Below are 72,089 nucleotides of genomic sequence, written 5' to 3' on the forward strand. Positions count from 1 at the left end.
CGTACCTTGGCCGAGTGCAACACAACAATGAAGCGAAATCTTCATGCGTTCTCCAATTCCCTATGTACAGTATTACAATTACTTGTAGATTTACACCAGATACCTTGACAAAACGTGCTGGTTTATTAGTTGCCATTGTGTATTTTTCCTTGGGACCCTTATCCTCGCTTTTGTCGTTTGCTGGAATCATGACTTGATTCCAACAAACGACAGCTTGGAAGTTCCAAATCTTACGCTTGGAGATGTGCTTTCCGCAATAAATGAGCTCACTTCAAAAATGTCCTGCGATGAGGACGGAATTCCTGCTTTCATCGTAGAGGAATGCAGGGATATTTTTGCCCCTGTCTTGCTACATGTTTTCAACATGTCCTTGGAGGCCAATGTATTTCCTCAAGGATGGAAGGGTGCAGTGGTTGTTTCTATACATAAATCTGGTCGCACTTACTGCGTTAATAACTATAGGCCAATTTCTCTTCTTTGCTTTTTTTCTAAGGTATTTGAAAGGGCAATGTATAAGAATATTTATTTTCATTTTAAGTTGTCTCTTTGTCTCAACCAACATGGTTTTTGTCAACGGCGTTCAGTGGAAACAAACCTTGTATCATTTTGGGAACATACTATACCTAAGGTCACGTCCTGTGGGCAAGTTTATGTTATTTATTTCGATTGATTTAAAGCTTCTGATCTCGTAGATAATAAGTTGTTACTCGCCAAGTGTTCAGCGTTGTGCATGACTTGCTCGTTTTGCAGTTGGTTATTTAGTTATCTTGGCGGAAGACCTAGCAGAGTGCTGTATGAATGGTGTTTTTCTGCCTCGTATGTTTTATATACTGGAGTGGATCAAGGGTCAAACCTGGGGCCGTTGTTATTCAATATTTTTGTGCATGACTTCGTAGACATTGTGCAGCATTCAAAGGTGCCGGAGTTTGCAGACGATGTTAAGATTTACCGCGAAATTCATTAAACTACTGACTGTCTAAAGATGCAAGACGATGTTGAGCAGTTCTAAACTGGTGCTTAAAAAATAATTTAGTACTTAACCCGGGTGAGACCAAGGTTGTTTCCTTTGCCCGTAAGACAAGCTGCATTGAGTATCCGTATACCATGTTAGGTTCAGCTATCGCGAGGTCTGATACTATTCGTGGCCTGGGAGTGCCGTTTGATTGCCGCCTTTCGTTTACTGAGCATGTTTCGAAAGTTGTGAATGATTCTTATCAGATGCTAGGCGTTATTTCCCGAATGGTGCAGAATTTTCGTACTTACGCTAGCATGATTCATCTATTTCGCGCCCTTGTTTTGTCTAAACTTCAGTTCTGCTCAGTCATCTGGAACACCATTGGATCTACTCATTGATGTATTTCAGAAAAAGTCCAGCGGTCGTCTCGTGCGTATTGTTTATGATCGATGGATTCGGAGGGGCATTTATTTTGAATATGAATACTTACTTAATGTGCTTGACCTGGTACCCTTGCATAAAAGAAGATTAGCGCGAGACATGAATGTTTTGTATAAGATAGTGAACGCTACAATTGATGCACCTTTGCTTCTAAGTGCGATTTCTTTCAGTGTTCCCCAAAAGTGGACCAGATTTTCACTTCTTTTCTACCCGCAGAAAGTTTGTGTTTAGTCCCCGATGACACGCCTTCAGCTCCACTATAATCGAGATAGGAGGGATTTAGAATTGTTTCCACCCTTTTTAAATTTTAGAAGAGCATTGTTGGCCGCTTGACAAACATCTGTGCTCTGCTGTTCTCCATTGTTCTCCGTAGTGTTATTTATTTCCTTTTACCTTTTTTAAATCACGTCTTGCTTGTTTGTTGGTCTGTATCTGTTCTTTTATTGTTTTAATATGTGCGCACTAATAAGGCCTCGAGCTGTTTGTGGGCACATTAAGCAGAATAAATAAATAAATAAATAAATAAATAAATAAATGACTGTTTTTTGTTGTTTCTGAGTATTTGGCACATTGGTCACACTGCAATTTCTCTAGCAGTGTGTCCGTGATATCTAATTTGTAGCAAGTATCTTTTGTCTTTGTTTTGTTTCTTTTGTGCCTCAACACTGAATAGATGTATGAAGAAAATGTTTGTAGTATTGCGTAAAAGGTAGTTTGAATGGACTACCCGTTCTCGCGCACTTGCACGCATGTGCTTTTGTGAGACGTTTTTTTTTTAACCTTGATGCGGATTTGTGAATAAGCTATTATTATTACCTAAATGTGGCCTGCCGATTCGCATTCGAAGCTGATCGACAGCGTCCGTAACGACAGCGTCCGCGTTGCATCATATAGTGAACCGCTACCCACCCAGGCCTCATCTAATGCTCCCACGGCCTCTGGGCCCCGTCTGCACCCTCCCACAGTCATCGTTTTCGATTTCGCTCTGGTGTACCCGCGTCCAGCCTTGCTCTACACGTATTTTCATGTCATTCGACCCGCAGCAGTTCTCAAAGTTCATGCTTCATCGTGTGTCCCGAACAATACTCCGCCATGTTTTCCGTTTATCTGCGCCGGAACGTCCATCTACAGAGCGTTTGTTTGTTCTTCGGTCCGAATATCACGACTGGACGATATTCCTCACTGTCGGTAATTAATAATGTCTATAGTAAAAAGTATGTATCCCTTCACTAATAATCTGATTGCTCTCCCTCGCCGGCGGATTGAATTTACGTGCCGGAATATAGGTGATCGTGGCGGGTTCCTCGCGCATATGGAGGGGATATGTCTCTTCAATTTCCAGATCTAGTTAAGAAAGGTGGCGCCAATTATGGCCCCGAACGTGTCCTTTCTTTGAGTAGAAAGTATTAATGTGCAATCAAGGTGCTATATCATGTTGAGAACGTAGTTTAGTAACAAAAGCAAATTGGAGACACCTCAGATTAATACACATATCATTCAAATCTTCTAGACAAATCGAGATGCTTGAGACAAACTTAGTTTTTCACCAGATGAACAGAGCGACATTTATTTCCAAAGCCCTGCAATGCATAGGATACACTATTTAATATACACTCGTCTCAATTTCACAAGGAAACGTTAAAGCCTTTCGTGAGAGAAGGAGAATAAATGCTCAATCATTTCCTCCCTAAAGTTAGAGAAAAAAGGAATTGGTGTATAAGTCTCGTGACACATATTTCAGTGCTAAATTTAGCGGGGAAACAATGTTTTTACTGTTAAATTTAGCGGGAAAGCTAAATTACCGTAAAGACCGCCTGACAAAAGACGGGATGTTTTTTTCTCCTGTAAATTTTGCAATACTTTTAAATCGGTTTTAAATCACGGCACATCAATTTTATTGCCATATTTAACGAAAAAACTAAATAAGTGCTCAGGTAACGTGATTCCGACTTTCCTGCTCAATTTAGAGTAGGAACCAATCCTTTAACGTGAGAGGACAGGCAACGTTGATTTCCTTGCTGAACAGCGGTGAAATGATGACACGAATGGACGGACGATCGGCGTGACAAACATTTAGGACTTCAGGGTTACACTAAAATGAACTGCATGCTTTGTGAACTTAGATGCAAGAAGAAATAAGATTTATTATATGATATTTGAGTGTTATAGGGAGCACAGTTCAAGGGTTTTCTTTACTCACATAACATGCTCCTCCACTCGTGCAAATGATGTAGCCAGGAACTTCGCTTTTCATTTGGGCAGAGCATTGCTCCTGATCCATGAGATGTAATTTTCGTTCCATCAGTGTGTTTGCGTATCGAAATACGACCAATTTTGTTTCTTCATATTTATCTGAATTGTGGTACTCTGGGAGTAAAACAAATATTAAATTGAAATATTAATAAAGGCCATACGAATGTTTGTACATTCCAGGGCCTTATTGGTCATGCCAGCATCTGCGAAACATCAATCGCCGTCTGATCAACGTACAAGCTATATGTCACATAACGCATTAGAAACTTTTTTTAATTACCAGTTTAGTACATAAATTACGAAATCATTCAGAGTTGCGGAGTTGTATTTTATAATGATTCGCGTCTGTAGTAAAAATTAAAATTAAGCCATTTACCATATATTCCTCTTCAGCCAGCAGCATAGGATGCGCTGCTTGCAGTTGCAGGGGGATCGACACAGTTTTCCGGAAGGCAGATTGGCTGAATATAGTCAGTATATTTGACTTTCGTTTTTAATTTTACAACAGCAATGTCTTTCTGTGAAGGTAATGTAGACAAAACCATGATGCACAACATTTAATGATGTTAGGACCGTTGATATTTACGTACCATGAAAAGGCCACAGTTGTTTTGAATAGGGGTGCAGATACTGTCAACTTCAGCGCAGATCACCTGGCTTTCAGGATTGTCATTGTATTCTTGATCTTGTGGAGCGTTGCATTGAGAAACATTGGTTTCGAGTGTGGTTCCAAGACGAACTGAAAACTCATGACCGTCTTTATTTCTTTATTATAAAGAAAAAGCAGACAGTTACTGTTACCCAGTTCAGTAAGTTTTATATTCAGAATTAATATACAAAGTTCATTAATACACTTGAGATACAACTTGCGTCCTACCTCTTTGACAGGCACAATATCGTTTATTGGCCCCAAGTTAGAAATTTAAATTGGATTTTAAAGGCTACTTTTATCACCCCGTGTAATCTGAATGCCTTACACACTATAATTGTTTAAACTTTAAAAGAAATTTGATTATCGGGGTTCTTGTCTAATTATGGGCCGCCATCAAATGCGAATTTCACGCTGAAAAAACAGAAACGCGTCCGTTGCTTCGTGCCTCAAACCGCACTGCAAAAGAAGTGGCTGAATAACCCTTCCAACTAACGAAAAACGGACTGGGAATACGCAGACAGCAATTAAGTATTATATAAAAAAAATTAAAATGCATGCATACATTAAATTGGAAAACAAAAATCACTTACAGAAAACAATGTGTTGCCGTTACCACATATTTTTCGCCAATTAAGACCCCACCGCATAGTAAGGTATCGTTTGAATTATAGATTGCGACCATCCAGGGCCAGTGTTCCGGGAGGGCCTCGGTACCATTGATGATTCTTCCAGAAATATGTTTTTCTTTTTGGCGTTTTCCGCACTTATACTGCGTATCCTTTTCGTCTGTGCGTGCTGGACTTGCAGATTCTGCAACCATCCAGTTAGCGAGTGCACATTCAAACACAAAATTTGCGTTGAAAATCGTCATTGCAAAAAGGTGAATGTATGAACGACTTTAACATTCGATTTTGGAATGCACAATTTTGTTTTCTACACATAAGCAACATCGTTGCATAGTGTATCCTACCTGAGATGTAGCTGGGATTGTTTTGGGTTTACGGTCGCAAAGTGTCAGGATAAAGTAGCAGGGAGTCATTTTTTGTAATGGACTCAAACTCATCGCGAAACAAAATCTGCTGTTCTTTGCGGACCGGGAGAATTCTAATCCTACAGTCTAACAAAAAGCTAGTTGTAGCTGTATCTATGACCATTACTGCTTTTCCACTAGGTGTTTCACCTCAAATATTCCATGTTCAGTAAATGCGGTTGCCATACAAGTTAAGCAAATCGGAAAAGTGATCATTAGAGAGTTTTAGTCGATCGTTCTGATGACTCCGACAGCAATGCCCGATACACCGTCGCCGTTTCTCCTCAAGCACCTTATCGTTATCAGGGGTATTGGAGGTATGGGATCCATCATCGAAAGCTCTCTAATATGACTTTATGTGCCTATGCAGTCAATTCTATAGACCTTTCTAGCGACCTTTTCGAATAAAGTGGTTTACACCGCGTGCTTCTGGGTTTGAGAGAGTACGTCTATGTCGGCCGACTGAGCTACGCTGTCGGCCGACATAGCTTCAAAAAGCAGTAGCAGCCTGTGTAAGCGCAATTCCGGACAGGGGTTGAGGCTAAATTTATTCGTTTTATTTATTCTTTTGTGTCTTGTGGGGAATACAATTTCGCCACGCTTTAAAAAAAATCAATGTACAAGTTCTTGAAAAAAGAAAACAAATGAAAGCAATTTTTGGTGGCCCCGTACACGACAGAACAAAATCAAATACAGGCGGAATATTTGTTGCATTTCATGCAGATTTTTAATACGCCCTACACCCAGCCGTGTCAACCTACAAAGATATTAACTGCCGAAAATATTGGTACACTCAAGAGAGCCGAAAGGCATGGGCATTGCTCGGTCACAACATGACATCCAACAAGTCTCATGAAAATACAATATATTGACAGTACCGTACGGTGCTGCGTAATCCGAAAAAAAAAAAAGATTTATTCAAGAAATATCTCAGATAACACAGCATATCCAATATAGAGTGCCGACGAACAGTCCCTTCACGACATTAGGGCAGAATCCGGTTTATTTTAGGGAATGTTATGAAAAGTGCGTTTTTGTACGACATTAAAAAAATGAATCGGGTCTATTTTTTCCGTCATTTACCCTGGGCCCAACAGCTATTTTTCCCGAATAAAGGGATCATAGGTGGGAAGACTTTTCAACGATTATCTCTACTGAATCAATCATTGAAGAACATCGAATGACCCGCGTCGCGAACTGTTTGATGCTCGCTTTCTTCGTCGGCATGCTGCGAAGGCCCAGCCGTCGACGAGACCTGTTATTCGCTGGTTCTCACAGAGGAAGGTAATACAAAAAGGGTAAGCATCATGAACAGACAAATAAATAAAAACTTTCAAGAACGTCCGGCAAACTCCCAAAGAACAATGCAGGTGGGGAGTCGCGCTGACCGGGTTTCGACGGCTTAGCAGGTTCTCAAAATTTTCTGGCTGACAGGGGTCGTCCGGGTCGCGAAATGGGGCGGCCGCAAAGCTCTTTGGAAGTGCGTGGTTCCGCGAGCTACTTGAGCGCCGATCGAAGCCGCACACGGGAACTCTTCACTTCTAAAACGCCACGAAAATGATGGACTATACTCGGGGACGTCTCTCTGTGGCAATGAGAGAAAGCTATCAAGGGGGTGGGGGCAGAACTGACGTCTGTCTAACCGGGCCAAGTAGGACCAGATTTGCATGGTTTTGGCTTCAGTTTAGGTTTGGCGTGACTGACACTGAAGTGACTTCAAGACCTGAACATGAATAAGCGAAACAACCAACAATCTTTTGTATTAAAGAAATGTCCATTACTAGTTATCATGTGTACCAAGAATATCAAGCCTACATTTTTACTCATACACTAATAGTCTGCTCTTTCGTGAAAAACACTATTCCAGGCTAAACGTAAAAATTATGACTTTTTACAGAAAGAATAAACAGAAAGGACGGACAAGGACGGACATCATGAACAGACAAATAAATAAAGAAAGAATAAACAGAAAGGACGGACAAGGACGGACATCTTTCGTCCTTGTCCGTCCTTGTCCGTCCTTTCTGTTTATTCTTTCTGTAAAAAGTCATCAAAACCAACGCGCTCACGTTTAACTGTAAAAATTATGTTTTTAAATTGGTATACAAAATGCCGGTGCTCTTCAGTGAAGATATGTGCTGATGAGGCTTATTTTAAAACACAGGGATATCTACAGCGCGTTCAATGTCCTACCAAAAATATAAATATATGTTTACTTCAAGTCTAAGTAATTCTAGAGGGTGGCCGAAGACAACTAGATACCCCTAGGCACGTCAATTTGTGTCGGAGCCTCTGAGGGGAATTGTTTTATTGGTAAAAAGACAGGGAAGTTCATGATCCTTTTTAATCACTGACTGTCCTTTTCGAAATGCAGTTGTCTTGCAAGATGTTTCTCACATTCGCTTATAAACTTATATTGCTTTATTTTTATAGGAGCATTTCTCGACATATATTGTTGTAGAGATCAATATAACTCAGCTAAGTTGCAAGACAACTTTTTGAAGGGGACAATGAGCAGAAACAAAAATATATATTTGATCAAGCTTTAATTGCGACTTAATTTTTGAACAAGTTAAAGTCAATAGACGCTCCGCGACAAGCAACGAAGGCACCAACGTGAGAAATACTAAGCTTAGTTGTAACTTAGTGGCTGCACATTAGACTATGTTATCAAGGAATAAAAGACATATGCGCGATCCCTACGCACATGCTGAGAGAGACTATAGCGCAAAGGTAATGCTAGAGTCAGAAATACATGTCTTGTCGCCAATGGTTTCTGCTTGAATGGTAAACATATATCACATCGTTAATTAATGGCGATTTGCTCACTTACCGTATAGCAAGGCCATGGTATATACGAAGACGAGAAAGAGTGAATTCATTGCTCTCAATATCGGCAAGGACCTCCTAGGTTGTTTTTTGATTCCAAACTGGGAAAAACACAAGTGCTGCGTGTCCGTGTTAAATGCGCTTGTATGCGACTTAAATGCCCTTATGCTGATGCAAGAACTTCCGCCTTCATCCTCAAATACAAAGCGCTTTTGTGATGTCATTTGAACTATGAAGTTGTTTCGATGCAGCGAAAATACGGTTTCAGATTCCGATGTTACCACCCACTTCTAAACAATTGAAAGTCACCTTTGAATATGTATTGTGCTATTTTGATGCCCACACCAAACGTTTCGGCATTGAGATGTCAGAGGGGTTTAGAAATTGCTTTGAACGCAAAGTTGACGGATCCCCACGACTTCTTTGGTATAACGGTTTAATTCAGGGGTTTTCAAAACACGGTCCGCTGACCACATCTGGCTGGCGGAGGCATTCTCACCTGCGAAACGGCTGGCCGCGGTCCTTTCAGAAACACCGGGACAGCGGCCCGTTTCCAGCAGACCCGGGGTGACTGGCGCAAAAATAAGAGCATGCAAAGTAATGGCGTCGCGACGCTTACCAAACACTTTGAATCCGTGTCGATTCCCACTGAAAGTTGAGACAAATAATTATTGCACGTTGTCACCACCGGCATCACACTTCTTAGTTCACTCTTTCATATCTGCGGAAATGCGTTAAAAGGGAAAATATGGTAAGGGTGCAGGTGGTGCAGGTGCACGGTTGAGTACAAACAAAAAAAACGGAGACGAGAGAGAAAATAGACAGGACGACGTCTCAGATTTTTTGTCTCTTCTACGTTTCGATGTGGCTTCTCTACCCCAGTCCCAGGTTGATTCAGCAAGGTGTTAAAAGTATTGTGCTTTCTCATACGGATCGCGCTTAACTCTCTGTGTGACATGTATTCCGTATTACCAATATTAGTCCTATCATCCTCATTATTTTTTTGCTTTGTGCGAATAGGTCCGAGTTCATATTCGTCATGATTTACGCGTGGTGAATTTTTCAGGCTAAGAATTATTGTATAATGTCATAACTCCCAATTGAAAAATATTTTTACTGGAATTTCATTTTCAGTAAAAAATTATTTTACTAAATTATGGGGCTCTCTTCCCTTCCAGTAAAGCCATAATTTACCAGAAATCACTTACCGTTTTTTTTTCGTACGTCAATGGAAGGCAGACAGGAAGAAGCCTGTGAATTGTGGGTGGTGTATGTTTAACAGATGCTGGACAATTCGTTAACAAAATAAAACGCGGCTAATTCATATAGGCCTGAAAGATCCAGGCCTTTATTTCACAGGGTCAATACCAGTGAAACAATTTGCACAGCTGCAGACAAAAGCCATCAGACCAAATAGAAGCAACTGAGTTCTTTGCCGAAAAAATATCTCTCAAAGTACTCACAATGTCGCTGCGTAAATACCTAGATGTACGATAATTCGACAAATAAAACCGAGCAGGTGCACCAGAAGGACACACACACACTGTCAGTAGCACGCTTAGCGAAAACCACGAACGCACGGAATGAACATCCACCGCTGTTGAGAAAACAGGGGCACAGTCTCCGGCGTCTTTTTCGCTCACTGGGCGCTCTCCCCGAAACAAATTCCTGGCTACGCCACAGCTGGAAACCCTGCGATGATGGTTATGGTCCAACGATGTCCTGATCCGCATAGCCCAAGCGAGTGTCAGGTTGATGAAGAATGCAGCGAGATGTGATCGTGTTTTGATGAACTTTCATTTTTTTTTTTTTTACACTGAGGACACGATTATGACCGAGGCCTCACACCAGCGTTGGTGCCCTGCCACACAGAGCATAATGTGACTAAACGTTGGGTAGCGCATGTACAAGCATGTGGCACAGTATGCAGTGCGTAAAACATAGTGTGTGGGATCTCCGTAGACATGTATTGTCGCTGTGTGCCCGTAGAAACGTCGCTAACGAGCATTCTGTTTCTGTAAGGAACGTTGACGTCTTAAAGGGTGAGGGATATTTTAGATATGCACAGTTCGCCTGTTTGGCTCGAGCGAGAACTGCAAAATCTACTACTTGTCGAGTTGAAGAGATCTCGTTTATGTGCATTCCAGCTAACGCATGGGCGACGGGGTTGTCTTTGCCCGATACGAATTTTAAGTTTGTTGTAACTCCGGGCACGATGGAAATATGACGTAACTCTCATGAGGTATGGTTGAAGTTGTTAGATTGAAACGCGTAACTCAAAAACTTTTAATTTGAACAAATACAAAATTGTCTACCTGCCCGAAAATGGCGGAAGTGTTCTATAGTAAGAAACAGTCCAAGTAGCTCTCTACCGAATGTACTGTATCTTGTTTCTGCTGGCGAAAATAGTTTTCAGAAGAATGACACCGGACGCCCTTGGTCGTCTTCGAACTCCAGTAGAACTTCACCTGCTGCGGTCTCGGATGCGTCAGCCATGATAAATGTCAGAGCGAGTGAACAGCATTGCTGTCGAGAGTGCCTTTTTGATGGCCGAAAATTCTGCAATGGCTGGTTCTCTCCAAGTTAGTTTGTTCTTGCGCTTGAATCTTGCGAGAGGTTCTCGAGAGTGTACATAAAAATGTACGGGCTCGAGAAGCTGGCGTGTCCAAATCACGTCCGGGCACGGTCGAGCAAATACACTTAAGCGATGACTCTCGCCGCTTTTCCCGCGAAGAGGGAGTGACCCGATTATGTATGGTGCTAGCCTCGAACAAGGAGTAGTTAATTCCGCGCCGCCGCTGAGGGCGCTGGGGTGTGAGCATCGTGGGTAAGAAGTCCCTGCTTGGGGGCCATGGTGTCGGTGGCGTAGAGTGCTCGCCTTTTTCATTGTGTGGTGGTGGTGTGCTGCCAGTGGCTGGCATTGCGTTCTGCTTTGGTGCTGATTCGATCACAGGTGCCGCCATCGCGCACGAAGGTGAGCCTTAACCTGAAGAGGAAGAAGGAAGAGAAAACAGATTTACGGACTCTGACGACTTGGTGGCGGCGTGGCGGCGGTGCACTACAACAAGAAGTGGTAAGCGAGGGACTGGGGGCGGGACCATTGTTGGAAGCAACAACGGGAGCGGTCGGTTTGGGTGGGATTCGATACTTGGGCGCCAGTTATCCCCTTGCGATTGAAGCGCTCTGGGCGCCGAACATAATGTGGTCGCCGCGTCGGGAGAGAGTTATCACCTAAATGTATCTTACACCGTGCGTCCGGGTCACCATTTTTTGGTTGCTTAAAAGGGTAAGGAGTCGTAAGAACTCAGTATACGATATATTTGAGTAGTTCTGAAAAACCACTGCTAAACATCCCCGACATATTTTGAAAAGCTACCACACCAAACTTGTCAATGAACAAGCCTTGTAGCCTTTCAAAATAAATCGGGTATTTCTAGAAGTGGCTCTTTAGAATTCCTCAGTTTCTTATCTTTAGAAACTTTTATTAACTACGATGGCAAGCATTACTTGCAAAAACAGGGCATATGTATCGGGTAGTGCATCGCGCCAGTCCTCAGCGATATATATTCGAACACCTTGATAGCACACTTTGCAGCCGGTTTCAAGGGTCCAAAGTAAAGGAAGTTTTAGATGCGTAGATGATTTCGTAGTTTTTACTGCTCCCGATACCAACGCTTTTTAAGCAGAGACTGCGAAAACCAGGACCACTTTTAAGTAATGCCTCTCCACGCTCGACGCCACGCATGAGATGCCCGTAGAAAACACAATGCGTTTTCTTTACTTCAGGTTTTTTATTTCTCGACGATCACATCCGCGTGCGCATAAGCCGCTGCTTCCTCTTCATTCAGCCAACTCCAAGTTGATCAAAATAAGTATTGTTAGCCTCTGTCTTAACAAAGCATTCAAACATTCCACTGAGCATAAAACCTCTGCTGGTCTTGAGCAGCACTCAATGCGTTTCGCCACAGCTGGGTACTCCAAGCACATCCTTGTTCCGGTTGCTGCAGGCCTTCCAGGAAATCACTGTCTCAAAGAAAAACAGTGGAAGCCATCTGGCGATAGAGAATGAAAAAGTTGTTGTTATATCGTATATTCACCACGTGTCGAACAATTTGAAGAAAACGGCTTTACGGTCAAGTGTAAAGGTAGTGTTTTCGGTGCCCAGTGCGCTCATGAAATTGTGGAAACTAACAATGCTTGACGTGCCTGCCAAACAAGGATGCGAAAAGCAGCACTGAACAAAATTTGTCGAATTCCCCACATTTCATGGTATATCGAAATTTGCTGTCTTGTGGGGTGCAGTACGTCGGGCAGACGGGGCGATGCCTAAATGATGGGCTTGGCAAGCACTGTAACAATGAGCGAAAACACAACGGTAGGTTTGTTGACATGCATTGCAGGACGTGCAGTTATGCTCCACTATTTGGTAGATGCGTTATAATTAAAAAAAGGCGAGGCTACGATAACACGTGAAATTGTAGAAGCTGAACGCAATAATTACTTAGGCGACACGTGTATCGCTAAGCCTTCGACAGCTCTATCTGAAAAGGAACTTGCTTACCTGGGAGCAAGATAATGCTGTGCCCTGAACATGCTCTGTGATGGTTGTTTGTGTTGTTTTGTGATAAAGTTTTACTACAAATACCGGAACGCGTTTCAATAAAAAGTCAGTTGGAAGTTGTTTGAGGGAGTCTCCGGAGTGCTGCACACTCCGTGGACTCCCTCAGAGAGAGCCACTGAACTCGCGAAGCCATTCAGTCGTCTGTTACCAAGGCAAAATCTTATGTGAAATTTTATTGCCAGATTTTGTCATCGCTTTATGACACAGAGACGATAAAAAAGTCTTAGTGATCAGATGTTGACGAGATCAATGCTTACAAAAAAAAAATGTCTACTTTTCTGTGGGAAAATTTCTAACCTCACGTCAAGCCCCTCTGTGTCTGTTCGTAACAACGGTCCAAGCAACGCTTTGTTTGGAGCTGAGCGCCATGTTGTGACGTCATCACTTATGGGGTCCATTAGGCCGATTCAGACAGAATTAGATTTCCTGTATTGGCTTCCTACGAGAGCCAGAGTTGCGCCTCTGCCTTCCACGTGTCACCACGCCGCTATTTGCCGAGATCCGATCACGTGAGTAGCCGGGTCAAATGCCGTGCAGGAAAGTAGACGTTGCACACGCCTCGGCGTATCTTCCCCTGCTTTTGAGCGTGCGCGCGCCTCGAACGCACTGCGCCTCTAGTCGCCGAATTCAGTCACGTGATTAGCAGCATCAACAGGCCGTGCAGGAAACACGGCGCTACGGGAATGAACGCGAAACTCTGACTCCAGTAGGGGCCTATAGACCTTTTCGTTTTAATAATCGCCACACAGGTGGATAGAGGGCGCTGACGCACTCGGCGCCATTAGGTTGCTTCAATTTGGTTGGTTTCGGTTTCAACATGAAGACTGCTATGTTGCTGTTTTACGTTGCTTTTGCTCAATTTTGTGCGACGATATTTTGCTTGTTGTACACAACCAATGAAACAGTGGTGTTGAGCCACTTTGAAGATTACGAGGTGTAACCCGAAATTGCGGGCTTTTTCACCAGCTCCTTTAATGCATCTGATTATGATTAGTCGCGAAAAGCCTGAATAATGCACAGGGCAGATTGCCATCGTCTACGGCCGTACCCGAAGACACCAGTCTCCAGAAAAACAAACTAATGAAGAGACTAACACGTGAATGTAAAGAAGCCTATTGAAAGCTTGATTAGAAGTCTACTGAATCGGCTAGAGCAGATGAGCTCGCGAGTTAACTACTCACTGCTTGGTTTTCGTGGGCACCCAAACTTTAGTGAACTTCGCAGACTAAAAACGCATCGTGTAAGGATGCAGATAAGTGATATAAACCAGTAGTATCGTATCGGCCTCTTTTTTTAAAATTCAGTACTCGAGCATGTTTTGACAGGCCGAGTAGGAAATTTCTTAAATTATCAACCCTGCTAAAGTACTCATAAGAAGCATTTAGCGATATTGGCCCTAAGAAATAAATTATTTTGATATGAACGTTTGCTTACTCAGGATATAAGTTAAGTGACATGCCGGTCAAATTAAACCTGGCATTTGTATTACGTAAAATTGGACAAATGAAATTGAAAGGCGCAGGAGGAAAAATACCTGAGAACGTTTGACTGAATTCTAGCGCTAGACACTATTTCACTGACCTGTGACAAACAATATTTCGTTGTTGAAAGAAATTCGCCTCGTAAATTTCGGCGTCGCCACCCACCAAAAGTAAACCCTATTCGCCATCGACAATCCTGGTCTCAAGTGGTTTTCATGCAAACAGCTTTTTTTTTTCTCGTTTTTTTTTTCTTTTTTTTTTTCGGCGAATGTAGCACGGGTCGGCCGTACCACACTGCAGGTTTTTTTAGCTAGATATCAAGTTAGGAAACGCACCGCAGTGTCCCTTCACTGTGTCAACCAATGACAGCCAAGTCGGGAATCGACTATTTAACATCCTTATTAAAAATTTAAAAAAAACTAACTTTAGCTATTATGTTTTTTCTTATCAGTGGGATTAAGGAGACTAAAAACGGCGCGAAAGATTACATGTCAAAATACGTATTCTACCGACGATGTGCCTTAATATTAAAAGAATGCCGCACCAAAAAATTTTACCATTTTTTCTAGGACACAAAAAGCGGACGCAGGGCATGTGGGCAACTTTGAGCTTCTAAAAGAATAGGTAAAAAAAAAAAACAGTGCAAAATTAATTAAATATTCGTATTTCCAAAATATCGAGTTGTTTAAACATATTTTGAGCAGCCTGCCAGTTACTCTCGTTTTAAGCAAATTTCGGTGTTGAACTGTATTTCAGCGAAATACGGCACTTCCGCTCTTGTTGTGACATTATACTAACTCTCGTAGTTAATAACCGACGAGGTCATTGTTAATTGTCTCGAGATTTCGGAAGGCTCGGAATCGTTGGATATCATCCTCTCTGTGTAGTCGAAAGCAAAGAAAGAGTGACGTGACAAAAATAACAGACGCGCAGAGGCCTTCTCTGCAAACCTCGCGTGAGCTTAGACAGTTTTATGTTTCTAGAAATGAACGTTTTGATATTGGGAGATTATCTAGTACTGTTGGAACCGAGAGCCCAGTTTTATACTACCGCACTTTCCCCCTTTCTTACGGGCGATCAAGCCGCAGTTTGCAAACAAAATAGCCAAAAAAAAAAAAAAAATGAATCTAGGTCTTAGGCGACCTGAAGAAAGTCTTCGAGCTTCTGAAGACTGCCATGCTCTGCGCTTTATAAGTGCTAGTGATAACGTCAGTTCGGTAATGTTCGTATTACAAAAAAAAAAAAAAAAAACTTAAAACATTTTGTTTGTATTTATATTACCGCTTTTTGCTTACGTGAAAAAAGGAAACTATAAAGAATTCAATCATTCTTTTGCCTAAATAACTAATGCGGTTACTTTACAATAACTTTGTAAGATATGTAGATAATCCCTTACTCAATTACTGATAAAAATAATAAATTGAAAGTAATTTCGTTACTTGTAACGGAATACGTACATGTTTACTTACAGGTATAGCAAGCGCAAACGTAGCACACGCAAACACGTCCATGAATGCACGCTACACCAATCACTGGCACCCTCGATTACTCTTCTTACTTTTATAGCCACCTTTCTGAAAGCACGATTTACCTTAATCATTAACTGAGGGAAACGTTTTTTTTTTTTTTTTTTTTTTTACAAACATTCAGATTTATTTTACTAATTTTTGTTTCTCGGCATGGACTGTGAATGGTCCAAGGGTTGAATATATTGATACACATAACATTCCTGCTCTAATTATTTGCGATGGCGGATAAAACTACCCGCTCCTCTGTGCTTTACAGCGCAGAGAAGCATCACGCCATTTTACTGCGGAGCTGAATATAGTTCAACAAAAATAATGTGTTGGGTGTAACATAACGCATAAAAAAGCATATATGAAATTCTCATTTTAGCCCTAGTTCTAAAATGTAACCATAATATTAGCCATGATGACCCAAACGTGTAGCATCTATTTTGTAGCCCGTTCGGGCTTTCTTGGTTTAAGTTCACCGGAGGTCTTCCAGTATTGTGCAGAAAGAACATGGTGTCTTTTTTGTGTGCGTCGGGTACCGTCGGTATTGCGTATCGTCGGTGCCTTCTGTAAGCTAGCCCTTTCTTCACCCCAAAGGATATTCACAATGTCTGGAAACCTAAAGTCCTCACAACAAATTAATAAAGTGATGTACAACGTGTACGCATAAGTCATTCAGAGTGAACCGGTACCCTTCACTATATCCATATACCGGCAACGAGGTCACCGGCGTAGATGAGCAGGAATGGGTATGGAGACCGGGATCCCTGGTATCTGCTGGGCGAGCTTTCGCTGTAAGCGTTCCGAGCTCGGGTGCACCGACACCTCCCTTGCGGGCCTAGAGGTAACTGAACGCGATCCAAATAGAATTCGCGCCGTAGCGTGTGTGTGCTCATATTTTGGTATACCGCTCCCGCGCTATGATTTTTCAGCAACACAAGAGTTTGCCCATTCGTGACCTTAAAGCAGTGGAGCGCTGATGAAATTCATGGCCTTCTTAAATTGTTGTCGCATATCTGTGTTGATCGGAAGAGAAAGAAATTTCGAGGTCATCTTACACGGTGTAAATTACATTGTTTTACTGTCCTAGCAGTTCAGTCAAAGCGTTGACTTTAATTTAAAAAAAAATAAAATGTTGGAAAGATTCGCCAATCTGCTTTCATACCCGGCGATCGCGACTCAGCAACCTCGACCGCATACTCATACGGAATGAGCAACAGTAGCAGATGCGTGTCAGTCACGCCAAAACCCGAATTGAAACCAAAACCAAGAAAGTCTGGACTAGTCGGCGAATCGCACAAACGTCAGTTCTTCCCACGCCCCTTTGATATCGTTCTCGTCATTTCCACAGACAGACGGAGTTTAGCCCATCATATTTGTGACGTTTTAGAAGTGAAGAATTCTCGTGCACGGCTTCGATCGGCGTTCAAGTTGCTCGAGCAACCGCGTGCTTAAAGAAAAACAGCTTTGCGGATGCCCCATTCTGCGACCCGGACGACCCCTATCAGCGAGAAATTTCTGTCATCCTTCTAAGCTGTGTAAACCTGGTGAGCGAGACTCCCAACCTGTAATGCGCATTGGAAGTTTGCCGGACGTTTTTGAAAGTTTTCATCTATTTTCCTGCTGAGGATTCTTCCCCGTTTTGTATTAACTTCCGCTGTGAGAACCAGGAAATACCAGGTCTCGTAGCTCGCTCGGATTTGGCGGCAAACCAATGAAGAAAGCGTGCGTCAAGCAGGTTGCTTCGCGGATCCTTTGACGTTCTTGGACAACAATTTCCGTAGAGATAAGTTCTCAAAGTATTCCTGGCTATGTTTCCGGTCTTCTCGAAAAGTAGCTGTTTGGTCCAGCGTGAAGGAAGGAACAAAGATTTCCGTTTTCTATTGCTTATAACCGGAAAAAAAAACATCTCTTTTCGAAACAATCTCTAAAAAAAGCCGGATTCCACCCGATGGTCGTGAATTGAATGCTGTGGACAATGTATATTTTATATTGTCACAAAGGAAGAGGCGATGAAATAAACAAAAAAGTGGAAGCCGTTTACAAATCCCTGTAACGCCGAATTGGAGCGCAGCTCTTGAGGAGGAGGAGTGAAGGGTACTGAGGGGAGGGTAGACCCCTCCCCCTTCTCCTCCTCCTCCCCTCATTCTTTAATATGCTCCGGGGGGGGGGGTGTCACGTGACTTCGGGGAGGGGGTCACGTGACCTCGGGGAGGCGTGACCTGGGGGTGACCTCAAGGCCACGTGACCCCAAAGGTGACCCCCACGTGACCTTGGGGTCACGTGACCTGGAGGGGTCACGTGACCTCGGGGGGTCACGTGACCTCAGAGGGGTCACGTGACCTGGGGGTCACGTGGGGTCACGTGACCTTGAGATGACCTTGGAAGGGGTCACGTGACCTTGGGGGTCACGTGACCTCGGGGGTCACGTGACCTTGGGGAGGCGACCACGTGACCTCGGGGGTCACGTGACCTCAGAGGGGTCACGTGACTTGGGGGTCACGTGACCTTCAAAGGGTCACGTGGGGTCATCTTGGGGTCACGTGACCTTGAGATGACCTTGGAAGGGGTCACGTGACCTCGAGGGGTCACGTGACCTTCAGGGGGTCACGTGGGGTCACGTGACCTTGAGATGACCTTGGGAGGGGTCACGTGACCTTGGGGGTCACGTGACCTTGGGATGACCTTGGTTACGCCGACGGCGACGGCGACGCCGACGGCGACGCCGCTCAAGCCGGGAACGGGCCCCTAAGAGCTGCGCTCTAAAAATATAGTGACGCAATCTACCGCCCGTTAGAGAGGGTACAGCTGGTACAGCCAATATCATCTATCTATGGCAGACTGCGTTGTGGCAGTTGTGGTGGCAGGCTGCCATAAAAATAACCGTGTGTGATATTTCGTGCGTTATTGAAATTGCTCAACGAAGCATTTTGTTGAAACCCGGCGTGAACGGTAGCCTTATATTCGAGGACCTGGCGAAAGCTACACGAAATCACTGCAGCGGGGAAAAGCAGCACAGCTCGCAATGAAAGCGGCTTTGGACATAGTGGGGCGCACACACGCTTTTGCATATTTCCGGCCACTCTTAAGTTTTATGGCAAAAGTGCTCCTTCGGCAAAGGGGCCCCCCGTGAGCAATAGGCCGTGAACAATTCACTTCGTTTAAATGAATTTTGTTTAGAACGTCGCAGGCGAATATATGGTATAACAATATATAAATCACTCACGGGCACATCGCCACACAATTTTGTGGAGAGACCCCGGTGAATATATACACTCGCGAGGATTCCCCGAATGATCGCGAGCACATCCGCGGCGTTTCTTGATACGTATTTCAGCGTTCGGGAGCGTAAGACTTCACCACCAACGAAATCCCACCACCACCTGTCAACAATGTGGAACCGCGGAGGGGCCCATTCCAGGTAAGGCGTCTGCTTTCGATGCTAGCTCCGCTGCTTTCCCACAGTGCTGCGCTTTCGTAAAACTTTCGCCGGGTCCTCAGAGATAAGGCTACCGTTGAAGCTGGGTTTCAATATTCTGCTTCGTCGAACAACTTCAATCAATCACGAAATATCAGCCACGGTATAGTGTACTAGACCCATGGCTATTTGTATGGTACCCTGCCGCGACAACGCTGTCCGCCAAAATACTATAATGTCTAGACAGAATATAACTCTACCAAAAAGATGACCGACCATGGTGGCATTCTCGTCCATAGGTGGAGCTAGTTAAACGCCATCTAGCAAATAGACATAGAGATCAGTGTGTCGCGGCCAACGAGGTAGAGGGGCTTAGAGCGATAAACCGGGGTTCCGGTTTGCACTCGAAAGTGACCCCCATAAGGCGGCTGCCATTGTACGCGAATTTGACTGCTCGTCACTTGACCAAACCAAATACGTGACGTCACAGGAAAGATGGCAGCGCTCATGCAGCGGCTTGCCCCAGCTGGGCCGGAGCTTGTCGGATTCTTTGCTGGTTGTCGTTCGTCTCGGCGAGTTGATTTCAGACGCGGAAGCCGCCATATGAGGCCGGTCGAAAGCGACTTCGGAGTTTTGCGGGGTGTCTGACGTACGTATAACGAGAAAACACGGAGGAACGGTGTGCATTTCGCTTCTGCCCTACGTTGCTCGGACCTCGGATTGATTCGGATACCGCTAGGATAAAATTTAAGGCGACGTTTCTGTGCTCTGGTTGACCATCGGAATCTTCGACGTCTGCGGTGAACCGTGTGCATTATATTTGGACACACAGTTTAGTGACGGAAATTGCGTGAGTCGTGCTTGGCAGTGGGCGATCGTGGTGCCGCTTCGTTCAAATGACCGAAGGCTCACTTTGGTTGTGCGGCGCAATAGAGAGCTGCCTTGAAGCTGGTAGTTGCCGTGCCGTGCTAAATGATGCTGTGTTGCTTCCCAAATTGTTCCGGCGTAGACGTGCACTTTCACGGAGCACAGGTGTGCGGCGTACTGAAGAGCTGCCTTCAAGCTGGTAGTTCCTGTGCCATGCTTTAGGTGATTCTGTGCTGCTTCCCAACTTGTTCCGGCGTAAACGTGCACTTTCACGGATCACAAGTGTTGCATTTGATATTGATTCCGCTGGTCTGTTGCACGCTTTGTCGACACAAAAGTTTCATCAACACTCGTTACGCGAATTGAAGCCGTATGGACATTTCATTGCGCGTGTTACCTACCCAGTCCACCCATTCACGCCGCTTTGCGGCAACAGCCTGCAGCGGCTCATTACCAGAAAAGTGGTCCCACATCCATTTCAGTTCAGTTCGCCCACGGCAGTCGCCAAACCCCGAGGGAGAGAATTTATTCGGACAGAATGCCACTAGAGCAATGCAGTTTCCTTAGTGGTCAGGGTAGTCTCTATACTGTCAGTTTTGTTATATTGTCATGGGTGCTTGCTCCAGTCCTATCTTCTATCAATATTTACTAATCTGGAAAGTTCCAGGCCATGCTCAGCTGTCATCGTATGTTCTGGTGGAGGTGCTGGGTACTTTACCCATAGCCCTTCACTCTGTGTGCACCTTGGCGGCTCCTCAGCCGAGTTGCCCGATACCGGAACGCGGGTGGCGGACCAGCCCGCGTCTTAAACCCTTGGCGAGCCGTGAACCAATAACTATCCCGAGCCCAGCAGAAAGACCGCAAGACGAGCAAGTACCACAAGGACGAACCTCGAAAATACACCACGAAGAACCTGAAATCCGAGTCGGTCGCTGATACCAGCAGGAACCACCAGAATTCGGTCCTATGCCAGAAAAATGCGAAGCTGTTTAAGCCAACAATGAAAAACCTATAGCAGTGAACCGCGTCCACTCCCATCATTCTTTGTATGCCCATCGCACCTCACACTCCAACGCCCTTTCACGCATGGTAAATGAAGATGTCGAGGGCTGCATTCAACAATATGACCGTGTTGCCCGCCACAGTGGTTGGACAAACAACCAACTCCTGCAGAACCTATACTTCTAGTGGAAGAAACAGTCAGGCTCTTGTTTAAGAACCACGAATCCTCCTCAACGTCATGGGAGGTTTGCAAGATCAAGCTGAAGTGCACGCTCATCAGCCAACATTGACGAGAGAGAACCGAATTCCTGATTCTGTCCAGGACACGGCCCCAACAAGTGCGTCGCTGCCTTCGTGGAGAATGTTTTTCGCCTGATTGAGCCCCTACGCCAACCGTGGTGCTACAGAGGACGAGAAGATAAGAATCCCAACCCCCTCTTGTTAGGGACAGCACCTTCGGCAGAATTGTCCGCAACGCCACGCCAACAGTCGAGGGGTCCGTACACCGAGACTTCCAACATTTAATGTACACTGCAGGCCGAGCCTGTCACTATCAACAACTCCCCCAGCCCGAGCCTGTCACTATCAACACTCGAGTCATCCAGCTGCGACTTCGACGCCAGACTCCCAGGCATCCGTAACATCATCCACATTGTTTTCCGGGAGGATATCAGGAAGCTACTTTCTGCCATCAGTTGCCTAGCTTTTATTTTGATTGCTAAGATTGTTTCGGTACAAGTTCGACAGGCATTTCAACTGAAAACATCTTCAAGCAAAGAGGCATCTGACGAACCGAGGGCGACCTATGCCACAAAGTCACGACGTTCACCACCGGCTACCAGTTAATATTCAATACCAATTCAACAAGACACCCCAACGCCGAAGCATTGCCAACATCGGAAAGAACCAGAGTACGCTCTTGCTGAACAAAGTACACCGAGGAAAACGGAGGTGATGCGAATGGTCGACCAAACACCACTGTGCTTCCACTGCATGAGGCCAACCATGTCTACTGGAGGTGCCGGTACCAATGAATTGGCCTGCAAGAGTTTGTGCCGAACGACCTTCGACCACGTCTCGAGAGCGTCCGCGGTACATTAAGGATTATCTTCGGCGACCTTTGCCCCTGGTGCTGACATTACGCCAAAGCTCCTGATCCCCATCACCTCGACAGGAGGTAAGCACGACAAAGCAGATGAGCGGCAATGCAAGGACAGTTGATTTGGTGTTGGTTGTTGTCCAAGGACAATACCTAATAAAATGCCGACAATATTTATATGTTTCCATGCAATGAAGCACACAATTTCCATCTTTGGCGGCGAATGCCGTTGAGTGATTTGAATAAATAGAATGGTTGGTTGTTCTCAAAAGTGGACACCAAGCATCACCCGACTTCACTTTGCCACACGAGACTTACACAAGTTGCAGTGGTCGCGGGATGCAGAAAAAAATCGCCATTACGAAATGGAAGTGAAATGGCTTGGATAGCAAAAAACACTGTTGCCTGTTGCCAGCCATCAAGTCAACACTACAGCAAAAGGCACTGCCACGTAAGCACTACATGCCCTAGCTTGTTGCGTTGACGCAGACAACTACCAGGAAACTTTGCGGATTAGAAGCCAGCTCTGCAGCTTCATTGCATCAAATGTCAGTGGCCGCACACGACGTATGATTACAGGACGGCATCTGTCGGTCAAAGCTGCCACTCGACCAAACTGAACACCGACGCGCCAGGAGCGTCATCCGACAACAAGGAGCACAGGTACTGCGACTAGACGCCTGACACGAACTGTCACAGAAAGAAATCGTTATGGAACCATTTTCTGGGAATCAATAATTATGTAATAAAGTGGAAATAAACATATATGATACACTAACCAGATAAACATATTTCCGCTCGCCTTTACGCCTTCAGAGTCTCTACACAGAATTATGTTCACTGCACGTGCTGGACCTTTTGAGAAAATCTCTGACCCCTTAATATTAATTAATGGGACATACAAGACTGGCAGACTGGTTGCATTGGGCTGCACTCGTTCCACTTCTCCTGAACATGTGGCGCGTCCGAAAACCAACTCCAGTGATGTGAAAATGTTGTTTATTAATTTTATTCCCCCCAAGGGCCTCTGTAGGCACTGCAGAGAGGATACTTAAAGCTACGCACGTTATAACATCGAAGCACACGGACATTAATGAGCACAAACCAGGCCCAGCTACCGAAAATAAATATTACGCTAGTAAGAAATAATTATTGCTGCAACTTGTTGAGTGCAAAAACAAACATACCTCTGAGCATCTAATTTAATAGTATGGATGCATTGTTGTATAGCAGGACACTTCCTATACATATGACACTCTAGACCCTTTGCAGAACCCCGTCAAGCAACACGAGTGTCACAATTTTTTTTCGGCGTAAAGCACACGACTGGGCCCCAGTTCACGTTGAATTCTAATGCAGCATTCCAGTCCAATAGGCGTTGAGCCGAGTTCAACGTTATGGCGGACATAACATTCTTGTCAAACAAATGCCCAAAGCATGAAAGCCTGGGGTAATTAGAATAGTAGCTACTGTAACCCGTTTCACCACGATTTGGCAAACGGCAAAGGCTACAGTCTCGGTGAGCCAATTTGCACGTTGGAGAGATGCACATGACAACATGTCATTCAGAGTGCTCGTCTGCACACATTTGTCACACACCTTCGCTCCGTCTCTCTGATTGGCTCGAGGGGGCTGTGGCGGTTGCTCTTTTCCAAGTTACAATGATACAAAGTATAGGCAGCCCGCACTTTTCAAAAAAGTCTATTGAAGAGGCCTAAAGGGATGGTCAACATTTTTCAACAAGACTGCTCTCCAGGCAAGGGATGAACACAAATGTGAATCATCTTATCCAGGTAATTAGAACAAGTAAATAATTGACCGAGTAATGCAATACACTCTTAATGAAAAAAAGTATTGCTGCAATAAATTTTCCAAAAGGGAAAAAGGTGCAGTTAATCTATGCATCCACCAAAACAGCTGTTCATATAGCAAGTTGAAAAGCTTTAAAGCAGGTGCCTGCAACGATCTATTCATCCCCACACTCTATAAAAGGTCATCCTCGTAGCTGGAAATAAGTGTGCACTTCGCACTCACAAGAAAAGGAAGAAAAGCGATCGAATGTAGAATCGTCGATTAGCACAAAAGGTTAAAGATTGCAGAAAATTCCTCGCTAAAAGTTGCTATGGTTATTCGGTGACGCAGGGTTCAAACAATTTTCCCTAAGCCCTAACGCGACGTATACCTTTCGCATCGATTCTCAGACATTCCAACGTTCAAACGAAGCTAGAAAATTGCGAATATTTTATGCCTGAAGTTATTTCGTAAAATTGTTGATAAGTACAAAACGTAAGGATCGCAGGAGCTTCTTCCCTAAAAGTTGCTGTGATTATGCAGTTATCTAGGGCTGAAACAAATTCCCCTAGGCCCTAAATCCGACGCATACATTTCGCGTTGATTTTCAGACATTCCAACGTTCAAACAAAGCTAAGAGAATTCGAAAAGTTTATACTAAAAGCGCTCAAAGTTCTATCGATCCTCGAACAGATCCCGAAGCCGAGCACCGGTACGGCGATACGGCTGATGCTGTCTCACAGGTGTTAATATCCAGATGATCCAGAACAATCTTGCGCAAAATGGGTATAAAGTCTCATTCCTTCATATTTTCACATTATACCTGCGTCAGCGAGCACGAAAGAGCCCGAAGTCGTCGGAAAGCCTCTGCACATCACGGCTAACGCGCACCAAACAAACTCGCATCCGCCAGCTCTGGGCTCTGCCACCTTACCTGTGAAGTCACGACCCTTGGGAGGTCACATGACGAGCAGTTACATTTGCGTAAAACATAGCGGCAACCGGGGCGGTGCCACTTCCGAACTTCCGGTTTATCACTCTAAGCCCCTCTACCTCGTTGGTCGCGGCAGAGCCGTGAATAGAGAGAGTTTGGTCAATAGGAGGCGCGGGCAGAGCCGGGGCATGCATGCTCCAGACTCGGAAGGGGCTTGGCATGGTCTCTTGACCAACCCGAAGCCGAAAAGAATCCCCTAGCGGTGGTAGTGAGAAAAAGTTCTGACCCAAGGGTATATGTTCGTAAATGGTGTTAATGAACATGTAAGAGTAAAGTGTAGTAGCTCTTCGTGTTTGAAAATAGGGTGCAGGTTATGTTTCGATCATGATCATCCAGAAAGACGTAACAAACGAATGCGCCGCTCAACTTTGTTTTGCTCGGACAGAGTGTGACTGCTCGGACGGCAGATTCCCGGCCCTCGGCGCTTGGCGTAAAGATTGTGTCGATCGTTCCGCTAGTCGCACTCTTCCACCATCATTTTGGATGAGCGTGAGTGAAACATCACGTGCACCATATTTTCAGTCACTGAGAGTTACTCCGATGCACTCATCAGGTTTGTTTCTCGCGACCACCGCCAGGGTATTATTTCCGGCTTCTGGTTGGTCACATTCAAATTTCTGAATACGCCCTGCAACACACCCAGCCCGCTTTCGACCGATGGCGCCTCCTCAATTGTCTCCTATACTTCCCAACGAATAGCCAAACTCTCTACATATACGGCTCCGAATCGCGGTTACCCAGGCACAGAAGGTAGTGGTAGTTTGCGTTGATTGGCTCCCTGCCATCTGCTCGGGATGGGCGAGTCCTGACGTCAGCGGTCGCTCGGACGTATGCCGGATGTCAAGAGCTTATAAAAAAACAGAGGCCCACTCGCGAGAGGCTTTTTAGTGTCTGTATAACTGTACGTAACTGTAGCCAGAGGTTTCTCTCATTCATAGATTGTTTAGATATAATAAATAACTTGGTTTAAACGCTCAAAAAAGAAAGCGGCGTGTCTTGTAGGTAGGAAATATGAGGTCATGCCAACTCGGTTTCATGCTTATTGTCAGCACGTTTTTCGGTAAGTAAACATTCCTTCTCACGATCAATGACCAAAGCACTCTAAAACCTCAAAAATAACTTTAATCGTGGATTGAGAAAAAAAAAAAAAAAAAGCTTACCCGGGGGCCCTAATGCGTAAAATTTGACCAAAATATGCCTAGAATAATATTTGAGTGGTTAAACCTCCCCCAAGAGTCAGAAAGATTCAGAATGTTCCCCCAATAATTCAAGGGTCTCTTTCGATGAGCCACTACTTTGTTTCAGCTTCGGTCCGAGCGCGGCCAATGTTATGAGCCAAAGGACCAATCAATTAGCACAAAAGCGCAGCGTCGTGGCGTGCTCCCTGCCACAGATGGGACTAGCCGGCGAAGGAGCACGCACAGAGAGACGGCGAATACCGGCTGGTCCTATCCACTGCAGAGAGCACGCCGTGATGTTGTGCCTCTTTCGCTGTTTCATTGGCCCTTCGTCTCATAACACTGGCCGCGCTCGGACCGAAGCTGAAACGAAGTAAAGCTATTATCTACAAAATTCAAAGTACAATCGCTATCCGCTAATTCCTAAGTTGCAAGACTGAAAATAGTACATTGTGCTGGATTCTAGATTTAGCCCCAACCCAGCCAACGCTACGACCCGATGGAGCCAGGCGTGCACCGCCAAACGTGCACGGTCATGGCTCCCGTCGTTTTTGGTGCGTTTGAAATCACCGGCTGAACCAAATCACGCAAGAAAGCAAGCGTTGGACGCGACCCATTGCCGTGCGTGATTTATTTAGACGGTGAAGATGAAAGCGCTGGGTTACGGAATGAGAAATTGGCTTCGAGCAGAACGGATTTTCTGGAAGACAAGGTTTGCAGCAAATGTGCCGTATTGAAAATAAAAACAAACAAACAAACAAACAAACGTTACGCGTATCTTTAACACAAAGCTAGCATTAAAGCGAAAAGGTCAAGGGTTGATCCTTCCATATTTGTGCATGCCCTTCGACATTTGATTTCTCAACAAGCTTCCGTGTTGTTCAATAAATTGTGTACGCTGAAACCTGAAGTTGGCTACTTAGCAAATGTTTAGCTGCAAAATAGCAGGACACACGATGATCCACCTGCAGTGCAGAGTAAAACGAAATGCGCAGGAATGTAAAAAAAAATGTTTTCGGCATCCATATACAAACGCGGAAAGACATAATTCTAAACGTATCTTCGTTATGAGTTTCCCCCTTCTTCGCATTAATTGGTATATTCTGCAAGTTGCTCATTAAGTGAATCTGCAGTTTGAGTATCAGTTACCAAGCGTGAATAATTGAGTGTTGAAAATCTGCCATAACGTTCTCGGATAACCGTTAGCGTTAATTTTAATGCAATGTTCCTTGTCGTATACAGATACTGCGTTGAACAAAACAAATGAATTGCTACATACGTGGAAAAGTAGTGAGGAATGTCAGATATCAAAAATATATTTGTAATGTTTCCCCCATCAATACAGTTAGGCGCTCTAATTTAAAAATGGTATGGAGTGTTTTTATTTCAATCATTAAGGGATCTTAAATTCAAGGACTTTGGGCAAACCTGTTTTATGTTTTAAGTGGGACCAGGTATTGATTAAAATTATAACCCAATTAATCGTTATCATTTTATTGCTAATTATATGATTTCGCTGTTGCGTTGACGCCCATGCATATATCTAAAAAAGTATAAAAACTAATTTCTACGAAATTACTGTGAGTGGGCATGCGAGCTTGCGCATATTCACCACTGCCCTAGACTTTTTATAGACGCAAAGCTAGGTGACTTTGACTGTACTACGGTGGTTTGTACTAACTGTTTCAACGCGAGCAGCGGCTTTCGACGGCATTTCGTACACATTCGATGAGTTCAATGAAATTTCAAAAAAACGAAAAATAAAAGACCTGCCCACAACCACATAAAATCGAAAGCTGGAATAAAATAGCATGAAATAACCAAAGAAATAAGAAACTGCAATGTCCATCACAAAGACCAAAGAATTGCGCGTAAACACACTCTGTGTTTTTGACTTTATCCGTAGTGTCAATATAAATCAAGCGTTTGTTTTTCTGGCGATAACACGCAGCTCGACTGAGCACGTAGACAATCAAAAGGAGGAGCGACCTTGAGAATAAGTTGCGCGATTCTTGGGTTATAGAAGCCACACCTCTGAGCTCTCATATCCGAACGGTTTATGAAGCGGGCCTACCGACAGACAATGGAACACCAGGTGTCATACCTAAATTAAGTTGAATCCCATCCACGCCATAATTATTCTAGGACTCCTTCGCCCACATTCTCCAATTCACTTTTCTAATCGGGATCCGTGTGAAGTGAACTAAACTTTGGGCAACTAGGGTTCCCAGGGGAAGTCATTTGTGTAGGTGATGAAGGGCCCCTAAAGGGATCACCGGAAAATTAGATTTTTACTGAGAAAAGCCTAAGCGAGGGGACTTAATTTTCGTTATTATTAAAAAAATATATATAACTTCATCACTTGCTTCTCAGCTTGTCAAATATTTGGAAAAAATAGTTATTTTACATCTTGAAATTTGTTTGTGTTCTATTCAAGACCATGGATACTGAAAGTAATTTGATTGCGGCTCAAAATGCGTTGCGAGTTTGTATCCTGACCAACTGGGTTTTCTGACACCCGAGTTCCACTAGAGCAACAAACAGAAACAAACTGGAACAGGCCTCAATCCAGAGTCGTTCGCGATTTGACAGGTTTTGTAGAATAAAGGTGTCTATGCTCAAACACGAGCACCATGCACGCGAGGGTGTCTTCGGCAAGCTTGCAATCACACTTGCTTACTTCGCGAGCACCGAACGACTAAACGCCTGCCAAAAGTACCATCGTGAGCATGCTACCTGTGTTTGAGGCTTGTCGCTCTCTTTTGTTTCTGTTTGTCGCTCTAGTGGGACTCGGGCATAAGTGACTCATACAACGCTCTTGCGCTCATTTCAACACAATCGCAGATTTGAAAGTGTGCTTATTTGTACCACAGTTATTTATTGTGGCCTTTCTAATGGGCTCCTAAAACAAAAGGCTTAAATGAAAAAAAAAAGTTGAGAGTGCTTACATTGGCACGTATTACAAAGTAAAGTTTCCACAAAGAAAATAGCGTACTTAGAAAGATCTCAGTTATAGAATGTGCACTTGATAACACAGCGTGACCAACCTCCTTTTGTTCACATCTAAACTTCCTTACAGGGCATTTGAAAAGAAAAAAAAAATTAAAGTCTGCTTGGGAAACGCGTGTCGACAAATAAACTTTGTGAACAAAAAATAGTTTGGAGCAATAATGACAGCGAAAGATTTATTTGGACTTCTGTGCGCGAAGTCTATGACGTCACGGGTATTTCCGGAATGACCAACTCGGTCGTGAAGGCGAAGCCGATCGACCCACCTCGCCTCCACGCGCCAAAATGCCGAGAGAAAAAAAAAACAAGTGGAAAGGACGTCACTGCCGACACAACCGCACCTAGCGCCGTCAATAATGCTCTAAAAAGATTTCTTGTTTTTTTTTTTTTTTTTCGCGTAAAATATTTTTTTTAACACGCGCGTCCCATCCAAACTGTTAATTTTCTTCTTTTTTTTTCGGGGCCTTTTTAAAATAATCCGCTATGAGGTGTTCAATAATGGTGACATCGCGACAACAATTTTTCTCAACTGTGATGTGTTCTTCGTTTATTTCAGAAAACTATACCTTGCTTAATGTTTTCCTGAAGAAAATAGTCTCAATCATGATGCATTGCTTTTATATTTGTTTATTTGTTATATCTGCAAGCCGAACCAATATACGTAAATTTTATAATATAAATAAATGTAACAGGAAGGATTCAATAAAAATGTAACTATAGTTCTCAAGAAAGCGATGTCAACCTTCTCGGCGAGTCTCGTGATATGGTTCGGAATTATTTAGTTTAGTTGACGTGGAATCATTTGATTATGCATGCACAGTTGAATTTCTATGAAAGCAGTGTAAGTGAACTGATCCACCAGGGCCCAATAAACTTTCCCAAACTATTTTTAAGTAGTCATTAATATTAATTAAAACCGCCTAAATCTCATCATATAAACACGGTTATCTCCTACTTGCCATTTACAGCAGGGGTATGCTCAAGACACACAGGCAAAGAGAAAGATGATTTAAAGAAGATATGTGGACGACGAGGAGTGCCGGATACCGTGTCTGAGCGAATTGTTAATGGTACCAAGGCGACTCCTGGCCACTGGCCGTGGATGGTGGGGCTGTATACTGCAGACGACCAATTCAAATGTGGTGGCGTTTTAATAAGCAACCAGTTTGTTTTAACTGCTGCTCATTGCTATAGGTGTGTATACATTTACTCCATCTTCTTTTTCTCCAAAACAAGGATTAAGTTTCGACAGCCCCCGTTGAGTTCCGGGATTTGACATTGGTTTACGTGTTTTTATAAAAGTCCAACTGTTCGCGAATAATACTATATCGATAACCGTTACCAGGAACATAAGTGCGCGTGCTCTGGGGTACTACCACAACACCCTACCAGCCCAGCATAAAACTCCAGACCGTCCGAATCACTATACTGCAGCCTTGCCATGCCGAATGCCTTGATAGCCTCTGATGCCAAGCGTTCCCCTGTTCCTGGTAACTGTGATTACTACCGTACACGGACGAGACAGACAAGTTTAGGGGCTGCGATTACGTAATCCTTTACGGAACACTTTTCAATTTTAATATCTGCAAAAACAAAAAAATAACCCGCTTTCGTAACCGCACTTTTAAGCCAATATATAATTGGATCAGTGGTCGCTCTCTTTTTTTTTAAATTGAAGTGGTAAAATTATGCAAATGAATAATGTCTTGTTTTCGTTTTTGCGATGTTTGCCGTAATAAATGCTTCCGTGTATAAGTCGCAACCTTATAGAGGCAGCACCCCGTTTAAACGGTAATTTTGAGAGAAAAGATGAACTATAAATCGCACCCCCCCCCCCCCCCCCCCCCCCCATAAACGGATTATTTTTCAAAACAAGTTCGTACGTATCTAAGTTGCACTTTAATTTGTGTACCCTAACACACGGCCCTGGCGGCACGCCGCAGTTATTGGCAGGGCGTATGCGCAGAGGTCTACTTCACGCGAATCTGGTTTCTCCGCTGGCTTAGTGCCAACACCTCGTGCGGGAACTGCGGCTGTGCCCACACTTGGTCGGGGCCTGTTTGCAAGGGGCTCGGTGGCCTATGGGTAACTCCACGCCAGACGACCAAGGCCTAAATTTTAACCTCACGAATCGATTTAAAATAAAAGAGTAGAGTTGTATGTGGTATTGGTAGAACTCTGTATTTTCGGAGTTCATTTTTCCTGAACTTCGGAGGGCGGTTTTCGCCGTTTATTTTTAGCCGAAAATTCGGAGTTTAGCGAAGTTTATTTGTGTTTTATTTTCATTTCCCTAAAACTCGGAATATAATTTCGCGGTGAATCCCATTGAAAATGAATAAATACGTAAGTAATATTTGGGTGTAAAGGCATGCTAGCTAAAACAACTAAAAACAAATAAAAAACTCTAGTGTGAAATAATATTTAAGAGTTAAAAAAGCGCGAAAAGACGAGTACTAGACGAAGAGGAAACACGGACGCAGCGCTGACTTACAAATGAATTTATTGATATAAAAATCACAGTATATATTTGCGTTTTCACCAACAGTAAAACAGACTAAAGTAAGAATTCTGCCCACCGGACACATCACCAACAAAAAGTAAAGAAATAAAAATGCGCTATTTCACAGCTGTACCGAGCATGTGTTAGAAAAAAACAAAAACAAGGAAGTCAGAGATCTAGAAAATTCATTTCTTTGCCAGGTAGGGCCACAGATGGACTGCTTACACTTGCAGCGTCCAACCTCGCTATCTCAACAGCTTCGAGATTTTCACGAGTGAGCTGGTCCTTGTGAGGCTTCCTCACACCGTTCGAAGTAGGGTAGGCAACCACAGTCGCGGCAATGAACGCCCACATGACCAGACACGGTTGTGGAGACACTGTAATCGTGCTCTCTTAAGCGGTCATTGAGACAGCGGCTCGTCTGGCCAACGTAACGCTTGCCGCACCTCAGAGGAAGAGAATAAACCAGTCCCTCAGAGCACGCGGCGAAGCGATCCCCGATGCCTCATGTTGCAAGCCGTGGCCTCTTTCGAAAAAACTTTAACAGTTCCGCACAACATGGACAACTCCTCCGGAAAATAAAACGTCGACGTCCCACCTGCCCGCAATACGTTTCAGGTTGTGGGCCAAGCTGTGAATATAGGAAATGAGAACGAACTTTCTTGTTTCCTTTCATTTGTTGATCTTCTTCACTTGTCACAGGCCTGCCATTGATATCTTTGAGCAGAGACTCGGCGACAGCTGTTAACACGTGGGAGGGGAATACAGCATTTGCGAGGTGTTCACTTTTGCTGTCACAGCTATGTTGGATTTTGTGATAAGAAGACCTCCGCAGCGCATGTGTATAACAAGTCCTCGCAATCGCCCGCTTAACAATGTTTGAGTGAGCGGACTCGAAGGGCAACAGCGGCTTTCCAGCACGCGGTTCATAGCCCCCACAAACATGGCTTGGACAAATATTTAAAATCAAATCCCAGAATCGAATACATCCTGCCTCAGGAACCGCGTGAGTCAAAGGCAATCATTAAAAATGCCTAAAACTCGAGTCGTTGCCGAAAGAACGGACAAGGTATCGGAGTCTAACAAAACCAGAAAATCATCTTCATATCGGAAGACATTTGCAACATAATGCATTCTGAGGTGAATTTTGTTGCCGTGCCGTCGCTCTTACTAATTCGTACAACGAAAGGAGTAGCACACAAGTGTTGCTTGGATAAGCGTCGATGCCTTAAAGGAAATAAACTCCCGGAAGTCGTTGGTGAGAAGCTCGTATTCATCTCACCTTATTCCATCAACCTACTTGTGGCCGACCGAGGTGAAGTGGTAAAGTTTGTAAAAGATAAGTTTCAGCTGCCCTTTTTGCCCATTTTGGTCAATCTCTATGGTGCACAGCCATCAATGTTACAAAAGCACCCCCAGCTCTCCTTCCTCTAAAACAAAGATATGATGGCCAAAACTAAAAACCAAAACAGTGGCTTTTGACGCGACCTAAAAGTAGAATTACATGTTATACAGAACGAACCTTGCCGATGTGATCCGAAGGACTGCTTCTTACAATGGTGCGAGATTAGAAAGTTGACTGTGGCGGCCTTTTCCCAGAACCATTGACCGTGTGTGCTGATTAAGCTTAATTGTAAAATAGGTCTTTATTTTGGGAGGGGGCACTGGCATACAGAAATTTGGTGTTTACCGGAAAAGAAATTTGAATTGACCTACAATTTACTGCCGAGAGTTTTTGCGTAATTTTGGGGATTTATCCCAAAACTGAGAACTCTAGTTAATATTAACGATGTAAGCATACCTTTTCCAAGATATTTTTTGCCACATTTCATTTTATGACACCTTGAAGTTTATGAAAAATAGGCCCAAACGGAGTAAAAGCCCTAGTTGTGTACACAAAGCTTTAAAACGAGAGTGCAAACTAAATACCGCTTCAGTAGGTCTATAGATTCTACTAAATTATCCAGCGTGTTTTGTCACGCATTTCCAAGTGTTTTTAAGGAAGCAGATTTTTTAAAAATGGCCCAAAATGTTTATATTCACCTGTTATATTAAACAACACGCCAATATATCAAAACAAAACTGATGTTTGTTGGTAGTAAGGGAAGCAAAGCATATTTAAAAAAAAAAGTATTTTCATACATTAGTTTTTAGTGTTGTTTCTCAATAAATGAAAAATACTGCACATATAGCAAAAAGCTCATTTATAAAAAGTAGAAATCATAAGGTGTGTCTAAGGGTTTATCCTCAATGGTAACAGACGCTTTATACACGCGCCAGATTACAGCATCCATTGCTGAACTTTCCTTGTCTTAACGAGATGTCGAGTCACTGAACCGTCGTTCTGGGGAGAAGGACACAGTAGAATGTAAAATGTCAATTACCTCACCTGCTATGGCAATGATGAAGTGAAGTAAGCGGAGTAAGGGGAAAGAAAAAGTGAAAGACGTTTACAAATTTCTGTAATGCGCAATTAAACCGCAGCTCTTGAGGAGGAGTCGGGGAGGGTACGCCTCTCTTTTTCGTCTGCGCCCTCTCCTCCTCCTATTCTCCTCCTCCTTCATAACTCCCCCTTCCGCCCTATTGAAAAAACCAGCTTAAGCTGGGTTATTGCCCCAGCATGCCCAGCTTGGCATGCTGGTCACGTTGGTTGATCTGGTCATACTGGTCATGGTGGCTCATCTGGTTATACTGGTCATGGTGGTTGATCTGGTCCCAGCTTCAAGCTGGGTTATTGCCCCAGCATGCCCAGTTTGGCATGGTGGTCATGCTGATGGACTTCCCAACCAGTTTAACCTGTTTAAGTTAATACACAGGATAAACAAGCCAAGCTCTTCGGAAAAGTCAACTCGGCATCCAATTTATTATTTTCGTGCTCGCGGCCGCCTCACATGAACTGAGATGCTACATATCCTCGGCGCTGACACAGTACTAAGCGACGCACAGACAGTGGTTCTCGGTACAAAGTTAACAATGTTAATAAAACCAGATTGCTTGTCTTTCAACACAAAACATACTAGACACATGCCGAAACAGGCAATAGCAAAAAAATGCTACACGGATGTGAGAAGCGAACCTGGTTCCCGCCAGTGATGAGGGCGAAGCGGCAACTTGCGTGGTCGGCAGAGGCGAGGAAATCTGTGTGGCTTGGATGGCATTGGCGATACTCCTCGGCACCATCGTCATTCACAAGCACACAAACGTTAGAAGACATGAAGCGGCGCCTCAATCTGGACGTCCGACATCTTCCCGCACTGAACGGACTGACGCTCGTTGTCTCCTCAAAACCCGCTTCACTTGCACCGTTGTTCAAGTAGTCTCCAAAGAACGCGTACACAGTCGTCCTGTCGAAAATCTCTCCAAGATAGCCAAACGCGTCCTCAAATTCTCCGGTCATATTACTCTCTCTCTCTATCTTCTCGCACACAAAGGTAGCTTGGAGCGCGCCTGACGCGCCCGGTCGTCTACCAAAAATGAAAGGACAAAGAACAGGACATGGCCTCGTTTTAGCCTAAGCCGACCTTGGCGCGCGCTTCCAGCAATGCCAGTTCGGCTACCTCTAGCCGACCTTGGCGTGCGCTCCCTGCATGACCGGCTTCACCACCAGGATTATTAGTTCGACCAGATTCACCAGCTTGTCTCCCAGCATCACCAGCTTGTCTCCAAGCTTGACCACATTGGCTCCATGGAAAACCAGTTTGACCAATTAGGACCAGACTGGCTCCCAGCTACATCATATTGAACCTAAAACCAGATTCTAGTTAGACCATGGTGTTTTTTACTTAAACCAGACTGACCAGCTTAAATTCTAGCTTGTCCAGCTTAAACCAGCTTGATTTTCAGTTAAACCAGTTTGACTGCCACATTTGCCAGATTGACCAGCTTAGTTACCAACTTGGCCAGTTTGATTTTCATGCTGGTTTTCCCAATAGGGCGTTCTCTTCTGCTGCTCCTACTCCCCTTCATTTCTCCGCCCCCTTTCCTCCTTTTTCATCCTCCTCCTCTCCCCTTCTCCTCCTCTTTTCCTCTTCCCTCCTACATCTTCGTACCCTCCCCTCCTCCATCTGCGTACCCTCCCTTTTCGTCCTCCGTACCCTCCCCTCCTCTCACAGTTCCCCGCTAAATTTATTTGGAAAATAGGCGCCACATGACAAAAACAACAATTCAGATTACCCTCTAAATTTAGGGGGGGGGGGGGGGGCAAATGACGCCACATGACTTTCTGTCACATCACCGATGAACAAATTCAGTTTCTCCGCTAGATTGGCGGAAAAGTTGACACCACGTGACCTTAACACCAGTTCAATCTCCCGATAAATTTAGTGGGACATTTAGGCCGACGGGCGCCTATGAGCTGCGTTCTTGAATTGAATGTAGGTTATGTCGGCGCCCATGAACAGCTGCGGCAAAGCGTCTATAAATAGCCAAGAATTCACGCAACAAACGAACAAATGTAGAAAAAAAATTTAAGAGCGATGTTTTTTTAATATGGTCTATGCCAGAATTGATAATATTGAAAATCATCAGTTTTCAAAACGAAAACAAAAAATGGTTCGTCTAAAACTTCATTTGAGCCGAATGCAGCTTGAAACTCCGAGAACAAATGAGCAAAGTTTAAATGAAATATTATCTTCTAAAAGCGATAAAAATATATTTAAATATATATATATAATTTTCTTAACATTGCCACAATGCAACCCCATTGCGCCTAGTCTTTTAAAAGGCTTTAGTCATAAGGAGCACGACTGAAGATGGTTTTCTGGAACAAAAGTATGTTTAATAAAATCTTTCTGGAAACAAAATGAAACACTAATGCTTGAGAGCTTTTCTTTTGTCCACTTTCAAATGAATCAAATGTTAAAATGAAAATAACTATTTAATTTTGCTAAAGTATAGGAGGATAAGGTAAAATCGTCTAGAGAAGCCCCATCCCCTTAGGGTTGGCTCTGTTATTATGCTTATTAAACGAACAAAGATATATCCAGAATGGTCTAAAACATAACTTGAAACTCCTGGGCAAGACAGTACCCGTTTCCAAGGATGAAGGAAGGTTACCTGAAAACTCCATTCACACAAAATAGCGGAGAGGGTGTTAAATGGTACAAAATAAACGCAAGGGGCATTATTGCTACGTGGTATCGTATTCTCCTTTCTACATCTGACTCGATGGTCATGGACAAGCTAAGAACGGCAGGGAGGAGCTTCAGTTGTCCCACCTGCAGCTTCCTAGCCTCGATGCATTTAGGCGTCAGGTGCACCTCGACCACGCGTGCCTAGCCAAAGCACGAAGGAGGTCGGGTGTTTGAAAGGAAACGCCCTACTGTTTTCATTACGTCAGTTTCGATAGGGCCGTCCGGCTCTACAGGGTGTCACAACAAAAAATTTACACATTCTTTTTTGCCGCAAAAAATAAATTAGGCATCGCCGAACGCTCATTCTCCGCCCAAAGGTAGCGCTAGAGGCCACAACCCGACGCCAAAGTTTCAGCGCGATCTGATATCGTAATCAAAATTCATAAGTGATTTTTTTAAACATTTCAATGGAAAAATGGCGGCCGACGGAGTGTTCGAATGCATGGCGCTCTATGGCGCCAGAAACCGAAAACGGGAGAAAATGGGCTTCATTTTCCCATTGAAATTTTCAGAAAATCACATAACTTTTGAATAAGGTATCGGATCGGGCTGAAACTTTGGCATCTGGTTGTGACCTCTAGCGCTACCTATGGGCGGAGAATGAGCGTTCGCCGATGCCTAGTTTATGTTTGCGGTAAAAAGAATGTGTAATCTTTTTTTTTTTTTTTTTGTGGTTCCCTGTAGTTTCGCCGCGCATACGCAGCGCGACTCCTCCCCCTGGCGAGGCGCGCCGAAACAAGTTAATTAAGGGCACGCGGAGCAGACGATGCGGGAGTCCGGTGTTCTTCTCGTGCTGGTCTCGCGCTTCGTAATGTATACCGAAGGCAAAAGGGCAGGGGTGTGCTGGGTATTGTCGCGTGCAGTGTTATGCCACAGCATCGTATTAAACAAAAATAGGTGTCTGCCGAAAACTGTTATTTGTTTCGTGGGAAGCGATTGAAGCAAGATCGCCAGGAGCATGAATCGCGAGCTGAGCGAACGGCAGGGTTGATTATTAGGTCCGTTCGATTCGCCTGAACTGGCTGAACTAGTTCAGCAGTGTAGGAACTGGTGTATTCGATTCAACCGGAAGTTGGACGGCCGCTGCACTGGCACGTTCGATTCATCCCAGTTCTGAACGCGTTCAGACCCAGTTCCTCAAAATCCTGCACCGGCTCCGGAGTCAGTTCCGTGTCCGTGCAGAAGCAGACAAGAGCAGACGGCGATAGAAGACGACACTCCTCGTCCGTCGCTGCTCGTGGTGCCATCTTTCGCAGCTCTTGCTCAAATGTCTCCGATGTGTAACAATGACGCCGATACGGAGGTTGCGTTTCCTCTAATTTCTGATAGTAACGTACCCGCGGTGGACGCGAATTGAGATCGAGGGTAGGAATTTCATTGATGACGATATTCTGAAAGCGTTTTAGGCACCTGCTCGTGTAGGTTTGGCTCCCTGTGGTAAGTGTGGAAATATTGACTCACGTAAATTGTTTCTTTCTGAAGTTATGGGGGGATACAAAGTGTTGATATTCTTACTTACAAACGCGGGAAATGTATTGCACTCTTGATAGTCCCCGCCCTCAGCTGCTTTTGGATGCATACTGACGACTCCGATACATTGCGGAGGACTGGGATTTAGTACATTGGCCCTCGCATGCCCCGTGCCTGAGCATAATACTGCATGCTTTTTCCGCTGGTATCTGTGAACGCCCACTACAGCCTGAGAAAAACGCCGAGAATCGGCATTGGCTTGGTAGTTCCACGCAGGTCTTTTTTGAAAATCAGAATAAACTCTTCAGCTTGACGCCAAAGTTACGGTGGATTAACAGTCTAGGCCAAAGCGCTATCGTCAGGCCTTCGTCTTCGAGGTGACCGCTACTGACCGCGCAGTGCCGCCAGTGACTCCCGACGCAAAATCATCCTGATGCCGCGAACCTATCGTCGAAATGCGAAACTCGACAGACTTGGAGTGAATATACTATTGCTAAATGAATATGAAGGACACAAACGCTTACGGAAATGACAGGAACCAAACTGCCGTTAAAAATGCAGACAGAAACATTTCGTGCGGAAAATGGTTTTAGTACACTCGAATAAAAAATATTCACAGAAAAGATTCTGTTATTATACTTAAAAAAAAAAAAAAAAAAAACACGAATGGTTTTATTATCCCGCGACTAAATGAATGCAGCATACAATGTGGCGTGGAGAAACAAGAGCCAACAGATGCAGACGACACCCTGTGCTTCCGCTCGGAAAGCCGATCACAGCGCCTGTCCTAGCGCGGCGGCTGCACTGGCTCTGCGCCGCCGCTGCACGACTCCTGCACTCGTCTGAACTCGGACAGAACTAGTTCAGAACTTTCCGGCCGAATCGAACAGACCTATTGTTTCCCTACCTTGTCGCCTGCTTCAGTAGTGCCTCTACGATTGTTCACCGTGGCTGTCGACAAAAGAAATGAAAATGTGCAGTTACCATTTTTAAGCAACTTAAATCTTGAGAACCAACCACTCTTTGCTTGCTTCCGATTTTAATTTTGTTGCCCGATGTTTATATGAGAAATCGAGTAAGCGACAAAAGACGCCAGAGGTAGAATGAGTCAGATAACTGCAGTCCGTATTGTGCATTAATTTGATCGAGTATTCGGGAAAGAAATATACATTGACGGCGAGCCGTACTCTATTTTTATATTATTAAAATGACGTAGTTGACCTAAAAGTGAGATAATTACTTTCGAAGGAACTCTAAAAATAGTCACTCTACCTGGTTCCACCCAAAGAAAAAGTAATATTTACGCATTGATCATATTCCACGCAAAGTAGTTCTTACAATAATTTGCCGGTTGTGAAGAAAACGATACTTTTGGCTTTTGAAACGAGATAACAGATATATCATTTAAAGTGCACCTGCATATATGTTACATCTCCACATAAATGGGGACATTAGTAATGCTCTGCGAAGAGTGGGACTTTTTTACTACGGTTCTTGAGATCGAAAGGAGTACAGTTGGGCAATTAGAGCGTGTTGAATATGTTAGATATATGAAAGAAAGGCAACAAGAAGAAGACCAGGACTGGATACGTCAGAAACTAAAATACCCCGAATAATGGCTTGAATTTAATGTAATTACATTTTTCCAAGATACAAAGAAGTAAAATTTACGTAATTGTCCTGAGGCAGGGGTGCCATAGTATGTTAAGTAACGTTTTTGAGACACTTTAGACGGCCCCAAAAATCGGTTCCTAACATATCGCGCTCCAATTGATACCAGAGGGGCAAAAACGAGATAAAAGCTTACAGTTGAAAAAAAAACAAAAAACTTCATCTGCTTGAAAAGATGAAAACAAAACAGATACCTTTTTTTGTGCAATCTACGCCGCTACTTCGGAGGTGATACACGCGTAGGAACAGGTGCTGCCGAAAGATGGCGCAAGCTGCTTCAGGGACAGCCGGACGATCCGTGTTATGATAGTAGACCAGCCCGCAAAAGAACCGGAATCGGCTGACTCTACCTCGACGTGGCGTAAGCCATCTCTTGGCAGCACTTATCATTACTTGCATCGTCTTCGAGGTTCCGGCGTAAGTTGCCCAGAACAGGTATCTATCTTTTTTTTCTTCTTTTGAACTAGGCGACTGCATTCCTTTAGTTTTAGAGCGCAGTTGTTAGGCGACCGTTTCCGGGTATAGCGGTGTCACCGTCGGCGTTGGCGTAACGACCTAAGCAGCACGGATTGCGGTTAAGAAATGGCCATTGTCTGGCTATGGTCTTTCGGCCAGTGGCCAGAGAGTGAAAATTCAATGGCCAATGCTTGACCGATGGCTCATGGCCAGTTGCCATTGGCCAATGGCCAGATAAAGGCCAGTCACCGGCCAGTCTCTGGCCAATGTCTGGCCACTTGGCCAAGGACCATTGCCAGCCATTGGCTGATGACTGTCCAACTCTGTGGTGTTTGGGGAGCTTTGCATTATGGAACGTTTTCCATAATGACGTCGCACGTGACGTCACATGGGGCTTCACGAGGGTCACGAGTGACGTCAGTCGTGCCGTAAGCGCGCGTTGCATTATGGGTAAATGCTCCCGCTAAATTTAGCGGAAAACGTTCCTCGCTAAATTTAGCGGAAACAAATCCCCACTAAATTTAGCAAAAAAAAACTCCCCCCGAAATTTCGCGGAAAAATTTCCCTGCAAAAGTTAGCTAAAAAATTTCCCCGCTAAATATAGCTGAAAAATGTCCCTCTTAAATTTAGAGGAAAAAAATTTCCCGCGAAATTTAGCTGAAAAAATATTCCCGCTAAATTTAGCGAAAAAAATCCCCGCTAAATGTAACGATGAAAATTCTCCGCTAAATTTAGCGGGAAAAATTCCCTGCTATATTAAGCGGAACACATTCCCCGCTAAATAAGCGGAACAAATTTTCCGCTAAATTTAGCGCACAAAAGATTCCCGCTAAATTTAGAGGTTAAATTTTTCCCCGGTAAATTAGCTGGGCATTCAGCGCGAAACTTTCCCGCTAAATGGGAGGGGAGGGGCGGCGAGTGGGAGGGTACGGATGAGGAGGAGGGGCATAACCACCTCTCCGTACCTTCTGCCCCACCGCCTCGAGAGCTGCGCTCGTATTCGGCGTTACAGGGGATTGTGAACGTCTTTCATTTTTCCTTTTTTTACTGTTAACATCCTTCGCCTGCTTGTAACTCTGTAATAAATTGCAGCTTGAGATGTTGAGAAGCCTAGTTTTGCGGGCAGTGCAAAGGGCCTTTAAATAGTTTACACGCTGTAGATATACCAAGTAACTGTGCATAAACCGAAACAAAAACAACCACGGAAAAAATATAAATTATTTCTAGACACCCGCAACAATGTTCAAATTTTTCATCCTGGGCCAGGGTCACATAAAAAAAAGCTACAGTATTGACGCAGATGTAAGTCGATCGGCGATCACTCTTTTTAATCAGAAAAGTATAAGAGGATTACTGCCGCCCGTGAGGGAATTACGATTCTGCCGCTTTGACGGCTGCCATTCATGTGCGAAAACCCAATGAGTCGCGACTTGTAGTAAAATAATTGGTCTTGTTATTCTACCTGTTCGAAATACCGGCTAGCAGATGAGCGGTGGCGCATTTCGCGACCCGCTTCGGCTTTATAGCGGTAGGTTTAAAAAGCTCGTGCCGCTGAAAATCCGGTCTCGGTGGGACTGGAAAATCGGGAACGGTTGCTTAGTAATTCAATCGCCTCAAAGAGAAAAAAAAGATTGAATAATTTTAGGTAGAGCGAGATAGAACCACGACCCGTCGGTTGTGAGCCACACACAATAAACGCTATGCGTTTGTCTCTTTTTTTTTTTTTTACTTTTTGTGAAAGAAGAACCACGAAATCGTTCGAGCATACAACGAGAAAAAAGATCAAAACACTTTGAGGCACCCGTATTCTAACATATCTTGTACCAGGAAGCTTTTCGTTGCGAGCCAGGACGATTTTTTTTAATTGCTGCTTTATATTGATTCAGACGTTGTGGACATCATATGGTCCTGTGCTAACTGCGCTCAGTGTGCACTCTGCTCTCTTCCGAAACAGCTGCCACGCGGTTTTCCGCACACGCACTGCCGTCACATGCGTATCGGGCCACAGCGCGTGGAGAGCCATCGCAACCCACGACTCAAACTCCGCTCTCAGTTCCTCAGCAAAGTAATAAAACTTGAGAGATTGCCAGTCTGGCTCAACGTTACATTAGAAAATATAGCGAAAACCAGCCCAGAAACAGAAGGCACCGTTACATTCCAGAAATACACGAGGAAGGGTCTCTTGGTCACCACACAAACTGCAGTTGGTTCCGATCGGAAGGTACACGCCCTTGTTTTCCAACCAAGTGTTTACTGGCCGGTTTCTGTCTGAAACCTGATAAAAAAGATTTTGGTTTTGAGGAGACAGGGGGGCTGCGCAATCGCATAAGGACATCTTTTCCTCGGATCATTCGGAACCGTTTCTGTAAAAGAGCTGGACATATGCTGGCTGACTGTGTCCCTAGAGTTTTCCCTATTTCACTTGCTGGAAATACTCCCACGAGTACCTTGACTCGAAGCATTCCATCGCTTCGGAAATTTCCTTATATATTCGAAGCACCTAGCTGCTTTCGGTTGCTCCGACATGCAAACCACCGACTGCCTATGGTGCGCGCCCCCAAGGCTTTAGAATGGCCACAGCGTAAGTTCATTATTCCTTTAGTTCAGAGTCTCTGAACAAAAAGAACGGACTTATTTTCACTTTAAGGGCAACAGGCCACAATCCAATCCCACTGGCTTGAGGTAAGAAAGAAAATTGTGCTCCTTGCTTTTTTCCCCTTGGTGACTGCCAAAGAAATGTTGCGAAGAGCCGATGTCCCTTCAACACTGAGCTGGCATCGACTGGGATACCCTAGGCCGCGTACATCAAACCAATAAAGGCAACAAAGTTACTCACAAAGCTTGGCTAGATAATAAGAACTCGTCTTGTGCGCCATGGTAGGAGCGACGCTCTCATCTTCTGAAGTTTGACTGACCTTGTTTTACGTCTCGGGTGCGTGAACGGGAGCGGTATGCCAAGGTGCTTTTACAGCGAGGGCGACCACTTCATCCCTAACACGCTTAAAGGCGTGCAGGCCCACTTACCCATCCACGTACTTGTAAATTTGTCTAGATTAAGAGGAGCTCCGATATGGCAGAAAATTCTTGAATTATGTCCATTGCCCTCAAAAGCCCCCCCTCTTCAGAAAATATAACGAAAACATTATCCGCGAACGCTTGGAGTTTCATGTGTTTAGTTAGCAGTTGAAGCCCTGTGATTCCTTCATCCATTTGGATAGCCTTGCACAGTGGCTGTAAGTAGAGCGCAAATAGCAGTGGGTACAACGGGTACCCCTTTCTGACTGACCATTGCTACACATTTCTTTTGGCTTTTTTTTTTCTTTTACTAATATTTGGTAGATATGTTATTGAAGCACAAGCATACCCAATCGAAAAGAACGTTGCCTGCGTTGATGCGTTTTAGGATCTCGAACAAGAATTCATTGTCCATTCGTTCGAAAGCACGACATAAATCAATTTGAAGGACCGCCAGCAGCGTGTTGAGCGCGATGCTGATCTGCCTCCAATGTTGCTTGCGAAAGTTTTTTTTTTATTTTTTTTATAGATATACATAAAACACTGTTTAATAAAGTACTTCGAATTTTGTTCTGGATAGCATAAAACGCTTGAGCTCCCAAAGCACAGACCTAGAGGATGCCACATTTGAATAATAGCGACCTGAACATATGCGTGAAAATCCATTCCGCTGTGAAGAACGTTAACAAATTATACTATATTTTTCACATTTTTTAGAATACATTTGTGACAACGGTGATAAGGTTAAAATGTAAGACGCAAGAATGCGCGTCAAAGCCAGACGCCCATTTCAGACGCAAATGCTAGACGCAAAAGCGTTTTTGCGGGAAGGTGGGGTGGAAAAAATCTTTACATGTTAGTTAAACAAAAAAATCAAATCTAGAGTAACTTGCTCGATGAAGGTGAGTTAAGCGACCAGAGGAACATGATGTCTGTGGCTAAGCCTTACGAAAAGTTGAGTAATTAACTAAAATATGTCAAATAAATTTCCAATTAGTGAAAAGAAACGTATAGTTCCAATGAGAAGCCTGCTGAGCGTCAGAAAAACATATCAAGTCATAAAATGTGAGCAAGATTGAGAGCACCTGAGAAACACGGTGGTGCGTTAAGGTTACAGCTCGTGTAACATGCGCAACGCTATCCGCGGCTCGAAGCACGTACTTTCAGGCCTTCACGGAACAGCTTCGTGCTTTCACCACCACGCGACCAACAATCCCGTTGCATAAACTTTAATTAGCGCGAGACCGTCACTGGGAAGGCTCGAATATGGAACGCTAGGCGCCGTTCGTTCAGTTGGAGTCGCGAATAGTAGCGCAGAAACGAGGGAATATGTAACGACAACATCGCGCACCTAATTCACACCCGCGCTTTCCACGGACTCCAAGTCCTTCTGAAATTTGATGAAGAAATGGTTCTCGATGACGCTCAGCAAGTTTATAATTGAAACCATATGTTTCTTTTCACTAATTATTAAGCTCGTTCACAAATTGTGTTGCATTTTTTTTACATATCGTGACGATTAGTCTGATATATTTGTCTCCCTGGTCGTGCGACTCACGTGTGATAACTGCTTCAGTGTGGTTTTCAATGCTTGCTTTAAGCAAAACCCTGAATACTAAAAACAATAACAGTTTAAATATGTCATGTGACCCCGACTTTTATTAGCGCTAATGATTTCCGTTTTGGTGGAAGTTGCTGTATTAATCTCTATTGATTAATGATTCCTCCGAGAGTAACTGACCCCAAAAAATATATTTTCTTCGTGCGAGGAGTTTAGTTGTTATCAACGTACTGCCGCAGTTTTTTCCTCCGTCTTAGAAGGAACGCTCGGTAAATTACTATAGTGCATGTTTCTTCTATTCTGTAGTTATCAGGACTGAAAAACGTGTCGTCGTGAACTCACTAACCGTTGTTTTATACCTCATTTGAAATGGTGGAGGTATTTGGTGTTTTGACATCGACTTCAACAATTCAACATGAAATACATATTTTTGCCGTTCTTCCATTTCCCTAATGCTTCAAGGGACAAGAACACTGCAGGTTACCTTTCAGTTCGCCTGGGAAGTACAAAAACAAACAATTTCGCCAAACATTGTCGACGAAAGAGAGGCAAAAATGGCCATCGGGTCATTTGCATGGAAGTGGACTACGTCTGTGTACCCCACCAGGAAAACTGTACCCGTTTTATGGTATGTATTCCTCTTAAAAATAAAAATAAAAACCTGAATTTGTATTTGTTAAAACTTACTTATTTATTTCACAGAAAGACCTTGCACTATTAAAATTAAAAAAACCGGTCAAGTTTACAAAGTATATTCAGCCAATCTGCCTTCCTGAACACTGCGAAGAACCACCTTCAAATACCAGCATCTACGTTGTGGGCTGGGGCGCAGCTGATGGTAAATTGTGTTCTCACCTATTTTTGTTCTACATGTGAATTATCGTAAACAAATCAGAAAGAAAGACACATATTTATAAAAATATAAAACTTAAGCCTCTCAATAAGACAGAGTTTCCTGCTGTACGCGACATATTCCTGCCATTGAGAGGCCGCGGATGCGTAAGTGCTAACAAAATGCCACCAAATGCGGATCCTTCCATATGTTTCCTTAAACTATTTCTTTAGAACGGCGAACAGGCGCGCGCAAGTTTTTGAAATATCTGATACAAAGCCGATGCTTTTCACATGTTAGCCTTTATTGATCGGCGATGTGGATAGACCCACTTAGAAAAACAGGAACTAGCAATAAAACAAAGATCGTCCTTATTGGCACAGACACTATATATTTTAGTTCTTATAAGGATTTAGGTAATATCGAGTGGATATTTTATATTATGTATATTCCCAACCAATAATGTGAAATGGCTCTATACACACACAATATATCAAGACACACGGCAGGAGAATCGTGCATATCACGATAAAGGCAATGAATGTCATCGACTAACCTAACTCTTAACACAGACTTCGCCGACAAAGTTTTTAAACTGATAATTGACCAAAATTTAACCTTCTTGTACGAAATTTACGTGCATGATCATATCGTCACTGCGAACATCAGCATCAAGAAAGCTAACATTGACGCGAGTCTGGTTCTCCGAGTACAGTGTGTTTATCACAGCACAACTCGCAGTTTCAAAGGTGTTCGCCAAATGTTTGATCCGTAACTGAATTTTTTTTTTTCAGCTAGAGCAATCAAATGAATGCAAAGTGCCAAAACAACTTAATATCACGTGTTTGTGTTACTTAGTATAATCTTGAGAAATAATTAGTGACCCCTTTTTTGCGGTAACGAGCACCATCTGCGGAGTACTCTTCAAACTCCAAATGAAGGGCAGCCCAACTTGCCTCTGCCCGTCAAATTACATTGGCATCGTGCCGTTGTATTGACCTTCGTTGGCGTTCGTGCCCCATACTAGCATATATTTAAACAAAAATTTAAAAAAAAACACAACAAAATAAGCACCAAAATTGTTGCTGGGTGTGTTGGTCGAACGGAACTTTGCCCTGCCAAAATTAGGACAGTTGGAAGCAAGGCCAGGGGAGGGGGTGTACGCACGCGCAGATTCCTTTTAAAAAGGGTTCACTGGTGTCAATGCTGTGTTTAAAACCTCGTTTCGTAGCTGAAGTTTTCAATGATTTTATTGCATCCGAAGTAGGTGGCAACCGGACATCCTTACACCATAAATTGTTTAATGCGGTAGCCCTAAAGGCCCAATACCTCTTAACGCCTCGTAACGCGTGACGCTGAAGTGCTCGTGGCTCAGGCGATGGTGGCTGAAGCTTCGGCTCTGGTCGGCTAAGCTCCGGTCATGCTAACTTCGGTCGCGTGTTCTCGTACGCGCCGGTTGCCTAAGCTGACGTGACCTGATGACCTCGACTTTATCCTAGAGGTTGTCCTTGAGGTCGCCCATGAGGCAGTCATAAAAGTTGTCGCGGACGTCGTTCTTAACGTCGTCCACTAGGACGTCGTCCTAAACGTCCTCTCTTGACGTCCTGCTCAGTGCATGTACAGGATATTAAAACCACGATTTCCTTACCGTATACCTTATTTTCTTAATTGTTTTCACTAATAATGTTTTTGGAAAGCTGCTGCATTTCATCGCGTTTGGTAGAATGAAGAAAAGCTGCATCAACTTCGTAACACATAATGTTTTTGTGGGCTGGATTGTATGAAATTGTGTGACTCTTTCAACCCTTTCAAACGAAATTCACCATAAAGCTAACCTCAAACCAAGCGACCTTTAATCCGGCGTGTTTTGTTTCGGCGCCGCAAGAAGGAGATGAAAAAAAGCACAAGCAAGTGAACTGTATGACTTGCTGCTAACCGTTATCAGCGGTAGCGCGCGATTGTCTGCGGCGAGGGATGCTTAGTTAAGCATACTTGGTTATGCATACTTTGCCTTCAGGCGATATGCGAGGGAGTTTTACCTAGTCAAACATACACAGTCCGCATTCAACCGCCGGCACAGTCACACATTGTCTAGCATACTTATGCCGCAGTATGCAGTCACTTGCGAATTATACTTCATCTAGCATGCCAGGCCGTCGCCGTCGAGTCATATTAAGTACAACCTACGTCGTCCACAGACGACCTTCGGCTGCAGGTCACACTTAACCCAACATTCTTAGCCCCAAAGCGACCGTTCTACTTAGTCCGCGAACGACAGCCGGAGGTGGGTCATACCTAGTCCAGAGTACTTCGTTCACCGGCGACCGTCGGCAGCGAGCAACACTAAGTCCATAATGCCTATTCCACAGGTGGCTGTCGGCGGAAAGCCATACTTCGTCCAGCATTCTTAGTCTCCAGTCAACCTTTTGTTGCCGCTCAAACTTAGTTTAGCGAACTTAGTATGTAAGCAGCCGTCGGAGGCGAGTTAGCTTGGTCCAGCATGATAGCCGAATGACCGTTGGTGGCGATTCATATCTTGTCCATCATACTTAGTCCGTAACCTAAAGTCGCCGGTATGTTATACGCAGTCCAGCATACTGAGTCTACGGACGATCGTCGGCGGCGACGCATGTTTAGTAAAGCAAAATTAGTTCGCAGACAACCGTCGGAGAGAGTCATGCTTAATCCAGCAAACTGAGATCGTGACAGTTTTGTGACGCCATGCTTAGTTCATTATGCTTACCCTACTCCGCAGATGGTCGTCGGCGGCCAGTCAGACTTATTCCAAGCTAATTAAAGTTAAATTAGATAGTAGCCGACACTACGATCCAGTGGAGCCAGTCAAGCAATGTAAACAGTGCGAAATCAAGGCGATCCTTTTCTTTGTGAGTTTGCTATCATATGCTAAGCTGATCCCGCGGCCAACATTCTGGGACATTCCGTGGAATGAAACGTTTTCAAGGAAGTATCACAAATCTAATTTGAACTTTCAACTTACAACTTTCTTTTTTCTCTCCCCGAGAGGGTTGGGGAGAGGAAAGCAGACTGTTGTCGCTCGACAGAGTTTTTCATCCCCGCCAGCAAGAAGATAAACTATTTTACCGACTCGTGATCCGTACAACAAAGTTTAAATAGAAGCAAAACACACATTAATTCAAAAAAGACCTGATATTCATTACAAGCATTCCTTGAAGGTCAAAGTTCTAATCATAAAAGGCACACATAAATGTAGGTTTAGGAACTTCAGACCACTACGGCATCGGGAGTCAAACTCTTTAATTACGCGCTCACCACAGCGTGAGCACGCGGCGCGTGGCTCGCGCTCAAAACGTAAAGTAAACCTAAATTTAAAAGAAAACTTTTGGTCTCGCTAGCGCGGGACACAAAATTAGAGAATCAAAAAACGAATCTCCCTTCTGCTCAACATCATGAAATCCGAGCCAAATCTAGACTTACGTATTCATGACATTAGGCAACCAGAACTTCAGCATCTGCAGGCCGTAGACTCCACTTGAGCGAGGTGTTGACGATGTGTCAACGCAGCGGCTTGCATTTGCACGCATACTCCTCTTCATAGTGGTGACTGATAAAAAAAAATATTTTGCGTTACAGACGTTTGGTATGTTAGAAGAAGTTTATAATTGTAATGCTCTGTCATTAGAACTAATTTAAGGTTTATTAATTCTCGTAATGTGTGGTGCGTTGAACTCCACATTGCACATAATTCGGATGATTCTCTTCTGGAGCACATGCAGTGAGGATTATTTGTAGGTGTGCTATCCTAATCAATGAAGAAGTAATTATAGCAAGACTAATGCAGGGAGTTATAAAGAAGGACTAAGACCGCTAGGGGTAATATATATGTCGCCATTTATAAATAATGGCAACACCTTTCGAAAGTCTGCGATCTATAGATTGCATTTTGGCGTTCCTGCTCATTTACTCATTAAATATTACACAGACAACATCGACATTTCTACAAAGTAAATGTTTTGTCCTTAGAGTGAAAGCCCTTGAGTATATGAACATACTATTTATGGATAGAAAAAGTATTTCATTCGTCTTATTTGTATTAATTACTAGACAGTTTGAGATTTTCCAGTAACTTATCTTGTAAAGAAAGCTATTTCGCGCACATAAAACCTGATGGACAAATTCACCGAAATGAATAAGCTGGTGTCGTCTGTGTAAATTATAGAACCTAGACTGTCGTCAGTATTTACTGAGTTATTTATGTACAAGTTAAACAGAAGGAGTCCAAGGAAACTCACCCGCGGCACCACTGACGTGAGTTTTCTTAAGCTAGATTGCTGACTATCTTTCGCCACACACTGATGCCGAGACTTTAAGAAAAATACTCTCGATCATCGTTGAGGCTACTCCTTGTATCACGCATGCATTTAATTTTAGAAGCAGATTTAAATGGTTTAGGTACTCGAACGACTGTAAAAACCAATGAATACCCCAAGGTAATCAATTTATTTTCGACAATGTTTAAAATTAGATATTTTTGTTTTATTGGCGCGATTTCCTTCGAATTCTCTTTCCTAAAACCAATTGGCAGGATGTTAGGACAAAGTTCTTTTCACCAAAGGGGTACCATCTGGCGTGTATAATTTTCTGTAGCAATTGTGAAAACGCTTTCAGCAAAGGAAGGGGTCTGTAATTTAATCGATTGTTTTTATGTTCAGACTTTAAAATAACCGTAACTCTAATGCCATTCACCTTTTTTTTTCGTTGTACGATACAAGGAAATTACCGCAACTGAGAAGATTAAGATATTTTGACCACCAAAGCAGAAATCAATAATTTTGTGGATCTGGCCTTTAGAATTCGATGCAAAGAGCCGATAGAACCCGGGAATAAAAACTGTACGCGCCCACAATATTAATTACTGCCTTTTGATATTTTATTGCTGTGATCTGAAATAATCTCAGGAAACGTTGCGATGTCTGTTGTTGTTCAGTTATTTTCGGACATACGCAAGTCGTTGATGCCCAATGAATTTGGTGATGCGCAAGATAAAAAGCGCAGGCTCACGGAGCCTTATTTGTACGTGATTTGTTTAGTCTGTGATACCATACCTGTAAAGGCGATTAGCGCTCTGACAACGCACTTTTGGTACTGCTTGATTGGCTTTGTCGGTGGCTGTCGTGGGACTCAAAATGAAACGGAGTCCACAGGCCACCTTTGGCGGCGAGTGATACTTAGTGCGGCACACTTAGTCCCTGGGTGACAGGGGCGCCCGCAGTTGGTTCCTCTATAAAGCCTCTACCTCCTTATGTATAATTACGGCACCACGGGTGAAAGATGAAAGGAGAGGGCGCAAGGTAGCTGCTGCAATGTCATAATCGTAAAATTACCTGAGACCGCGGTGATGACACAAAACAACAGGAAGATGGACACAGCTCAGATTTTATTGCCACAGAATCCATTTAAAGGGGCTGGGCGACAATTTTCAGACTTTGGCCATTTAACTGCGGTAATTATTCTGCGTCACCTATGGAACAAAAAGTAGTAAACCGTATTTTCTTGCAAGCGCTAGTTCTAAATTTAAAAAAATGGCACAAGTCAAAACAAAACAAAACAAGATCAAAGTGCCTGTCTACTCTCAACTGCGACTTTCGAATGACGTACTGTGGGGGTTCACGTGGTTTCCCCTTAGGTCCTCTCTTCAGAGACCAGCCGCTTCTTCCGCGATTGTCGACTTTTATATGATTAGCATCGTCGAAGATCGCGGCGAGCGATCGACACCAATGACGGTTCGCCACGGGGCTGGTGGCGAGTGTAGCAGCGGAGGGGGACAGGTTTTGTTGTCTTCCGCGTATCCCCCAGAGACGGTGTCATTTTAGTGTCTGTAAACCCGACAGGCGGCTCTAGATCGGAAATAATTCGTCTGTTGCTTTGCGATTTCGCCGCAGAACAGCATTTTTTCGGGGAAATGTGACGCGTTTTCGGTCACTTGGGCTTGCATAAACAATATAAAAAATGCAAACTGCTAATTATTGCAACATTAAAATCATTGCACGGCCGCTTTAAGTATGGTTTCAAGGAGAATGAACAAAGGGGAAACCGGGGAAAAGGAGAAAAAATCGCAAAGATTCTCCCCCCCCCCTCCTCATCCCCCACACAGAAGTTAGGGGTCAAGAGATATTTTCGACACGGCCTCCAAACATGGGCACGACTTGCGTTTCCATGGTTTCCTTTCACAATTGACCCTTTGAAGACATGTTTTTGGTCATTTCCGCCTGTTAAAACCGCAGACGACGTAATGTTTCAAAGCGGTAAAGAAATTTTATTTTTTTGGGCGTGCTTTGAAACCTCCCAATATGGATCCTTATGGTGGACACACCATCTATGTTCAGTCACACGATCATTGACGCTGCGCTTCGTCAGACTAATATAGCACAAACGACATCCGGATGCGACTTTGTAGACAATCCCTGAAACGCGCGCGAGACTTTTTTCTTTGTGTTTTTTTAAGGCAGCCATATTGGGCAGCCATATTGAACCGAGTTAATCTTTTTAAGGTATAGTCTAGGCTAAATGCCCGTAGGGGGCCCAAATTCAGCGAGATTTGAGGTTATAGGATACTCAAAGAAAAAACAGGAAGACAGCATGCCTCTCCTGCCCGGAACCTATGTAGCAAAACTGCTTGTGCAGAAGCTTTTGAGGGTATTTTACTTCGTTGAGACGGCTGAACAGATTTTGAATAGACTCCGCTATAGCGCGAGCACAGGACTTTTTGACTGCGCTACTTATCACGTTGCAAACCAGACCAGACTTGGCAGTTTTTGAGTGGCTCGGAGGCTCCGGGGCGAGAGCGCCGGCCTACGGATCCCCAGGTGGTGGGTTCGAATCCCGACCGAGGTGCCCGCAATATGACGGAGGCTTATTGCGGAGAAGGCGCCGTGTAACCGAGCTTTCGGATGCACGTCAAAAGATCCCCAGGTGGTCGAAATTAATCCTCAGTCCTCCGCTGGGGCGTGCCAGATGCCCGTCGTTGGTTTGGCACGTAAAACCCCCAAATTTGACTTAGTTTTTGAGTGGCAGCTTGTGTGAAGGAAGGGATTGGTTTTGCCGCCGCCTGCGCGGTTGTGAGGTGACCTCTTTTGTAAGTGTTTCTTCGGACTGTGAACCATGGATTGGACAATCCAGCTTCACCATCTTTTGAGCTCAATCTGCCTGATACAGATCGTGTTTGTACCGTGTGTTTTGTCTTTGAGAGTGTGCCATTGGCGGGTTTTTTCCCTTTTCCGTGGCTTCCCTTTGCCCCTTTCTTGTTTAGGGGGCCATATATAATTGAATTCTATGGCAATAAAATTTTAGCTTTGTTTGAGGCATCTTTTCTTCTTCGTGCCGTGTTTCCTGCCTTCACCGCAGCCCCGGTTAATTATGCAATTATGAAACGTAACGGGTATCAGAAGATAGCAGAGCTTGCGATCGTGTCAGAATTTCGGGAAATAGGAATTGATAGAGTAAATGGCGTTATAAACCTTCTACCTCGAGATTCATTTGAGTTGCCACAAACGGATACTTATGATTTAAGAGTACTAAGGATGCAGGGCCCTACACCGGCTCATTAAAAAACGGAGCCAAGAAAAACTTATCATTAAACCGTGCATGTAAAGACCTCGACTCTTAAAGAAGTTTAAACTTGTCCTAATAATTCTGATCAATCCGAAGATCCAAGGTGTATGTTGAGCGCGCAGTGCATCCGAAACCAGCCAAAGACTCTCGTTAGACACATTCTGAGTTCACCGGGTTTTCTCAGAATTATCAAGGCAAGTTTAATTTTGTTTTTGACCCAACATATTACTCAGAAAACTAAAAGCCTAAACGTATTTTTTTACCATTTTTTTTTTAAATCCCGTTTGTATTGCATACATTTTTTTACTAACCTGTAACTCTTTCGTAAACAATATATTTTGTTTTGTATGGCTAAACCTATATGCCAATCCCAATTTTTTTTACAAATGTATAGTTTTATATTTTTATTTTGTGTACATATGTTCGGTAATATTAACATCTGCGTTATAAATATTGAACGATTATAAATCGGCTCTAGGCCACCCAAAGAACGGTGAGAAATTCTTTATCGGTGCACATTCCTAGTACTAATCTTAAGTTTTACAATTTTCTTCAGAGGATGGCTATTATTCCTATGAGACGGATGAATCATTAGGCGAAACAGATGAAGACCTCGAGGATTACGAGGATAACGAAAGCTCAGGTAAAGAAACGAACGAAGCGTCATGATCGGAACTAATGGGCTTTCGGGGATTTTTCACCCAGAAACCTTGAGGGAAACAAATATATCCTTAACTACTAACGAACAGTGCGAACGACGACTTGCCACAACTGTTCCAAAGTACATCCTATGCTCCAATGGGGGAATATGTTCTGTAAGTATGAAATATTATATCATTTCCTGAGAATAAAGTTTATTTGATCGGCAACTGCAGAAAAAAATCAATGTCTCCTCCTACAATGAGACACGCGCATGCATTTGAAACTAATTTGAACTATGGCTTTTTCGGCTGAATAAAGCTAAAAAAACTTAGCTGCATTTTTGGATGTACAAAACTTAAGAACCTGACTCAGCTCTGAAATGCCACACATTGGTTCATTTTCCCGCTGAAAGTTTGTTAATGGGAACTTCGGATTAAAAAAGAGGCATAGGAACTTGAGCTAAAACTCTTTAAAACTGTATTGGACTGATCCCTTCTAAAACAAGCTCAAAACGCTATGGCTGCTTTCGTACTTTTATCTAGTAGATTTTCTCCAAATTAGCAAGTTAACTTTGTGACATTCCTGGTACCAGACTTCGCGAATGATTCAAGTGTAAAGAAATATAAAGAATCGCACAGAGCTCATCTTGCGTTACAGCTGCTAACAAAACGGTTGCAGTCCTTATTGAAGACTAGTATTAAACCATAGAATAAAAACCTCCCATGAAAAGAACAGGGTAAAAAAAACACGGGCTTTCGGCCAGGCACATGAACTTGCATCGTACAAAGTTGGAACTCAGTGAGAACACAACGCTAGTAGTGCGATAATGCATAATGTTAAAAGCAGGACGTTACTTCCATTAAATACTTGCAGGAAAGGAACAACAAATAGGGGCTGACGTCCACCTCAGCTTAATAATTATAAAAGCAAAAATTAACATCTTAAATGCCTGTAGCATTAGTTTTAGTACTAAACAGATAAACGTGCCAGCAAACAAAAACAACAAAGAAGCAGCAAACGTTGCTTTATTTGATAGGGAAACAGCTCAGAAAACACAGACTAAGAAGAGGAACATTCACGAAAGGACAATGCTGTATGTTGTGTATGTTCCTCTTCGTAGTCTGTGTTTTTGAGCTGTTTTCCCCATCATGTATAACGTCAACCAATTGGCCCCATTTACCGCCTTATTATAGTTTTACTTGTTGACAATTCTTAAATAAATTCAACAAACGCCCACAGTGCCATTTCCTTGAATTTACAAATATTCGGCTTAGGTGGGCGTTGCTCACAAACAAATTTAATTTTTCTCTCGTTTCTTTTGAAGAAGGTAATGCGATCTCAAACTTTCGTGTTCTCTCATTAGCACTAGCGTTGCATTGTGATAAAGTTTCAACTTTCGTCGATGCGTAGTTTATTTGCACAACCCTTAAAACCATGTGCCACTTTTCTCAATTGAACCGGGTACAATAGTGACACGAGCCACATATAGAAATAGGGCGAGCGCCCTTAGCTGTCGATGGTTTCCTACACATTTTGGCAAGAAGAAACCAAGCAGAAACTTACAACATGATCGATGCGAACAGAAATGATAAATGTAAGTAAGGCTGTACCTCTGAATTCGGCTTTCGACAACGCCTCAGTAAAGTATTCACGATCCGTTGTTGCAAGCACTAGAGCTGGCCAAAGCGTACATTTGTGAACGTCGAAACAAAAAAAACGAATTTGTTTCAAAACTCTTCAAATATAAAGCGTTATCAATGGAGACCCTTCTGAGTGCCTTTATGAGGGCGAACGAACATTTTCTGTACATCAGCAGATGGGGCAGAAGTAGATAGAGCACTGTACATGTTATTTGATTTCGATACAAATATACTTGTCTTAAAAATAGAACGAGAGTCGAACGAGTGTTGTCTTCCCCATTTAATTGGAAGGCTTGGCGGGCATCAGATAAGGCAGAAACCGTCACGGCAAGTTAGCTAATTCACTAAAATCTAATATTTCACTTTTAAATATTTGTTTTATGGATGTTACAATCGCAGTATCTGCCGCAGGTAAAATAGGAGGCCACAGAAATTTAAAAGAAATTGCGAAAAGATGATGGCTTGTCAGGCGTCGATCAATCTTCCCTTTCGCTTCCTTTTTTTATTTTTTTTTTTTTTTTGGGGGGGGGGGAGGAAGTGCAGTGTTGAATGTGCTCGAAAAAATAACGCCGCAAACATCCACAATGACGCTTAGGAGAATGTACGTGTTCATTTCAGTCACGTCATTACTAGCTCAGCAGCACATCCACAATAAATGCGCCGACGACACAGTGCCGTAAGAGTGACATGACTGAAAAGACAGCATCATTCTTCCAGGCGGCGATGCGAGCAGGGCTTCGGCGCTCTATAAAAGCTCAATTTTAAAATCTGGCTCAAAAGGAGACTGAAAAAAACTATCTATAGATTTCTCAAACACCAGTTTTTTTTTAATGCAATAAATTCGTAATGACTCTAAGAGGTACTCCAGTAAAGATTGCAATCGTTACATGCTTTGTAAAACCGCTTCTTATAATTCCGACCAGTACTGGTTTATTAGCCATCTTATTATGTCGTTTATTTCATCCTATGTCCACACAGCTTGACAAATTAAAGCTCAAGACAACAACTGTGTAACTCTCGCCTTTAAAAAAAAATGTTCAAGTAAAATTTAAACACCCTGTGGAAGAAAACAGGAATTCATCAGAGTTCAGTCAGATCAGCCACTTGGACAGGTTGTCGGATAGCACTCGCTAAAAAGGACTCTGTTGCATTTTTGAACTATTGGTGTAACCAGCAATGACGTGCGCTTTGGAGTAGAATTGTGGTCCTTTTAGCCTCACCTAAAGGGTTCGGGAAACTGAAAGTCACATGGTGACATGTCCGAAATGTTATCTGGATAGAGGAAACCTCCCATCCTATCTGGGCTAATGCATCCAGAACAATGGTCGCAACATAATGACCAGCGTTATCGTGTAACAAAACCATACCAGAAGAGAGCCGTGGAGCGTCTCTTATTCTCAATGGCTCAATGCGGGGTGCGAAACGGGCCCCTAAATGTAGCGTTTAGCAAATGATTTTCAAGTCAGGCACTTTGAATTTTCCCAGAAGCAGCCCTTCATCGTCAGGCTCACCTTAAACGGACACCAAATGGCACTTACCATGTTGTCAAAGGCGTCCAGTATAAACCAGAATTGCGGAGAAGTTGAATGATTTCTCTCTTGCACCTCCGTCTGTACTCATCGCGATAAGTTCAACCTCATCGATATCCTCGTTCGCCTGCGTTCGTGACGCGACATAAACAGGTTTCGTTTATTCGCGTCTTGCAAATAGTTTAATATACTTCTTTTTGAATTTTATAAAACGGTAGAGAGTACGTTCGGACTGTTTTCTAGTGGTATTGCAGTATAGACCAGAAAGCATGCTATCTCGGTGTCATCATTCTTCTAAAAGGAGACACAATTGATGTACAATTTTTTTCGCATGCAGATTGCAAATTGGTGTCCCCGAGCGAAAATGTTGACCTAGATCGGCAACCGTTTTTCCTACAGTAACTAGTTAGTATGGTGTGTGACACCAATTTGCTACGCTGAATCAGCTGGAGGAATTTGTTCCCATGATATCTTAGCTTTATTTATATAAGTTTTCCGAAAATAGTTTAATAATAAGTCGTTTATTTTTTGGTTTTCAGGGAGACATCGGAGGACCTATGATGTACAAAAAAGAAGGACAATGGTTTCTTGCTGCTATTCATTCTGTTGGCGGTGGTTGCTTCAACCCTTCTCTGCCATCACTACATGTTAGGGTGTCGCACGTTGTTGAAAGGTTTATTTTACCCGTCCTGCAGAATTTAATATCAACGAAACATAACCTATGTATTAAGGACGAGGCTCGAAAGAAATGTGTAACTACTTTTTATAAATCTTACTACGTGCCAATAGATGATTCAGTAGAATACGACGAAAGTACTTAAACGTTAACATGCTATCATATACTCTGGTCATGTATCTTCAATTCCCTTCTAATAAAGAACCTTTCAAGCAAGCGTGTGGGAACAAATTGACACCAGTGACAATGAACAAACTAAACGTCGAAGTTTACTCAAGGGTTTGTGTTGATATTGTTGGAATGTTCTTTATTGCCCTGTTATATATAATATATGTATATGTATACCATACACACATATAATGCACCACTGTCGTCTGCATCGGTGCAGTCGACAGTGCGGCGCTGCGCTGCGCCGGGGCCATCGTCCTCGTAGACCGACTCCGCCAGCTTTCTCGACAGCAGGGAGACGCTTGCATTGTCACGAACGGTGGGCAGAATCCAATTGACGTACGTCGCTGGGCGGATCTCGTCTGGGAGTTCCTCCAGTTTCGTTTTCCGAAGGCGAGCGTGGCGCTTGCACTTCCAGGCAACAGGGGCAGCCATCGCGGTCCTGTGGCATCGGTGACAATGCCCCTCTTGGGGGTCGTCGCTGAAGAACTTATGGTGCAGTGCCAGGGGGGGGGGGGGGGGGGGGCTAGGAGAATGTTGGTCGCGAGGCGACGGACGAGGGTCTGAGTGCTCCTCGGTAGGTCATTCGGCATCGGAGGAACGGTACGCAACTGCTCGTCTGGGCGTTCCTTTCGTTCCTCACGTAGGTGCCGCAGGGTTCTCCGCCTTCGCTGTTTAGCACATTCTTTGTCGGCAGAAGGGTCGACCGGGCCGGCTGCCCCGGCGGCTGAGTTATTGAATGCGTTCGGCGCGGTGTCATCTGTCGAACAGCTGCTCGCGCCTCGCTGTGGGCCCACTCGTTGCCGTTGACGCCCGCATGGGCAGGCAGCCAGGAAATAGTAGCTTGGATGTTGAGCTTGTTTCGAAGTTCTAGGAACGCGGCGAGCAACTCGCCGTTTATTCCCGTGTACGTTAAGGGACTCCCGCACGCTCGTCTGCAAGTTTCGTACGCGCGGGTCGAGTCCGTGAACAGTAGGAGGCTGTGCGGGATGTCTGTTGGTGCAAACGTTTGAAGAACCAACTGGGATGCTCGCAGGAGTGCCATGAGTTCCGTTTGCGTAGTGTCGACGTGTTCAGTGGTCGAAAGTGGAGCCGCGTTCGGAATGCCATTTGCGGTGTCGACCCACGCGACCGCCTGAATGTGCATGGGGGTTCTGCCCTCTACTTCGCCGTCGTCGCCGGTAGTCGACTGCAAGTTTTCCGCCATGACAGTGTAGATGATGGTGTGCGTAGGTGGTGATTTGTGCCCGACGCTACGTGTGTGAGCTTTGGCAAAGCGCTTGACTCGCTCTGAGTTACTCGGCCCAGGTTCGATGTTTCGGGGGAGGGGATTTCCGTCGGTAAGCGTGACCGGGGCGGCCCCCGGAGGATGCGAGTGCGCGTCTGCCGGGCGGACGTCCAGACTGGGAGACACGTAGAGCTTTTCCAATATGTAAAGCCCACCTGTCGAGCTGCTGAGGCGTTCTCTCTAAGCGAGGAGCTCCTGTTCGGATAGTTCCAAGAGGATATTCCTGCCGCAGTGTGCGTGCAGCTCCCAGAGGGGCGTGTGCTTAGGCAGTCCGGTGACGATGCGGATGGCTTCGCGATTGAGTTTCTCGAGTTGCTCCGCCTGCCTGGGCGTGAGGATCCGATAGATGTAGCCGTAGAGGATACGGGATTCAAGCAGTGACGTGACAAGCGGGCGCGTTCTCTCTCTCCCATGCCCCACTGGAGGTGTGTGATTGCACGGATGAGGCGGAGGAAGGATCTGCACTTCAAGGCGACTTTCGTCGCAAACGTTGTGCTCTTCCCAACTTGATCTATGTAGGCTCCCAGGATTCGAATGGAGGGATTTCGCCGTATCCTTTGGCCGGCCATGCTGAGGGTGATTTGGTTGAGGACCGATTCCGACTTTTTGTGAGGGCCGTTGAGAACCACGACGTATTCGGTCTTCTCGGCCGACGCGGTCATGCCCACATTCCGAAGGAAGTCTTGTATGACGTCGAGGCCAAGCTGAATCGTGTGCTCCTGCTCGCTCCCCGATCCCGTCGTCACCCTGATGGTGACATCATCGGCGTATACGCGAAGCGCAGCGACGTAACCTCTTCAAGGAGTAGGGGAAGTCTTGCCATGACCAGGTTGAAAAGGTTGGGCGAGAGGACCGCTTCCTGCGGTACACCGGTCCTGTCCTGTTGAGCGGGTCCTATGAAGTCTTTGGCTTTGATCTGTGCGTTCGGTCGTTCAGGAAACTCTTAACAAAAATGAGAAGCGGCCGCGCACTCCGGCAAGCACTGAGCTCTGGATGACCGTCTCGTAAGTGGAAAGGTCAAAGGTCTTGCGAACGTCCACCGCCACCGCCGTTCTCGTCTGCAGTTTCGACTAGCCGTCAAGGACTTGGTGGCGTAACATAAGGAGAATGTCCTGCGTGCTAATCCCGGGGCGGAATCCGAGTTGATGTGGGCGGAGCGGGAGTTCCTCTCGAGGTGCCACATGAGTCACTCAAGGACCACACGTTCAGTGAGTTTACGCAGGTTGCTGCTAAAGGAAATCGGTCGGAGGTTATTGAGCCCATTCGGTGGCTTGCCCCGTTTTAGGATTGGTATTACCAGGGATTCGCGCCAGGAGCTCAGGAAGTTGCCCGTCGTTTAAATCTCGTTGATGGCGTCAAGGAGAAGCTGAAGGTGGAGTTCATGGAGGTTGCGCAGTTCCGAATTGATTATCAGGTCTCGGCCAGGTGCGCTGCGGGAGTTCGCCTTTGCTCAAGCTGCGTGAAGTTCGACCATTTGAAATGGTTGGTCCATGTCGACCTGCTCCGGTGCTTGGAGATTCAATGCCTGAAAATCTCCGATTGTCTAGGTCGGTGTCGCGAAGTTTGGGCAGTATATGGTGGGCTTCGGTGAAGCCGCAGGCTGTGGGAAGAAGACTGCTCCTTCAGCCTGGCGCGCCAGCTGCCCCTCCCAGATTCGCATGCGTACCTCCGTAGTCTCCGTTGGTGTGCGTCTCTTGGCTTTGCCCAGCCAATTGCGAAATATGTGCCATATCAGCGGTCCGCTCATGTTACTGTTGAAGCTGGAGCAAAGGTCCCACTATCTGTCTGTAGAGAGTATTTGCGTAATCGCGCGCCTCAGCCGTTATAAGGTTCCGACGACATCGTAGTTGGGGCGTTCGTCCTCTCTTTCTGTACGCACGTAGCGCGTCGAGACGTTGTTGCCATAGGTAAGCCAGGTGCAAGCCCGGCGACGGCTTGTCCTCCGCTCCATGAAATTGCTGGGTACATGACGGTTTGGCTTCGTGTATTGTCCGTAGGAGGTGGGCCAGTTAGTGCGTTTCCGGATCACCGCCAGATGTGAGGACGGGTGTTTGCTCCACCTCTGCGCGAAAGGCGTCACAGCAGACGACGCTCGTAGTTCGTTCGGCTCCTGTCTTTGTTTCAGCCAGCACTAGACCTTCATCGAGGAAGTATTGTAACGTAAAGGCGACTGCGAAATAGGTTTAGATACGCTGTTCGTCGTGGCATGATATAGCAACAGACAAAAGACAGCACTGCTGCTTGGTACATACGTTAGTGGTGCCCTTTATGCACTCGCTTAGCGTTTACACTTGCCCTATCCAAAAAAGGGCAAACGTCCCAACAAGTGTCACCCGGCATTTCCTACTTTTTAGCGCATCCTCATTCAAGAACGGAGTCCATAGTGGGCTTATGTCTCAGCATGAGCCTACGCTAGTCCGCTAAATTTGCGAGTTGCAGTATTAAGACACTGGCGTGCAGTGCGGACCAGCTAAATCTGGCGTGCTTGCTCTCATATTGAAGACGATTGCAGATATGTAAAAGCTGCCAAAATATACTGGTCATTGTGCTCTTTCACATCATAATTAACTTACACCGGCGTATACTGTATCAACATAAGGGCGCAAACGAGCTGGTTTAGATTGAACATAACATAAGCCCCGAAACTGCAGATAAAAGCGCCTGCTATCTCGAAGTTTATGTAATGAGTAATATATTTTGGAATAACAAAATGGTATACTATATGACCTTACTCATTTCAGACGGCACTGAACGTTACTTCCTTTCAATAAAGTCATGTCAGTTCTGAAACAGACCTTGTGGTCTACTTTCCATGACACTGTGACAGTCACGAACCTTCTACGCATCTTATTTCCAGAAGAGAAACCGAAAATTTAGTGCGATATATTTACGGTACAAAATTAATAAAAAGTGATTTTAAACCATTGAATTTGACCTGCGTTATAGCAACTTCGGCGCTTTGCTACGGACCGCGTGGTAGTAGTCGTGCCCCAATATGGAGTAAAATATTGTTTCACGCATTTGATATTCGCTAGAATTAACTATAAAATATAACTTGAGACCTGCTATGCACAGGCGATAGATCTGTGGAACGAGCTTTCAGGTTCAGTTGGCGCTCTGCACTCGATTTCTGATTTTGAGAATCTCCTGTGTTCCACTTCTTCCGTGTCCCGCCTTCATCGCGCTACTCATTTATCATCTATGTTAAGAACTTACTATCCCGTCGATCCACTATTTTGTGTACTTCGCGTGTGAAATAAGGTTGCCAGAACATGATTTCTATGTTACACAAGTGATAGCTAGGTTTACCCCCCCCCCCCCCCCCCCCCTGGGTGAGTTTTCAATATTAATTTACACTGGATATAGCATTTAGTTTCTATCTTTTTTAAGCTGTCTCGCTTTACTTTTTTAGGTGCGGAGTATCTTTTGCTCGGGTCTATGTGCCGCGGCGTCGTAGTCCGCACTCAAACTACGCATGCGAAACTGTCCTCCTTCCCTCTCTCCAACAGCTGCGCGTTACTCTCTCCGCTCTCTCTCTCTCTGCCAGCTGCCTGCACTTCGCGTGCGTTCGCTTCTACTCACACCGCGCGCGCATGCGCAACTCTTCTCCTCTAGTCTCCTCTTCTTCAAGTGTGACTATAAGCAGCGGTAGCGCGCTGAGCGCGTTCAATTCACCCGCTGTTGACTCCACTTCACTCCGTTCTTCCGATGAAGTGTGATGGAAGCAACAGTCCCGTCAGTCAGTGGGTTGGCGCAAGCAAGCGTCAGCACCACCCCACAAACTAACAGCACAGCTGCTCAATAAAGACCTTCGTTAACCGTTTCACCTTCGTCAACGCAATTAAAAAAATTGCACATTCTTCCCGAGGGGAACCATGGGGTGATGTGGAGCATCGCGGAGTTTCCAACAACGTTCACGTGATGTGTGGTAACCAACGCAAGTTAACAACGTAATAACACGCAAGTTAACAACGTTACTAACACCGTTACTAACACCGTTAATAACACCGTTAATAACGATCCGCGATGCTTCGCATCACCCCATGGTTCCCCTCGGGAAGATGGTGTAATTTTTTAGTCTTGCTTTTGCCTTACCAGGGCTGGCAGTATTGTAACATGAAATTTATACGAAATAACGACGTAAATTGGTTTCTTTTATAACATATCATTGCTTTACCTGTTAATCGCTCGCTCCTTACATTACATCTATACATAAGTATTGTCTTAACTGTATCTCCTTTATTCATTGGCCTATACACTGAGAGACACTGTTAGCGCGAAGAGGAGTTCGGCGCATCTTCGCGTTGTGCTCATATATTTTGTTGGCGAATTAAAAGGTACGATTTAAGTTTTAACTATAAAAAAAATTCCGCACTCTAGCAAGTTTGAATACAAGTCACTGGATGTTAAAAAAACAAAAAAAACGTAGAAAGCCAGAATCATAAGGGGAACTTGGAATGCAATTCATATTTTAATTTGGACCAGGCGTGAAGCCTTTGGAAATTAGACGAAACATTCTATGTGAATCCGACGTTCTTTTAAACTTGGGACTGATAGATAGTTCATTTTTTATAAGCTGCACAAAAGAGACAACATGCTAGAATATATTCGACAGAAACGCTGCAGGGTTACGTGTAAACGTAATTAGGAAAAAGAGGCCGTACTTGAAACAAAGTTGAAATATATTGAATATGAATATTAATTTTGTATTCATTAAGTAATATTTTGCCCACATTCGAACTTTCGCCGCTAAATTTAGAGGGGAAATTTTCCCATAGTGCAACGCATGGTTATGGCTGTGTGCGTTGCATTATTTCGGATAATGCGTTGCATTATTCCCATAATGCAACGCACACAGTTACGCCGACGGCGACGCCACTCAACCTGGAAACGGGCTCCTAAGAGCTGCGCTCTAATAAAAGTTGCACAAGGAACCGGAAGCACTTTGTGCATTTAGCATGGCGTCGTGTCGCTGGAGTCACGGGCTTGATGGCTGAGCGAAGCTGACTAAGAGATGGCGGCGAACGAAGGGCGTACGTCTTCCGCCTTTGAACTGTTTTTCGCGGAACCCGCAAACTGTCTAGCTTCGAAAGAAAAATTGCTTGACGATCAAAGCAATTAGGATTTATCGGTTTGATTCCAGTCAGTGGAATGTCCTTCTATTTATTCTTTCAAGTTGGCGTTCTCGTAAGTTCGAGAACATTCTCGTCTGATCGAGTTCAGAATCTTCTAGACGTCAAACGTTCTACGTCGAATGTTCCAGAAACCCACGTGGGTACAAAAGATACTCCGCATGGCGAGCGGAGTCAGTCTCGCTCGAGCACTCGGTCCTGCTGTTTCGCCGAGATCGACGCTTGAGACGCAAGTCTTTCTCTATATTGTTTTGGGGCGCAAGTTCGCCCCATTAAAAGGTTTCTTCAGTTATGCGCCGCCTCATCATTTGTCACTCGTGACATTTTAGTTGAGGTGCGGGGCACCACATTCCAGGCCCGTGAAACGTACCATTTACAAGATCTGAAGGCCCGATCCATTTTCCAGTCCCGGAAATCTAATTCCCATCGATGAAGCGGAGACACGAGCCAGCCGCCGCCACCAAGGCCAGGCTCCGGAGTTTGGTCAACTACCAGAGCACCCGAGGAAGAAGACGCCGACGCTGAACACCACATCGCAGCAAGACGTAACGCCAGCGACGTCCATCATTTAGGTGCGGACCCCGCCACGGATGTTGGCGACTTTCAGTGGCGACATTTACGAAGGTGTGGACGACTGGTTAAGCCAGAACGTGTGCGACGCCCGGTTCAACGAATGGGGAGCTGAGCAGAGCCTGCGGAACGTCTACTTCGCTTTGGAAGGCACGACGCGAACCATGTACGAGAACCACAAAACGTCGTTTTCGACATGGGAAGAATTTCAGCCTTAGCGACGGCGAACCTTTGCCAGCCAGCAGCGACGACAGCGGGCCGAAGAACTTTTGCAAACGAGAAGCCCAAAGCCGAACGAGAGCGTTACAAGCTTCGTCGAAGACGTTCTCCACCTGATGAACCGCGCTGACCCAAAAATTTCCGAAGAGAAGAAGCTGTGGGTCATACTGCGGGGAGTGAACGAAAGCATCTTCGGAGGACTAGTTCCAACCCTGCCTGCCACCGTTGAAGGATTCATCACTCAGGCCACAAACATAGAACGTGCCCTTCAAGCACGGGTTCCCACTACCAGCGACTCCCAGGCATCAGTGCCCTCTCGCCTTCCAGCTGCGACATCACGGACATCCTCAGATCATTCGCGACGCCGTCCGGAATGAGCTGAGGAAGTTCCTGCCTGCTCACAGCAAACCGGCTTCACTGTCAATGGCCGAAGTTTCCACGAGGACGCTCAACGAGCTTTCCATCTGGAGGTTCCTGCCAGTGTGGTAACACCCGAGGAGACCTCCTTGACCTACGGAGCAGTGGCCCGGCGACCGGCGCAGCTGCCCGGTAGTGTTCCACGCCGCCGCGACGTCAGCTAGAGCAGCACATCTTCTGACTTCGGGAAGGGCAGCCTCAGCTCGTCCGTACTGAACTACCAGCGCCTAGGAAGACGAAAGGCCGATCGACGACCGCTTTGTTATCACTGCGGCGAGGCGGACAACGTCTACCGGAGGTGCCCGTACCGACAAATGGGCTTGCAAGGTTTGTCGTAGAGCAACCCGCGACCCCGCCTTGGGGAGTGACCAAGAAACATCAAAGAGTCTCTCCGACGACCCCTGTCCCCAGTGCCCAGTCACTTTAGAGGTTCTAGTTCGCCTTCGCCGCGATGAGGGTTCTCGCCCTTCCGCCACTCCCGTCGGGACAGCCTGTCTTCCATATCTCGTCGGGAGAACTAAGTACGGTAACGCCTGGAGGTGGCGTTTCCGAAGAAAACCGAACTAAAGCCCGAACCACATAGGGCGTATTTGCGACGTATTTGCGGGCGTTTTTACGTGCGTAATCCCGACGTACACCGAGCTTCGGGGCGAGCGCTTCCGAGGCCGGCGTAAGTACGTGCGTATTCGGCCGTCCTACCGAGACAGATCTCGGCGCATCGGCGGATTTCGTCGTGGCGTATCCGGAAGCGTACGGCGCGTTGCCGGCTAATCAGCTCCCGCGTTGAGAGCCGGAAGTTGCTTGAGAATCGGCTTGCCTAGTGATCCTAGCTATGCGGCCGACTGGCTGGCTAGACTCGGCAGCCAAAATGTGAGCTCACTTGTCGCGTTCACCGGTTTATCGGCGAACTGTACGAAATCACTACATCTCTTTGGATAGAGCGATGAACGACTGAGACAGAATAAGATATCGTCGATGGTTGCCGGGGGTGTGAAAAGAATTACACAATGAAGGGGTTTGAGCAGAGATTACGTCAGTCCTACTGCCGGGAGTTTTTGGCGAATTGGCGGTTGCAACGAACATTTTTTGAAGCAGGTGTTAGAAAATTAGGCCTATGTTGCTTATGAACATTCAGTTATTTGTGTCCCCTTTCGGAACGCAATTATATAGCAGCCGGTCTATATTTTGTCTCCTTTCATGAAAGGCGCGAGTCGGGCTACACTGGACCAAACGCCATGAAGACGTCGACAAAAAGCGTCGTGCGTTGTTTGGCGACCGTTCCGCTCTTCCCTTCTGTGAAAAAAAGCGCCCGCCCAATCCCGTGATTACGCCCGCTGATACGCGTTTAAATTCGTCGAGAATACGCCCTATGTGGGTCGGCCTTAAAGAAGCTCCAAGAACGACCCAGCGCTCCCACCTCTCTCCACTTTCTTTTTTTTGGAAGGGGGGGGGGGGGTTGGGGGAGGTACAAGTTTGCCTTATTAAACAGTTAGTTTCCTCAATTATTCGCCACCTCACCATCTTTTGAGAAAAAAATATACAAATTGCTGGCTGTTGCTGTTTCATACCCCCTTCCCCCTCCCTTTCCTTACCTCTTTAGCAGAGCGAACGTTGGAGAAGAGGTCGCCTCCTCTTCAGCTTTCGCTCTGCTAAAGTGATAAGAGGATGGAGGAGTTTATACTTTTCTCATAACCTGTTCCACACTTTAGCTCAAAATGAGTGAAGGTTTGTTGTCCTTTTCTCTTTGAGAGTTCATATGTTGATTAATGTTTCGCCATCACAAGTTAATTTAACTCCAAATGGTTAAGGAGAGTTAAAAGGAAATAAAAGCTGGTGTTTCATTTTACAGCGAAGCTGTTCGTGGGTTCAGTGGAATTTTCATGTGCATCAACAAAAACTTTACGCTCGCACCGCCGCACGCGTACGCTTTTCTTATAAAAGAATTCGATGTAAATAACTAGAATAAAGCCTTGACAAATGTGCGTGCAAGATGCCATTTGTTTTAGGCTTTTGCTTTAGAAGAGTTACTGCTGCAAACGCCGTCTCGTGCAGCGCGTGGAACACGATTCCCTGCACTCTACTTGATGCTTCAGTAATTTAGCACTAAACTTGGTTTCACCTTAGCATGGACTATTGTTAGCCGCGCATACTAAAAGCGCGAGCTATTTGCTTTGGATTACGCTTGGGCTGCTGCACAAGCGCTCGTGCAGCGGGTGCTCCACTCAAGTCAGTCGAGGATACCCGCTCGCGCTTGTACAGCCTTCGCAGTTAGTCCATGCTAAGATGAGACGTAGTATAGGTCTACTCAGTAGCTTAGCTATTAATAGGCACCATTTTCATGATCAGTGCACTCTCAGGTACATGATAAAGGTTTCTCAAAGATGTACCGCTGTGTGACCCGCGTCAGCCATGTCTACGCTCGCACCGCCTTCTCTTTGTCGTCGTTCCAAGCGCTTCCTTGCCTGGTTTATTTTCCTTCCGCTCTCCCGGAGTGGCAGTCCCGTCGCGCGTGTCTACTTTCCTCCGGATGGCGTTCCCATTGTGCGTGTCTAGTTTCCTCCGGCTAATCGGGACGGCGATGGTCATGCACGCGAAATAATGACCACCGATCAAGACAACAATAAATGTGTGTGCGTACCTTCCGTCACGATGACCAACGATCAAGACAATAAATGTGTTCAAACCTTCATTCAAACTTCTGTGCCACGCCTGTGTTGTGTGCTAAACAGCTTCGCTCGTCATGCACCTTCACAGAGTGGAATGGATCATGACTTTTTATATTAAAGTTCATTGTCGCCATATTTAGAAACATGAGCAGCGTTTCTACATTAATACGAAGATCTAAGCATATTTTTATGTCTCCGTAAAATCAATTTATATATAATAATTTTGAAATTGTTTGCATTGTTTTATATGGAGCAGTTATCACTGGTTAAAAAAGGCCGTTTAAGTACGGGACATATCCCTGTTAACCTTGCTGCCACAGCATGTTATATATCTGTGAATTACATAAAGTGTACCATCATCCCTTAGGGATAGACATGTTTTAGGAAGTAGGCTAGCATGCATGTGTCCTGTGAACAACTGTGGCGGTACAAGGGCGATTTGCTGCTAGCTAAGGGAAGTGTGCCATCATGTTAAAAAATAGCCCATGTTCTGTTAGTAGCGATGCATGTACATGTTCCATTTGTAGATATGATGCCCACTAACCATTTCTTACAAAATGCCCTCCCCCCAAAAAAAAAAAAATTTAGTTTTTTTTTACTGCGAAGACAAACTATGCATTGCCGAACACTCGGCTTGCACACAAATTTAGCGTAAGAAGTCTGGACCAAATGCCAAATGTTCAGAGACTATGTTATTTGATTCAAACTTTATAAGTGACTTCGGAAACTTTTTACAAAAGGAAATGACTGTTCAAGAATACATGGAGATGAATGGCATGCACTTACAGAAACAGGTCTTACTTTCATATTGACACTTTCTGAAGATTAATTAAACATTCAAATAAAATGGAAAGTTCTCAAACATTGACATCTAGTCAGGATTGCTAGCGCTACATTTGAGCGCAAACAGCCTTTGGAAATCGAGCTTAATGTCGCAGGGAAAAACGCTTTAAATTTTTTTAGGGGACATGCTATATCATCGGAAAAGCTTTTTTAAGTCAAGTTTGGCAAGATAAACCATTTCGTGAAGGTATTTGTAAGCCCCGTTTTGTCACACATATATGCACACATAGCTGGTGAAGCCGAAGTTCGCCATGTTGGGGTTTCGGCATCTTTTGTGAAAGTAACTTTTGTAGTTCCCTTGCAATTCGAGCATGTACCAAGGGAAAACTATTTTTCCAAATTCATAAAAGAATTTTAAGTACCAGGACCCAAGACAGTTATGCATTCTGGGGTTCAGATTGTATTGAACCATTACAATGATTGTGAAGGAAAGCCGAGTTAGTTTGCCACCAAATTCATAACTTTTTTTTTAGAAATTGAATTGTACCAGCTGACTGAATAAAATGATATGTCGTCAACGTACAACATTCCCTGGGAAAAAAAGGTTAAACGATTTGTCATAATGAATGAACAAACAAAGTATGCTGGCTCAATACTAAGATCTCCATAGGGACTGGAAGTGTTAAAAAAGAGAGAAACTAAAAAAGAATCTAACTTTATATTTCCGTCAGCACGCCGGTAACATGAAACATCCAGGGTCAGAGCGGCGAGGAGTGGGCGCGCTCTGCATTGACGCAAATACACTGCACACGAAATAAGGAAGCGGAAGAATGCCGCGTGTGCTTTCGCATTCACAACTCATAAAAAAGTGCTTAGGAGTACATCCATCTTTTATTATGTTCTTCGCTGTCCAGACGTCGCGTGGGTTAAAAGTATAAGCCCGATCTTTCACCAGCTAGCCTGAACCATTACCCTTATTTCAGTACTCTAACCTACGGTCTGTCGCAGGTTAAGCAACGGTGCCCAAGGCGCTCCTGCAAAGCTCTCTGCTCAGCATGAATACTGGTATCCTCCTTTCCACTTGTATCCTCTCCAGTGTTCGCTTTGCTCCAGTGGAAAGAGTGGTGTGCTCCGTGGGAGGAGACAATCATTTGTTTTTTATGTTGCAACAAACAATAGTGATCAACTCTCCTGACGCTGCTTAAAATTTGAAAGTTCTTGAAGAGTCCGTTGGACACTTCGGGTGAACCAGAGTCAACACATGTGACAATGATCCGACCCCCCCTCCGAGCTCATACCCACGAGTCGTCTTAAAAAAAATTATAGTAAAATGTGAAAAGTATTTTGTTGCATGAAAGCTTATTACCTATTTTAACTTACACTTACCTGTAAGCGTTTTTTTAATTTATTGGCCTATTTATTTATTCAGTGCATCTCCAAATATTGAAAATATATTCCACTGCATTATTCTGTAACATTATCTTCTAATCTAGCTACAGTAAATCCCCCGATGTAGAAAACCACCCCCAGCCGAATACCTCGTGAATTAGTTCATGCTCTGTGAGTACCGACATAGTATGTGCCCTGTGACCAACATACCTCAGAACTTAAACACCGCTCTAAGTTAAACAGTGAGAGCGGCAAAAAGTAAACGTTTTAGGATGCCATCATTAGAAGGGCCCTGGAGAATAGAATTTAGATTTAAAGAAAACTGGGTGTAAATTGTATAGAAGTTAAAACGAAATATTCTGTGAGTACTGTCTTCAAACTCAAAGCTGCTCGTTTTTTTTATAATTTTTTACATGCAGCACAGAACACAATAAGGTTGTCCGGAAATGCTTGAGAGCAACCCTAGAACAATCCGTTTAAAGGTTAAGAGGGTATTCAGATTTGGGGCCCCTGATTCAGCTACCCAGATAGCACAAAGTGGGCTTCAAGAGATGGGGACCGTCGAGGGTCCTATGTGGGCACCCCACGTGGATCGCACGTCGTGTTTGAAACTCAGGTTCATGTCCACCTGACTTGGGCTGCCCACCGCGCTTCCCTCGTGAGACCCGCATCGGGCTTACTTGGTCAGTCCACTCCGGCTTCCTTCGTGGAACCTGGAAGGGGCCCACTTGTGCAGTCCAAACGGTAAGCCTACTTGGGCAATCCCCTTCCCCCCCCTCCCCCCCCCCCCCCCCCCCCCCCCACAGACAGACACTTCAGGGGGGACCTGCAAGAATCCTACTTGGGCAGCCCGCCTAGGTTTCTGTCAAGGGATTTCTGCGTGTCCAAGTAGCACAAAGTGGGCTCTGAGAGAAATGCCGACGTCCGTCCCACTTGGGCAGCCCAAGTGTGTTCTATGCAAACATGTACAAGTTACTCAAGACAAGTAATTAAGTTAAGTTACTGAGTATTGACGTCAAAATTAAATTGAGCAGAGTAAAAATTACTCAAATAGAAAGTAATTGAGAAAATTACTAATTGCCGTGAAAAGTAGCGAATTACTTTTAAAGTTACTTTTGAAGTTACTTTTATATATTTTTATGGTAAAAACGAAAGCACAGAGGTTTTGATCCGGTAGCGAAATTGGGCTAGCCAAAGATAAATTGGCTTGTTTTTTTTCACAGAAATGCTTAAGTGGCTGGTTCTGCATCTGCGTGCCTAATTGTTTCGTACTTTGTTGTTTGTTTGGTCAATGTTGTACTGCGAATGGGTCATTTCGTCATTTCTACTTTGAGGTTTAGCATTTTCTAAGCTTGATTTTTTGACACTGTTTGCTTGTTTATAGTGTTGTGTAAAGTACATATTAAAGTACATGAAGTAAAATACAAAGTAAATGAGAGGTTATGTACCTCAGCAGTAAGTAGCCGTGTGCAATGTACTTGAAGTAACGTATATAAATACAGTTTATTTCAAGGTAAATAACAAGCACTTTTAAGACAATCTTTCATGATGCCCTTTCATTCCCTGTAGAGTTTTTTTTTTTTTTTTAACTGGTAGGCATTGCTCCAAG

At 44.5% G+C, this 72,089-nt stretch overlaps 2 protein-coding genes across 2 annotated transcripts in view; one reads left to right on the plus strand and one right to left on the minus strand.

Moving 5' to 3' along the window:
- Positions 1-8,213, minus strand: part of LOC115329809 (enteropeptidase-like) — a 13,872-nt gene extending 5,659 nt beyond the window's left edge. The window contains exons 1-5 of the mRNA XM_040223525.1: positions 8,165-8,213; positions 4,892-5,111; positions 4,240-4,414; positions 4,044-4,167; positions 3,597-3,763 (exon numbers count right to left, since the gene is read on the minus strand). Coding sequence (XP_040079459.1) covers positions 3,597-3,763; positions 4,044-4,167; positions 4,240-4,414; positions 4,892-5,111; positions 8,165-8,213 — 735 coding nt within the window. The remainder of the gene's footprint in view (positions 1-3,596; positions 3,764-4,043; positions 4,168-4,239; positions 4,415-4,891; positions 5,112-8,164) is intronic.
- A 17,745-nt stretch (positions 8,214-25,958) lies between these two features.
- On the plus strand, positions 25,959-57,993 carry LOC115329810 (chymotrypsinogen 2-like). Its single transcript, XM_042291057.1, is given in 7 exon segments — positions 25,959-26,007; positions 30,103-30,328; positions 45,402-45,567; positions 45,642-45,777; positions 53,918-54,049; positions 54,052-54,176; positions 57,712-57,993. Coding segments are annotated over 7 exon segments (1,116 nt in total).
- The last annotated feature ends 14,096 nt before the right edge of the window (positions 57,994-72,089 follow it).

Source organism: Ixodes scapularis, unplaced genomic scaffold (assembly GCF_016920785.2).
Source record: "Ixodes scapularis isolate PalLabHiFi unplaced genomic scaffold, ASM1692078v2 PGA_scaffold1__304_contigs__length_218370807, whole genome shotgun sequence".
Classification (NCBI taxonomy): domain Eukaryota; kingdom Metazoa; phylum Arthropoda; class Arachnida; order Ixodida; family Ixodidae; genus Ixodes; species Ixodes scapularis.